We start from the raw sequence: 72,089 nt of genomic DNA, 5'->3' as shown, positions 1-72,089 counted from the left end.
CACAAACACCCCCCACACCTCATTTGCATTTCAGATTAGACACATCAAATATATTCCAAGGTGCTTGTTAAAACAATTAATTGGTAATGCCTAATTCAATGTTTTTGAAGCCATCTACAAACCCAATAAGGTCCTGAGATCAATTAACAATTTCTGTTGCATATGCAACAGTAGAGGTGGCATGCTTTCCATAGCTTTCATTTCTTGCACAAGACCTGATGAATCCTGGTCATTGAGTACTGAATAAATACATGAACATCTTAGGTCTATTCATTGAACAGAAAAATATACACTAAGCCAAGTGAAAGAATTAGGAAACAGTGATACACTGGGCACTGCGGAGAAGAGAAGGAACAATGTAGGGAAAGATATTAGAAAATGTTCACCCATAAGATTTAGTACCCATGTTTTGTTAGTCTGAGATAAAGAAGATATCAGAGATGCAATCTATAGTAGGAAGGTGTGTGTGTGTTTGTGTGTGTGTGTGTGCATGTATGCATTTGGCCATGTGCAAGGCTATTTTATAGTGGAAAGTGAAATACTAAAGCTGACAGTATAGAATTATTGATATGGCATTCACTCATAAACAGAATGAATAAGTTCAGGAAATTTCTAAAGCTGAAGGGCCAAGTCTTAGTGTTAGGTATTTCCCTCCTCAGGAAAGAGGATGAAAGACAAAATGCACAATATATTTTGTAGAGTTCACAATTATATTTTCCAAAAAAACTGGCATAGTAAAAAAAATCAATTTCAAGTCTTAAATTAAATACTATTAAATAATTTAAATCCCCAGAGGCATACTCTTGGTTATATTGAGAAATTCGTGCAGTTGGAGACTATAGTGGGAATCACACATAAGACTTCAGATGCCAAAGTTAGCAAAGACCAGAAATATTTCTTCTTCTGTGCTATGGGAAATTTTTAGTTATGATAATCAGAAAGTAGTTATTATCATCAGAAAAGACACAGTAATTAGGTCCCCAAAAATCTTTGTGAATATGAGCTGCATTGGGCATAGTTCCTATTGGGCACTGTGTGGTTATAAATTTGAGATTCATGTATTAGTGAAAGTACTATAGTCTTGTCATGAAGAAAATTATGAGAGGATATAATAATAACATAATAGTTTATAACTTTGGGATTTGACATTTTCGTATGATTAGTAGTAAGAGGACAGCAAGTTAAATAAGAAAAAAAAAAGCCACTTGAAATAAGCTCAGGACCAACTCACAGGAGTAACTGTACAGGATGAGGTTTCAGACTTGTTTCTATTGTTTTACTCAGTTATTATTCTCTTTAGTTCTGTGATGGAGACATTGTGACAGGGCATTATTCTTACATTACATAAGGCAGTCCTTTAAAACTGTTGTCAAGAAAGAGGAATAAAAGAATAGAAATTATGCATAGGCCCTCATCCTTGAAGCAAATTACCAAAATGGCCACAAGAAGATGGGAGAACAAGGTATTTATCATAAAATCACCAGAAATTAGCTTAGTTTGAAGCTAATGCACACAGTCATCTTAGTTTATAATTGAACAGCAATAATTTGACAACTAGAATCCAGGAATTCTCCCTTCACCCCACTGAAGCAGGGTAAAGGGCAGTGGTAGTTAGAGAAGCACATTTCTAGTGTCTATGCAATCTGCTTTAATTTTCTGTCCCAGTGAGGTCTTACAGAAACAAAAGCACCCATTTCATATCAAAATAGGCTTTTAAAAAGACTCAAATTTTCAAATCAAAAATTAAATTGCTTTTGTGAAAGAAATTCATTTTCTTTGTCAGGCATGTACAGACTTCAAAATAGGTGTTCAAAAAATTCTTTAGAATAAATTAACGACCTCGAATGTGGGATTATATTGCCATCTTTGTGAGAATGGAGCAGCCACAGTTTATTAGCTTTCAACTCTAGCATGAATGTATAATGTTTGGAGCAGAAAAGTTCACTTTCAAAAATAAAATAATGATAATAAAGACAAAGTGGAAACAAGCTATGGAGAATGAGAGAAAGTGAGAATACAGCAGGAAGCCATGATACATCTGAAATTCTGAGTGTTTGGTGTCAGGCACTCTGGCAGGTGTAAAGGAACCATCTCCATTTGGATGAAGAATGGACTTGAGCAGAGGCTGAGTCATTGCAGTGATGAGGGACCTGGGTATATAGAAGAGACACCTGAGTCCTTATGCCCTTCTTTACTGAACCCTGGACTAGCTTCTTGACTCTGTGTGGAATCACAGTCATTTCTGGAAGCAAAACAGTGATGGATTTGTAGGTAGAGAGAGCCCAACATGCAAGTCTTGCTTCTCCAGGAAAGATATGAAGGCACAGTTCCTTTTGTCTGAATTGATGTTAAAAAAGAAGCAACTGGAGTTAAGTGTTTTTAGAAACGAATGTGCTTGCTGCCCATGATGATATTTGAGGTAGAGTCTTAGCTCCCTTATCTACTCTAAAGAAAAGCCACTGCTATTTATAGTACAGTTACATCCTGGAGACAGGTATTTCTGCCTATAAGTTTGAATTGCTGTAATCTTGGGCCTTCATATCTTTCCAAAACAGCATCATCTAGACTGAGACCATCACATACAAATATGAACCCACTGAAGTGGTAATCAGCAGCTATCCATGCTTCATCTGTCAGGTTGTCAGCTTGGATTGTCACACCCACCAGTCCTTCTCCAAGATGTACCCAAGCATAGCTGAGGACTAAAGAGACAGTTTCTCTAATGGTGTAAAGTCTTACTTATTTCTTTAAATGCACTATCGGTCTTCCTTAGAACATTCTCTTCCTATCAGAATGTTTATCATGTTATAATAGTTCTTGAGATTTAACAAAAAAATCCTAAAAAAATTATTTAGTAGTGTAGAAAATTCTATTAAGCATGTTCTTGAACATTTGAATGTAGCTTATTCTAACAGCATTCTTTATAAAGAAATTCTGAATATTTGCTCAAACTAAAATAAAATTCTGTCATACCAGATGTATCCTCTGTTTTTAACCAGTTTTTATAATGCAGAAACAACTACACAAAATCAACATAGGAAGTGGAGTTCTGGTAATGAAATTATACAAATTAATCAGAGGGTGGTTGGAAGTAATTTTACTGTCTTGATTAATGCTACTTAGAAAAAAATCTTGGATTTGTTTAGCAAAATTAGTCTTTGTAAACACAAATTAACAAATTAGTGCTCTAACACCATGGAACATATATATATATATATATATATATATATATATATATATATATATATATATATATATAAAATGAACATGTCTTTTTGACAAGCTAACCAAACCTCCTGTCTGTATTTCAAATATAAAAACCAAAAACTTCTGGTAAGTTCTTTCTTGTATAACAATGATTTATGATGAATATAATAACCAATTGGCTTGTCATTTTCCACCACCCCTATCTTTTTGCTGTTACGGAAGCCACTTAGGGGTAAGGTAATAATAAGTAGAGCATAAAGTACCCCAGTGAGTCCATGAATAGGTTTTAATGTATGACTTCAATCACACATTCAAGGCAGCTGACACCCTCTGCCCTGGCATCATTCTTGATGGAGTCTTTTTCATTGACCTAAATCATGATGGTAACTTAATTTCCCTTTTCTATAATGTAAATTTCACTTTAGCTTCAGCAAAACCCTTGTTCTCCTGTGAGAGTGGTACATCTGTCCCCTTTCATGCTTTCCTGTATATTCCGAATGCAAGGGATCAGGATGACTGGAAATTGGGCAAAATGTTAAATACTGTATGCTGCTGTTAGACTAGGAAGAGCATCTCTCTTGGATGTTGGGGGGGGGGGAGAGTAAGTGGGAGAAGGTTATACACTAGGCTTTGTGGTTCCATAAGTCCTTTTAGAGATTTTGTTTTAACCACAGGCACAATAGCTTGTTGTAATTTTACACTGTTGTGTGTGGACTCTGACATTGTGATAAGTATATTTCACTTGTCAGTGAAGCTCATAGATTAGCTGCACTGCTGGTGGAGGAAGATAGCAATAACTGACATTTAGTAGCCTATGTAAAAAGCTATGAAAGGTATAAACAGAACTGAGATCCATTTAGGGGTGCTTGCATACTTTTTATTTTCATCTCATGCACTGGAATTGATATTTATTGTCACTTCATTTTATTTATCTGAGCAGATAAATAAAATGTAGCCTAATATTTAGATTTGACATGTCATGTTTTTAGTCCCCGAATGTTTAAATTAAAAAGAAAACAATCTCATCTTAACCCACCTTAATATGTGTTGATTTTAAATAACTCAGTTGGTTTTCTTTGTTCCAAGAAATGACTAAATTAGTGAATTAATACATTACCTTCTTATAAATCAGGAATTCCTGTGAGCTTCATTTTATAGACAAGAGGATCAAGGTGCTGGCTGGTACAGTGTTTTCAATGTTTGTGTATGACTAACAGACTCCATACCTGAACACCAAGTTTCCTTGACTCTGCTCCTGGATATCTGTGCTCTTCAAAAATAGACCAATGGCCAGAAGTAATGTCTAATGTGGCTGCAAGAAGTTTATCACATGAGGAAATATAAGTTGTTCAATAAGCTGAACAAACTAGACTGACTTGTTCCTCAGAATCTCTGGGGAAATTCTGACTTGCATTCTGACTCTGTGGTTTTTTTCCTCTGAGGAAAGTTATAATGATTCTTAATCCATCTTGCCAAAACAAGGTAGAGTTTATTAACTTGGGGTATGTGTTCTTAGGTATAGATAGAAATATTTGGATATAGATAAACATGCCCACCAATATATAGCTGTAGCCATAATCATAGAGTGAACAGACCATTTCTGTCTGAACCTTTACAAATATTTATATATTGAAACTTCATCATCATCTTAACTAAGGAGGTACAACAACTATTTCATTATTCTCATAAAAGTGTGTACATTGAGATTCAGAGTGCTTTTCTAACCTGCCCCAAGTCCCATACAAGAGGAGCTGGGTTTTATGCATAAGCCGTCAAGCTCCAGGAACCAGCCATCTAACAGTTACACTATAGCTTGCTTCCCGTGCTATTTCCAATTAGTGATTGATAGAGAAGAATATGTAAAGCTTGTCACATGATTGCTCAAATTCAATTTTCCAACCTGAGTAACACATGTATCGAAATCTTTAATAATCATGACATCTTACTAACACAGAGAAACGTTTCTTATGTGAACAGTCATTACTCTCCTCAGAAATTTCGGTGTTGTAAAGAGGTAGAGATGCATTTCAAGTTGGAATTGACTGTCTTTAGCATCTGTTCTAGTGAATCAATATAAAGATCAATACAAAAGAGCATAACTTATCTAATAACTAGAATGGCTGCTAGGGATTTCTTTTTAAAATAAAACAGAGGTGAACTTTGCTATTGGGCACTGGCATTTTAATTCAGACTCTTTTGTTTAATATTAATTGAAACTGAGCAGTATTTTTTCATTAGCTTCCTTTTATTCCAGTTTTTTATCATGCTTTTAATCATTTCTCTGACTACTTCTGCAAGCTAAAGTGATTTTAGCTCTTTTGTCATTGCTTGCAGGGATCTTTCACTGAAAGGTCGATACAAGAGGATTTCATCACTTCCTGTAATGCACTGGACTGTGGGCACTACTGACAGCTGAGATTTATTACTTGGCGAGTGTAATTCTTTTGCCAATGAGTCAGTGCAATGGCCAATTCTTTGAAAAAAAGAAATGAGGATGCGACCTCCAGCATATGTTCTGACAGTAAGATGGAATGTATAATATCAGTCCTGTCAATGAAATTTATAGAACATTATCAGCCTCTGTGTGAGGATGCTATGAACAGTTGGAAAATACAAAATACAAATTTCTAATTTCCTGGTTGTCCTTGATGATGAAGAAGGAAAAGAAACTTCTTTTCTAAACACCACTTTATAAGGTGATCCTTTTGTCCCCTCACACACCCTTCCTCATTCTTTTGTTTTCCTCATGCCACGTAGCATGTTTTATGAAGCTTAAAAATCATTAAACACTATGAAATATGTAATAACATATAATATTTGTCCAATAAGAGTCCATAGAGTCCTTTAGAGCTAGAGAAGTGTGCCATTTAATAGAGTACTCACGAGGACATCCCATAATCAGCTTCCAAACGCTGACACCATTGCATACACTAGCAAGATTTTGCTGAAAGGACCCAGATATAGCTGTCTCTTGTGAGACTAGGCTGGGGCCTAGCAAACACAGAAGTGGATGCTCACAGTCAGCTATTGGATGGATCACAGGGCCTCCAATGGAGGAGCTAGAGAAAGTACTCAAGGAGCTAAAGGAATCTGCAACCCTATAGGTGGAACAACATTATGAACTAACCAGTACCCCGGAGCTCTTGACTCTAGCTGCATATGTATCAAAAGATGGCCTAGTCGGCCACCACTGGAAAAAGAGGCCCATTGTACTTGCAAACTTTATATGCCCCAGTACAGGGGAATGCCAGGGCCAAAAAGAGGGAGTGGGTGGGTAGGGGAGTGGGGCGGGGAGGGTATGGGGGACTTTTGGTATAGCATTGGAAATGTAAATGAGGAAAATACCTAATAAAAATATTTTTAAAAAAGAAAGAGAACACAAAATTGAGAGACATTTGAGAAACAAGTGCAAACTGACTTATCTATGAAAGCATGAGCACAGATTTTTCATAAGTTTCATTGTCAGAACAGAACACCCAAGCAAGGAAAGCTGAATGCCAGAATGATAATATCTAAGTTGTCATCTCCTTCCATCTTGTAACTATGATTGGCTCTATAATGCTTTTATTTTCAGATTCTCTTCCTTTATGGAGAGGCATCTTTAGGAATTTAATAAGCCTAGCTTTGTTTTCTCTCTCTCTCTCTCTCTTTCTCTCTCTCTCTCTCTCTCTCTCTCTCTCTCACACACACACACACACACACACACACACACACACACACACATACACTGAAAAAACCTGAGGTATTACATAAAGTAGGAGATGTCTATTAAGGTACAAAATCCATTCAGAATACCAAGAAACAGGGTCAGAAAAGAAATTCCCTCCAAATAATCAGGATACAATCCATAGATGACATGAACCTCAAAAATAAGGAAGACTATAGTGTGGATACTTCGGTCCTTCTTAGAAGGAGAACAAACCACTCACTGGAGCAAATATGGAGATAAAGTGTAGAGCAGAGACTAAAGGAAAGGCCACTCATCAGGTATCCCACCAGAGGATTTATCCCATATACAGTTACCAAACCTAGACACTATTGTGGATGCTAAGAAGTGCATGCTGAAAGGAGCCTGATATGACTGTCTCCTGAGAGGCCCTCCAGAGCCTTACATATACAGAGGCGGATGTTAGCAGCCAACCATTTTACTGAGCACAGGATCCCTAATAGAGGAGTTAGAGGAAGGACTGAAGGAGTTGGAGGGGTTTGTAACCCCATAGGAAGAACAACAATATTAACCAACCAGATACCCCAGAACTACCTGGGACTAAGTCATCAAATAAGGGAGTACATATGCCTCCAGCTGCATATGTAGCAGAGGATGGCCTTGTCATGCATCAATGGGAGGAGAGGTCCTTGGTCCTATGAAGACTCAATAGATGTCCCAGTGTAGGGGAATCAAGGCCAGGGAGGTGGGAGTAGGTGGGTGGGTGTTGGAATACCCTCATAGAAGAAGAGGGAGGGAGGATGTGATAGGGTGTTTCCAGGAGGGAGGGAAATCAGGAAAGGGGATAACATTTGAAATGTAAATAAAGAAAATATCCAATAAAAAATTTAAATTGTGATAAAAAAGAAAAGAAACAAAAAGAAAAGAAAAGAAAAGAAGAGAAAAAAAAGAAAAGAAAATTTCCCAGCACATAATAGTCAAACCATGAAATGTACAGGACAAAGAAAAATATTAGAATCTATAAGGGTATAAGGTCAAGTAATATATAAAGGCAGCCTTTATAGGATTACACGGGACTTCTCAATAGAGACACTAAAAACTTGATGGTCCTGGAAAAATGTTCTCTAGCTCTAAGAAAAACTTTCTCCACAAGAGATGGATAAGATATTCCATAAAAAATACAAATTTAAGCAATACCTGTCTACCTATCTAATCTTACAAAAGGGGTTAGAAGGAAAACTCCAACCTAAAGAAAACACAAGAAATAAATAATCACAGACCAAAAAATTAAATGAGGAGAAAATAACACACACACACGCACACACACACACACACACACACACACACACACACACACACACATACTGCTGTCACCACCACTACCACCATCAACAACAAGAATGAACAAATACTGTTCAATGATACCTCTTAACATTAATGGTCACAATTCACCAACTTAAAAAAAGTGAATTACAAGAAGAGATGTGAAAACAGGATACTTTTTTTGCTCTATCCAAGAAGCACACTGTAACATCAAGGATAAATATTATCTCAGTAAACAACTGAAAAATATTCCAATCAAATGGACCTAAGAAGCCAGCTGGTATAGCCATTTTAATATCTAACAAAACAGATATCAAACCAAGACAGATCAGAAAAGATGGGGAAGGACAACTATTGAATCTAAGAAGACTTCAAATAGATCATCTTCCACAATCAAATAAGTTTCATCCCAGAGATTCAGGGGTGGTTCAATATATATAAATCCATAAATGTAATGCAACATATAAATAAATTGAAACATAAAAAAACACATGATCATCTCATTAGATGCAGAAAAGTCTTGAGCAAAATCCAATACTCTTCCAATATAAAAGTCCTTGAGAGATTAGGCTACAAGGGACATACCTAAAAATAATAGAGGCATTTTAAAGCAAACTCATAGCCAGGGTCAACTTAAATAAGAACTCAAAGCAATTTCACTAAAATCAGGAACAAGACAAGGTAGTGCACTCTCTCCATACCAGTTCAATATAGTACTTAGAATCTTAACTAGAATACTAAGACAACTGAAGGAGATCAAGGAGCTACAAATTGGAAAGGAAGAAGCTAAAGTGCTTTTATTGTCAGTGGATATAATAATTTATATAAGTGACACGAAAAATTTCACCAGGAAGCTAGTAATGTTAATAGATTCTCAGCAAAGCAGCTGGATACAAATTAACTCAAAAAAATCAGTAACCCTCTTATAGTCAAACTACAGTGGACTAAGAATGAAACCAGGGAAACACCTTTCACAATATCCTAGAGTAGAGAATAGCCACGAACTCAATGGCACAGGAAAAGTCTTTCTCAACAGATTACCATTAGCACAGGTACTCAAATCAACAGCCTAGATGTCTCTCAACAGAAGAACTCATGAAGAAAATGTGGTACATTTACTCAGTGTAGTAATACTCAGCTGTCTAAAATAATGAAACTGTAAAATTTGCAGATTAATGGATGCAACTAGAAAATAATCATCCTTAGTAAGATAACCTAGATATTCAGACAATACAGAAATACAAACATGGAATATGCTTGCTTATACCACTTAATTCAATGTAATGGTGCTAAGATCCACAGAAACACAGAATTTAGGAATAGGGTAAAGGACTGTGGAGGAGAGAGAGATTTCATTAGAAAAGGAAAATATAATAGATATTATGGATGAATGCGGGAGCAGGAAAAAACAAGTAAGTCAAGAGGGAAGGAGAGGAAAGAGGAAGATGATGGAAGAAGTAAGGAGAGAAACAGCTAAAATTATAGGCCGTTTGAGTGGAAGTATGGAAGCGATGCACTAGAAGCGTCCTAAGATATGTCTAAATATGAAGACAATCTAAGAGAAAATTTCAAATAATAAATGAGACAGAGCCCCAACTGTCCATACAAGGAGAAACAAGTTTCAAACATCGTAAAACATCTTGGGGGTAGTTCTAATCAAATAAAAGACTTGTATGATAAAAACTTTAAGACAGTGAAGAACAAAATTGAATAACATGTCAGAAAATGTAATGATTTCTTATGCTCATGGATCAGTAGGATTAACATAATAAAATGGCTATCCCACCAAAAGTGATCTACAGATTCAATGTAATCCCATAAAAATTCCAACTCAGTTTTTTACAGATCTTGAAAGGAAAATTTTCAGCTTCAGAGGGAAATACAAACACACAAACAAACAAATAACAAATAAGGTACCTAAAATAATCTCAAATAATAAAATACCTACTGGAGGTATCACTACCCCCAATTTCAAGTTTTACTATAGAAATATAAAAATAGCATGATATTTGCACCAAACACAGACACATTGGTCAATGGACTTGATTTGAAGACCTGGATATAAAATCCACACAGCAATAGACATCAGAATTTTTATAAGAAAAACAGAAATATACACTAGAAAAAGGATAAAATCTTCAATACATATATCTGGTCAAACTGGATAGTTGCATGGAGAAGAATCCAAAGAGATTCATACTTATCACCTTACACAAAAATTAACTCCAAACATATCAAAGACCTCAATACAAAATCAGGTCCACTGACCCTGCCAGAAGAGAAAATGAGAACGAACCTTGAACTCATGGGCACAGGAATAGACCCTCTGAACAGAGCACTGTTAGCACATGTACTAAGATCAATAATTAATAAGTGGAACTTCATGAAACTGAAAAGCTTCTGAAAGGCAAAGAACACTATCAATTTCACTGAGAACAGGAATTTTTTTTCCTATCTCCACTTCTTATGGAGGCCTAATATCCAAAAATATATTAAGAACTCAAGAAACAAGATATATAAAAACCCAAACAAATCAATAAAAATGGGTTACAAATCTAAACAGAGGATTTTCAATAGAAGACTCTCAAATGGGTGGCACGCACAAAGAAATGTTCAATGTCCTTAACCATCAGAAAAATGCAAATAAAAACAACTCTGAGATTCTTACATTGTCAGATATGCTACGAGCAATACTACAAGTGACAACTCATGCCGGCGATGATGTGGAGCTAAGGGAATATTCCTCCATTTGCTGGTGGGGATGTAAGCTTGTGTAGCCATCATTGAGTTACATCAATGTAACTCTTCCTCAGAAGATTGGGAGTTGATCTGCTTCAAGATTCAGCTATACCACTCCTGGGCATATATGCAGAGGATACTCTATCCTACCACAGAGACACTTGCTTAATGACATGCATTGCTGCCTTATTCATAATAGCCAGAAACTGGAAACAACCTAGATAGTTAAAGAAAATGGGACATATTTACACAATGGAGAAGTATTCAGCTTTGTTTGTTTGTTTGTTTGTTTTGCTTTTTTGTTTTTGTTTTTTGTTGTTGTTTTGTTTTTGTTTTTGTTTTTGTTTTTGAGACAGGATTTCTCTGTATAGCCCTGGCTATCCTGGAACTCACTTTGTAGACCAGGCTGGTCTCGAACTCAAAAATCTGCCTGTCTCTGCCTTCCAAGTGCTGGGATCAAAGGCGTGCACCACCACCACCCTGCATATTCAGCTTTTAAAAAAGTGAAATCATGAAATACATAGGAAAGTGAATGAAAAGGAGGAAAGATAATCTTGAATAAAGTAACTCAGAACCAGAAAGACAAATATAGTATGAATTCACTTATATTGGATGGCAGTTGTTAAGTTAATAAACAAGCTATAAGTTCTAGAAACAGAGAGGTTAAGCATGGAGTAAGGGACTTGGGTGGAGGAACAGTTCCCTAAAAAAGGGAAATAGGATAGTTGGATGAGTAGAGGATGGAATGGAGGATCAAGGAGGGAAAGGAAAATAAAAGGGGATGTGGGAGGAAATACAGGGATAAGGAGTAATATGGAAACCTAATATAGATGAGCTATATCTATCTATAATATCAATCTATCATATATATATGAAGGCAATCTAAATGAAATCACCAAATAATGGGGAAGTCAGAACACCAAGTGGCCATCTCTTCTAACCAAATGAGGATTCCAGTACACAGATTAGGTTATATCTATTTCAGCTGATGGCCAAAGGTTAGGGAACCTTCAAAGAATCCTACTATTGCCAGGGCTATAGGTTGTTCTCTATAAACTGAAGGTCCTATTGCTGAGGACAACACTCACACAACTTATGGAACACAGAGAAGTAGAGATGTAGCATTCATCAAGTCTTCACATGTTAGCATCTTTGTTACAGGGAATTATTCTACACAGTACTAAAGAAGAATTATAAACATCATCTCAGGCACAAACCCTTTGATCTTCAGTGGTGACATGCCTACAAGATTTCTAGAGTAGTAGTGGGTCCAAACTTGTGGGAATAACTATTTAATATTTGATTTGACTTATAGCTTGTGGGGAATTGCAGGCTGGTCTCCAGTTGAGCTGCGGTCTGAACCCCAATGATCATAATTCACCTACATGATATGATAGGCGTTCCCTTATGTTGCTGGAGCTCTGGCCCCTGCCTAAGTTACCACCTCTCACAGCCCCCACAAGAGAAGCATGGTCAGTAGTCACCTAGACAATGGCCCAAGCTTCTGACCTTCAGGCTAAACTCATCCCCAGTTACCTAGCAACAGTAAACACCATAAAAGGGGCTGTTAGGCCCCCACCTCGCTCTCTTACTCTTACACTCTTCTCACTCCTCACTCTCACCCTCTCTCTCCCCTCTCTTTGTCTTCTCTCTTCTCTCCTCTCTTTGTCTCTTTCTCTCTCGCGCTCTCTCTCTCTCTCTCTCTCTCTCTCTCTCTCTCTCTCTCTCTCTCTCCCTTCGGACTTTCTCCCTGTAATTCTATAACAAAGCTCTTAAACCATGGAGAGTCTCTGCTCCAGCAAGATCTGCTCTGCACTCTGGTCAGTGTTGGGAACCTCTTCTCTCATCCCTCTCTCCTATAACCCCGGGGCTATAGTGTGTGGCCCTGGGGCCTCCAGGTTGGGGGCTGCCCCTTGTCCACCACCCACCAAGTAGGCCAGAGGCTTGGATGCCCACCCCGTGCTAAGTGGAAAGCGTCTGGCAGTCCCCCCACGCCTGAGTCCACCTGCCCAGAGCACGGGAACTCTGGCCCGTATTGGGCCATATCCTCCCCTTTCCCCACTTCCCCAGGGCCCCCTGCTCTTTTTAGTTCCCAACAATAGCCCATTCAATGAAATGGTATGTGATACTGCTTGGGTAACTAAGAGGGTGAGAGTAGATAAAACCCAGAGATATAAGTTAAACAAAATGCATAAGTCAAAAGCATAGCACAAATTGACTCTTAATAATATCTATTCTTAGATCAGTGCCTTGTAAAGCCGCCATATGAGAAGCTTCCTCCGCATCAGAAGGAAACATATTAAAGGCCCTCAGACAGACATTATGGAGAGAGAGCAGTGAGTGGGGGGAGGGGTGAGTAGGCCTCGGAACACTTAGCTCTAAATGGAATGTCTTAACCAAATTCCTTGCCTCAAGGGATGAGGATGATAAGGCAAAAAGAATATAAGGGCCTTAGGTGAGGAGAACAATGACTTTCCTTTGGCTCTGGCCTGAAAGGGTCAGAGTAGTTAATTGGGGGAAAGTTCCTGAAAGGGAGGGATGTCCTAACATAACTTTCTGTGGGCCAGAGTTTTTTCTTGTTCCTAGTCAAGAGTTAATATTTACCCGGAGAGGAGGATGTCCTTGGGTCTGCTGATAAACAGTTCCTCCTTCTGAAGAATGTTCATGTTATGAGAAAATGACTCCAAAAATGATAACATTGTGTGCCAGGTGCAACTAAGTAAAAATGTTATTTTCTGAGTAAAAATTGCAAAGTCATACCCCATGCTTATAAGGTGAAGAAATCAGTAAAGCTTTGCTACTTGCCACCCCGAGCAGTAGTCGTCCGTCGGTCTCTTTAAGGCGTTCACGAAGCTGGTCTTCGTCACTTAGGGAATGGATACTACCAAGAAAACAAAGTCCTCTAAATCAGCGTGATTCACACATGTACGAATACCCAGAGACTGAGGCAGCATGCACAGGCACTGCAGAGGTCTGCACGAGATGGGGTTCTAGAGCTGGAAGGAGAAGTGGACACATGTACTCATCCTTAACCCAAAACCAAGCTCCAATTTATCACCTCTTGTAAATGAACGTTTTGTTTTCTCCAAAGGAGTCTCACTAGTAGTCTGCAGGCCAAGCAGTAGATAGCCAACAGAAAATGAACTCAGTGGAATCTTGAGAGGTTTCTTGTCTCACAATATTATGTCAGAGGCAGTTTGTCTCCCTTCCTTCCTTCCTTCCTTCCTTCCTTCCTTCCTTCCTTCCTCCCTTCCTTCCTGTTAAAATTTTTTGTAATGAAATATTGGTGTGTATTTATATTTGTTTATTTATTTACATTTCAAATGTCCCCTTTCCTAATTTTCCCTCCACAAATATCCTATCCCATGCCCCTTCCCTCTGCTTCTATGAGGGTGCTCCCCCACCCACCTACCCATTCCCTCATTACCTCCCTAGCATCTCCCTATCCTGGGGCATTGAGCCTCCACAGAACCAAGGGCCTCCCCCCTCCCCCCATTGATGTCAGATAAGGCAATCCTCTGCTACATATGCAGCTGGAGCCATGGGTCCCTCCTTGTATACTCATTGGTTGGTAGTTTAGTCTCTGGGAGATTTTGTCCAGTTATTTGTTGGATATTTGTCCTATGGGGTTTCAATCCCATAGCTCAGTCCTCCCCTAACTCTTTATTGGGGACCCTGTGCTGAGTCCAATAGATGGCTGCAAGCATCATATTTGTATTGGGCAGGCTCTAGCAGAACCTCTCACAGGATAGTTATACCAGCTTCCTGTGAGCAAGCACTTCTTGCCATCAACAATAGTGTCTGGGTTTGGTGGGAGCATATGGGATGGATCCCTAGGTGGGGCAGTCTTTGAATGGCCTTTCTTTAAGTCTCTGCTCCACTGTTTGTCCCTGAATTTCCTTTAGGCACAAACCATTCTGGGTTAAAATTTTTGAGATGGGTGGGCCATGCCTATCTACTGGGTATGGTCTCTATATTTTATCTTACTGATTTTTAGTTATGTAATATATACATACATATATATATATATGTACATATATATATATATATAGTGTGTGTATATATATTATAGTGTGCAAATGAGTGTGTCTGTGATTTTTGTTGTCTTCTCTTGGATACTTTTCCTTCTGTTTGTGTTGTCTAATTCCAAAGTGGAGGTTACTTTTGGTTGTTCAAGATAGGGTTTCTCTGTATATCCTTGGCTGTTCTGTAACATACTTTGTAGATCAGGCTGCTCTTGAATTCCCAGAGATCTACTTGCCTCTCCTTCCCAAGTGCTGGAATTATAGGCAAGTGGCACCAATACCAGTCTTGGCTTATTATCTTTTATTATTATTTCTTAGAAGTCTATCTGTTTCCTTATGGGATATGAGCCTGTTTAGATAGTTTACCTGCTCTTGATTTAAGTTTGGTATGTGGTATCTATCTAGGAAACCATCCATTTCATCTAGGTTTTCCAGTTGTGTTAAGTATATAGGCTTTTGTAGTAGGTTCTGATGATTTTTTTTTACTTTCCTCTGTTTCTGTTATAATGTGTCCCTTTTCATTTCTGATTTTGTTAATTTGGACACTGCCTCTGGGCCCTTTAGTTACTTTGGCTAGGGGTTTATCCATCTTGCTGATTCTATCAAAGAACCAGCTTTTGGTTTTGTTGATTCTTTGCATTGTTCTCTTTGTATTTATTTGGTTGATTTATGCCCTGAGTTTGACTATTTCCTGCCATCTACTCCTCTTGGGTATGTTTGTTTCTTTTTGTTCTAGAGCTCTCAGTTGTGCTGTTAAGTTGCTAGTGTAAGCTATCTCCAGTTTCTTTACCAGTGCTATGAATTTTCCTTTTAGCACTTCTTTCATTGTGTTCCAAAAATTTGGGCATGATGTGTCAATATTTTCATTAAATTCCAGGGAGTTTTTAATTTCTTTCTTTATTTCTTCCCTGATCAAGTTATCACTGGGTAGAGAGCTGTTCAGTTTCTATGTGTATGTGGTCTTTCTGTTGTTTTTGCTGTTATTGAAAACAAACCTTAGGCCATGATGATCTGATAGGATGAACGGGATTAAAACCTCTCAACCAAAAAAAAAAAAAAAAAGCCTGGGGCCACATGGATTTAGTGCAGAATTCTAACAGACTTTCGAAGAAGGCATGATACCAATATTCCTCAAAACAGAGGGAATACTACTTAACTTATTCTATGAAGCCACAATTACTCTGATACCTAAACCACACAAGCACCCAAGCAAAAAAGACAACTACAGACCAATCTTGCTTATGACTATAAATGCAAAAATACTCAATAAATTTCTTGCAATCCAAATCCAAGAACACCACAAAACAATCATTCACTATGATCAAGTAGACTTCATCCCAGAGATGCAAGGTTGGCTCAAGATATGAAATTCCATTAATGCAATCCACTATATAAACATCTCAAAGAAAAAAATATCATATGATCTTCTCCTTAGATGCAGAAAAGCATTTGACAAAATACAACACCCCTTCATGTTAAAAGTATTAGGGAGACCAGAAATTTGAGGCCTGTACCTAAACATAATAAAAGCAATATACACCAAACCAAAAGCCAACATCAAATTAAACTGAGACATACTTGAAGCAATCCCACTAAAATTAGAGACAAAAAAAGGATACCTACTCTCTCCATTCATACTCAATGTGCTAGCTAGAACAACAGAACAACAAAAAGAGATCAAGGGGATACAAATTGGCAAAGAAGAAATAAAGGTATCAATATTTGCAGATGATATTATAGTATACATAAGCGAACCCAAAAACTCTACCAGAGATCTTCTCCAGCTGATAAACAACTTCAGCAAAGTAGCTGGGTATAAAATTAACTCAAATAAACCAGTAGCCTTCATTTATACAAATGATAAACAGTTTGAGAAAGAACTTAGGGAAACAACTCTCTTCACAATAGCAACAAATAATATAAAATATCTTGGGGTAACTCTAACCAAACAAGTGAAATACCTGTATGAAAATAACTTCAAGTCTCTTAAGAAAGAAACCGATGAAGATCTCAGAAAATGGAGGGATCTCCCATGCTCGTGGATTGGCAGAATTAATGTAATAAAAATGGCCATCCTACCAAAGGCAATCTATATATTCAATGCAATCCCCACCAAATCTCAACACAATTCTTCAAAGACATGAAAGAACAATTCTCAAATTTATCTGGAAAGGCAAAAAACCATAATAGCTAAAATATTTCTTAACAATAAAAGAACCACTTGGGGAAATCACCACCTCTGACCTCAAGCTTTACTACAGAGCAGTAATGATAAAAACTGCATGGTATTGATACAGCAGCAGACATGTTGGTTAATGGAATAGAGTTGAAGACCCAAAAATAAAACCACACACTCATGGGCACTTGACCTTTGACAAAGAAACCAAACATATACAATGGAAAAAAGAAAGCATCTTCAACAAGTGGTGCTGGTCTAACTGACTGCTGGTATGCAGGAAAATGAAAATAGATCCATATTTGTCCACCTGGCACAGAGCTCAAGTCTAAGTGGATTAAGGACCTCAACATAAAACCAGATACACTGAATCTAAGAGAAGAAAAAAATGGGAAAGAGCCTTGAACTTATTGGTAGAGGGGGAAATTTTCTAAACAGAACTCCAATGGCACACACTCTAAGATCAAGAATTCATAAATGGGACCTCATGAAACTGGAAAGCTTCTGTAAGGCAAAGGACATAGCCAAGAAGACAAATTCGCAACCTACAGATTGGGAAAAAAAAATCTTCACTAACCCCACATTCAATAGAGGGCTAATATCCAAAATGTATAAAGAACTCAAAAAGCTAACCACCAAAACAAACAAACAATCAAACAAAAAACCCAATAAAAAATCAGGTATAGAACTAAACCGAGAATTCACAAAAGAGGAGTCTCAAATGGCTTAGAAACACTTAAATATTCAAAAAGTCCTTAGTGATCAGAGAAATGCAAATCAAAATGACCCCGAGATTCTACTTTACACCAATAAGAACGACTAAGAGCAAAACCTGAGGTGATAGCACATGTTGGCCAGGATGTGAAGAAAGAGGAACACTCTTCCATTGCTGGTGGGATTGCAAACTTGTGCAACTATTCAGCGTATCATTCTGGAATATCCTCAGAAAATTGGAAATAGATCTACCTGAAGACCCAGAAATATACCTTGGGAGTATACTCGAAAGATGGCCCACCATGCCACAGGGGCATGTGTTCCACTATGTTCATAGTGGCCTTGTTTGTGATAGACAGAAGCTGGAAACAACCCAGATGTCCCATGACAGAAGAATAGATACAGAAAATGTGGTTCATTTACACAATGGAATACTACTCAGCTATTAACAACAAGGATATCCTGACTTTTGCAGGCAAATGGATGGAACTAGAAAATATCATCCTGAGTGAGGTAACTCAGACCCAAAAGGGTATGCCTGGTATGTACTCACTAATAAGTGGATATTAGCTCCCCAAAAGTACAGAATACCCATGGTAAAGTCCACGGAATTCAAAAAGGTTAACAAGCTGAAGGGACCTACTAAGGATGACTCTGTCCCACATGGGTTGGAGAAGAAAGCAATCATGAGGGGAAAGGGAGCAACTGGGAGAGAAGGTGGATGGGAGATGGGGTGGAAAAGGGAATATGATGTGGTATTGGGCAGGGGAAAAGGACTGAAATCCCTGAGAGCTAGCAGAAAGAATGGAAATAGGCAACCTCAGGAGATAGAAGGTTGGGGGGATCCTCCAGAATGTACCAGAGACCTGGTAGGTGAGAGACTCTCAGGAATCAAAAAGATGGACCTTAGGGGAGATGGTCTACATTGGGGAGAGGAAACTTGTAGAGTCCACCTCCAGCAGAAAGTCAGGGCATCAAGTGAGGAATGGGTTGCCATCCCACAGTCACAACTCTGACCCATAATTGTTCCTGTCTGAACAAACTGCAGGGAGAGGAGTCTGAGGAAAAGAAGGTCCAGCAACAGACCCAAATTGGGATCTAGCTCAAGGGGAGGCCCTAAGGAGACTATTTCTGAGGCTATGGAGTGTTCACAAAGAGGACCTATCATGACTGTCCTCAGAAAGGCCCAAAAAGAACCTGAAAGAGTCAGATGCAGATATTTAAACCCAATCAATGGAAAGAAGTTGTTGACCCCTGTTGTTGAATTAGGGAAAAGTTAGAAGAAGCTGAGGAGGAGGGTGACCCTATAGGAGGACCAGAAGTCTCAATTAATCTGGACCCCTGAGATCTCTCAAACACTGGATCACCAATCAGGCAACACACTTCAGCTGATATGAGGCCCTCAGTACCTATACAGCCAAGGACTGCCAGGTCTGGGTTTAGTCAGAGAAGATGCACCTAACCCTCAACAAACTGGAGGCCCCAGTAAGTTTAGAGGTCTGGTGAGGTGAGGATAGTGGTGGGGACATTTTTGTGAAGATGGGAGCACAGGGAGGAGGTATGGGATGTGGAACTGTCTGAGGGTGGACCGGGAGGAGAATAAAATCTGGAGTTTTAGATAGATAGATAGATAGATAGATAGATAGATAGATAGATAGATAGATAGATATAAAAAAGTAATCTGTTTTCTAATAAGAGAAAGAAAGATTGTGGAAACTGATGGGATAGGTGAGGTGGTAAGGAACTGGGAGAAGCAGAGGGTGAGAAAACTGTAATTAGGACACATCAGGTTAGAAAGAATCTATTTTCAGTAAAATGCTAAAACTTAAATACTCACTAGAAGTGTTGAATAGGATACAAAGAAACCCAGAGAAAAATTGGCTGAAGTTTAGGACACTCTTACATGCATTATAACACACACAAAGCATCTAAAACATGCACAAATGCTCAAGAGGAAGGGACATAAATCTTACATTGAAAGATATAGATATTATATTAAAATAGGTAATATTTGAGACTTCTTTTTAAAACTGCTGAAAAACACTCAACATGAATTTATAAAATCTACAAGAACAATCGTAGAAGGAAAACATTTAAAACTATTAAAGTATACTGCCAGAAGTAGGGTCATTACGCTTTCATGGCAAATGCTTTACTTACTGATAAACTGGATGCCACTCACTACGTCAATTGTTAAGGTAAACAGGCAAGCAGCCACATCTACCCTTTTTGCATACATGTACAAACAAATATTGTATATGTGATGTGTGCATATATAAAAGCCTACATACAAGCAATACATTTGAAATAATCTTTTTTACACAGAGAATATAATAAATATACTTTATGGCGGCTTCCATATGACATAGACTCTGGAGCCCATATCTTCAGGAGACTCATAGGCTTCCCAGTGTCTAAAATTTGGGAGTGTATACTCTAGTATTTGTTGATAAAAGGGGTAGAAATGGCTCTGTTTCTTCAGCAGTAGCTAGGAATACATTAGCATGCTCGTCCAGTTACTGTGAATGCAATCTTAGGCTGAAAGTTTCTCATATCAAGCTTTGCCTCTTGTTTTGTAGGGATTTTGATGAAACTGATTTAGTAATTAGGAAAAAAATTAAGATATTTCATTAGCCTAAGCTTAATCTTCAGTCGTCCTTTTTGGTGATGTGTCTTAAGGTTATTTAATAGTTTTTAGGAAAATGCTTTTTTGTATCATAAGCTCAAAACTAAACTGTATGATTTTATACATGTACAAACATAGGAAAATAAAGCAAATGGTCAGAGCAATAATGCACAGTCTTGGTTTTGGATAGTATATACATACATTTTATTTTCCTGCCTGAGTAGTATAGTCTTATCTGTTGTATATTTTAAGGATAATCTATATAAAAGAATAAATACTTAAAAACATGAAAGTTGTTCCCTATATATGATAATCTTTAAAATTATATTAAGAACAATCTGACCACCCTAGAATACTTCCAGCCATAAATCATAAAGATTTAATAATAATACCCATATTTGTAACTGTCCTGTGAGATGTTATCTTCCCTGTACATTAGACAAAATTACCTTTGATTTAAATTAAGAAAAATGATAAGACATAGGCAAAGCAAAGAGTTCAAAAGCAGGCAGCTCAACATACAGTGCCAGCTACAATCTGTATGTCTTTCTGTTCCAGGTCCTACTATCTTTCCGTTCCATCATCCATAACATTGCTTTCATCTTCCTGCTATTACATTATTACTCACTTTTGTTATACAGTCACAAAGAAAGACCAAGTGCAGGAGCCAGAAAGAACTGTTTTTCTAGAAGTTCAAACAAGACCAAGAGAAGGAGCCAGAAAGAATTGTTTTTCTAGAACTCCAAACATGCAACAGCTGCTCACCTGTCTTCACACCACACCCGATCTTATCAAGATAGTACCAGCTAGAAGTAGATTTTATTTTTAAGGAAACATAGGCCTCTTATATTGAATATGTGCTGTATCATGTAATGACTAATATGACATATCAACTTGAATAGATGAAGAAATGCTGAAGAAATATTAGTGAGCAACACTATTGGGCATATCTGTGGCTATAATTGGAGGGAACTTGAGGGGTTGGTGTGGCAATCTACTGCAGTGGACTCTTTCTGGAATCTATGAGGTGACCCTACTGAGGACTTTTTGTAATGGAGGATATGGAGTCTGAACTGGCTATCTTGAGTAGTCGGGCAATGTTTCCAGTGATGGAGTCCTGTGGACTCTCCAAGCAATCCATACAGATGCTAGGAAAGAACAGCGTTCTCTAAACTCTGACACTGGTGCTCCTTTGGTAAGGAGAACTTCCACACATTGAACCCAGAAAGATTGACCTAGTCCGTACAGTGAACATTTACCCATACATTCTAAAGTCTTTGGTGTGGGAAGGTGCTCTGCATGCTACTGAAAGAGAAACCTGGACATCAAGCCATCCACAAAACTTTAACCTCCAATCTACCCTGCTTGCAAGATGTGCTGGGGCAATGGTGGCACAGAATTTGTAGGAGTAGCTGATCATTTTATGGGTTAACTTAAGGTCATGCTATCTGGATGGCTAGGAACCAGAGACTGGATACCCCAGAGACCTAGGGTAGAACCAAACATGACTGAAAAAAAAATACATGAAAGTATCCTTAATTTTGCTATATTCTGATTGGTGACTTGGCCAATCATCATTAAGGAGGCTTTCTATGGCAGTAGATGGGAGCAGATGCAGAGACTCCAGCCTAACCCCAGCTAGATGGGAAAAAAGGAGGAACTTAGGAAGAAGAGGAGAGATTGTGGGAGTCAGAGGGCATGGAGGACACTAGGAAAACATGTCCCACAGAATCAATTAAGCAGTGCTCATATGGGTTCAAAAAGATAGAAACAGAAAGGTCTATACCAAGTTCTTTGAGTATAATTTATGGGTGTTAGTTTAGTGTTTTAGTGGAACATTTAAAAGTGGGAGTGGGTTTGTTGCCCACTCCTGCCTGTTCTTGGGAATCTTTCTCCCACTGGGTTGCCTTTTCCATCTTCAGTATGAGGCTTTTTGCCTTGTATTGTATCTTCTCCTGTCTGTTTAGCTGTTGTCTCTTGAAGGCCCACTTCTTTCTGAAGGGAAATGAAGGGGGAATAAATATGGGGGAAAGGAGAAGTAGGGGGAAGCTGGGAAGAGTGGAGGGAGGGTGGGACTGTAGTCAGGATGGACTGTATAAGAGATGAATCTATGTTCAATTAACAAAATTTAAAAAACTATACAACTCTAAAAGAAGATTCTTCAAGTGTACAATTGAAAAATTACTATAAAACATTCATTTGGTAGAAGGAAGCTGAAAAGATAAAGCCTCTTGTATGTCCTGCTGGAAAATGACCACCTAAGAAATGTTTTCTCTGTGCTTACTAAGAAAGATTTACAAAGACCACACAGATGTGGTCTTTGGGGATATTTTACATCTTAAGTCTGATAATGGAACGTAGCATTACTAGCTTAAGGGTTTGTTTTTGCAAATCTGAAGACCATTGGAGTGAGAAGCTTTATATCAAGGATCTGGAAAACTACTGAAACCAGGTAATATATGGAAACCTTGTACATCCCATATGAAGGTCATGAGTGGGCTATATTCAGTTGAAGTTTAAGTTTTAATGAAGACCTGAACATTTTGCAGAGTCCAGAAATGTGGGGTCATTTGCCAAGGACATTGACCATACTGGGTGGAGCAGCTTCAAGAGAGAACCCATGTATTTTATAAGCAACAGAGCTGGAGGTGCACGATTCCCCAAGCCAGCTGGAATACAGGCCTATCATGCCTCAAGATTACTGCCATGGAGCTTGAAGGTATCATGTTTTCTTTGCTGATCTTTAGTCTCACTCTGGCCTGATCATTCTTTGGTATGCCCTTATACCCCCTTGTAGGAGTTAGGCACAGTTTTGCCTGTGCCATAGCAAATTGGAAGTACATAACTAGTTTTTGATAGAGGGACTCACATTTCAGGTATTACCTTCAGTCTTAGAAAAGACTTTGAATCAACTTAGACTTTTGTCCATTGAAGCTTAGAGCACTCTTGGAGATGAACTAAATGCATTTTATACTGTGAGATGATTGTATGCCTTTGAGAACAAGAGGTCAAATATTATGCTTTAAAAGTGGTGTTGATGTATTTTGGGTGTTAGTTTGAATAGGAGTGGACTGATGATGGTACATTTTGATTGTGAACTTGATTGGACTAAGAGATTTATAGGGAATTATTGAATCACACCTTCAATATATCTGTGAAGGTATTTTTAATATATCTGTGAAGGTATTTTCAAGGACGATTAATTATGCGGGAATGATTCACCCTGAATATGGGCAGTATCCTGCCATTAGTCAGGGTCCCAGAGAGTAGTAAAAATGAAAAGAAAGAATATAAATTGAGTGCTGACATTACTCATTTTTTGCTTTTTGATTTGCCCAGAGAAGCAAACAGCAACCTGCCACCAAGTTAAGGGTGGTACTGCTACACTGCCCCCCTAACATAATGGATTAGATAAACTGAACTGTGGGCAAAGTAAACCCTTTGTCCTTTACATTTTTTCCATTCAGATATTTGACCACATCAATGAAAAAAATCACTAAAATGCCTCCAATATAACCAAGTAGATCACAGAAATAAAGGACATCAGGAGTTTTGAGTAGAAAAATCAACGGGATGTCATACAAAAAGCAATTGATTTGAAGGGATACAATTGACAGCCTTTTATTTTTTTGTCTCTTGAGATAGAATCTTGTCATATAAACCATTCTGACCTCAGAGTCATAATACTCCTACCTTCCAATTGATACCATCATAGGTATGTCACCTGACCTAGGAACCGGGTCAGTATCTTAGAGAAGAAATGATCATCTGGATTACCTAGAATGAACTATGAGAACTGATGGTAACTTTATATATATATGTATGTATATGATGGGTTGTCAGAGAAATCTGAGAGCATGGGACAGCCAAGCCAGGCAGCTAATTCTACAAATTCCATGGTTCCATGGTGTCTCTGCATGTGTAGGAGAAGAGGATGGAGCATAAACTCATTAAGTTTTTTTCCACTGGAAGAAAAAAAATCTACTAAGAAAACTCAGAGTTTAAGTTCAAAACAGAAAAAGAAGGTTTCCAGAGTTAGATCACTGGTTGAATATATCTCTGTGTGGTTAAAGTTGTGTATGAAAAGCAGTAGTAACAAGCAAAATGAAACCATAGTCTCATATTTTCTAGAGCTAAGCATTTTTCACCTCTAATGCTCTTCTTTTCTGTTACTGGGCTTTAATTCTTTACTGTCTGTGGTTGTTTCAGCATTAATCCAAAAACATTTTTTTAAATATTACCCACTTAATATTCTCCTTAATATTCTCCTTAACATGGATACCTGTTTCAGGCTTTGCATCCTTGTCCTGCCATGTGTTTTGGCTCTGAGTTCCTGGGAGTTTGACAGGGCATTCCTCTTCTTGGCTAAAAGTGGTGGGACATGGGGCAATCATATGGCAAAAGCAGCCACTGAAAGATATTCTTGGCAGGTTAACAATCATACCTTTTAAAAAGAGGACTTCATCAAGATACACATCAAGTAAGTATATAAAACGATACTGCTATAAAGCCAATTGATACAAATGTAGACAACAGGGAGCTGCCACTACCTGTCTCTTAGATGCCAGAGTCCCTAACAGTGAAAGTCCTGGAGGCTAAGCTGTGAATCAACAAGTTTTATTTCTTCCTTCAGAGGGGTGTGGCAATGTGGGATGAAGGTTCAGAAGTTTCATAGAAAACTAAACTTACAGAATGAACCATTAATTGGACCCTGTGGAATTTCTCCCAAGGACTTAGAAGCTTCTGTCTGTACAAAGACTTGCAAGCAGATATATTTAGAAGCTTCTTCATTCATAGTAGCCAGAACTTGCAAGAAAACAAGATGTCTTCTAGTAAGTGAATTGAGAAGAAAACCATGGTACATCTGGACAGTGCTACAGAATGAAAGTTCAAGACATAAAAAGAATGTGGGAACCTTAAATGTTCATTGTAAAGATAAAAAAGCTCAGTTCTATAGCATAACATAATTCGTATTTTAGGAAAGAGTGCAAGGTAAATAATCTATCAATAGTTTCAGCAGTTGGGAGGGAGGGATGAGAGGGGAGAGCAAAGATAGCTTTCAGGGAACTGTGACAATTCTGTGTGTTCCTAAATGGTGAGTACAAATCTCTGTGCAGTTGTTCAAGACTGCATTTGCAACACTGAGTATGCCCTGGTGTGCACTAAGCCTGGCCTCATCATGGTGTGCCATTGTATGTTCAGCATTCGAAACAAATGTCCTGTTGGTTCCATTGTATACAAGGAAGAGGCTACCTATGAGTGGCACCAGGAGGGTTATAAAAATTAAAAATTCTTCTACCCAGTTTCTGTGTGAATCTAAGACTGATTTTAAAATGACTACTAAGTTTTTGTAAGGTTTAAACAACACATATCAGCAGGACTAGTGAAGTGTCTCAATGTGCAAACGGCAAGCCCCGGGACACAGTGTTAGAAGCAGGGAATCAACTCTACATTCATGTGTACTCCCTTATACATGCATGCGTGTATGCATACATACAGGAAGCAGGGATAGCAAACTGAATGGGTGGAGGATTTAAAATATTGACCACCCCTAGTAACATTCTTCCTCCAGTAAGGCTGAACCTCATAAACCTATCCTAACTCTAACAACTGGGAGCTAACTATACAAACAGCTAAGCCTATGGAGGACATTACAATTCAAACCACTATATGGCCATACTCTTGAAGGTTGTCATTTTGCATCCATATTTAACAAACAAGCTTCTATACTGAAACTGTGGTCTATTGATAACTGCAAGCACATTGACTGTTCCATTGGCTATGCTCCATGATATACTCAACAACAAAGTTCAGTATCAATATTCTGGGAATACAAAGAACACAATCTCATTATTTTGTTTTTGCTATAATGCTCCTGTAACTTCCTTTACAATGGTCTTTTCCATGTTTAGAACAATGAGGGATGAGATATAATTATATACTAGCTAATTAGCTTTTTAGGAGAGAAAAAAAGTACAGATACAACACGGTATGAAAATATTAAATGTGAACATGAATATCTTTGCTATAACATCTAAGTTTCCTTAGTCATTAATAATGAAAATGAAGTTTATTATTCTTTCCTTTACATAATTTTTGCATGTGTTATGTATGTATGTGTATGCATAGTTTTTTGAAAATATCCAGAAATACATATATCTGAGGTTAATGCCAGGAATAATCTTCTATTACTCTTTCATTCTATTCTTTGATCAGGATTTCTCAGCTAAGCTTGGAGCTCACTGATAAGGCTAGTATTATTTGCCAGATTTGTCTGGAGATCCACAGTCTCTGCCTTCTGAACCTGCAGTGGGCATCCTTTCCCACCCAGCATGTACTTGGGTCTTCAAATCAACTGTTAATTCCTCTGGTTGAAAACAGAAGTACTCTTTTTCAGTTGTTTCAATAAAAACATTAGTGCATTTTTTTTTTTTTTGTCAAAAACCAATCTCAGAGAAGAAATGAACTTGCATGTCTTAACAACCATGGCATCTAGCAGAGATATAATTACATTAACCTCTAGAGATAAGCATCTACCTAGCCTTAATTTGAACAATATATAAAGATGATTCTGTATATTTGTACTGTAAAATAGTTTCTGTGTGAATGTTCTCTTACTGAGTCCTTTATTGCAAGCATAGAGTAGTTTCGTGTATTTTGTATTAAACAGAAGTTAGAGTTTCATTTACATCAGACTTTGGCTACTGATTGATAGGGAAAAGCTCAACTCAGTATGAATTTGTGTGAAACAAATCTTTGAACTCAGGATGATATATGGAATCTTTGTGCTTGCACACGTGTGTGTGTGTGTGTGTGTGTGTGTGTGTGTGTGTATCAAATGATATTAATTAAATTCTAAAATTAAGTTTTAAACTATGGTAGATATCACCATTTTAAAAGAACTATTGAATGTCTTATATGTACCTGGCATTTTTCTAATCATGGAAACAAAAATAATACTCTGAACTTCCAGTGTAACATTCCATGTGGAAAGTCTATCAAATAAAGAAACGGGTTATAGTATATTAAAAGGTTATGATGTGCTTCCGGTTTGCAACTGTGCCCAGGAACAGCTCTTGTGCTCCAGTCCCCACCAGCCCATACTCAGAGACAGTTTGACCTCCAGAAGCTTTGACAACCCCTGAAGAGCCTGGGCAGAGGTCATACAGACTCTAAAAGAGCAAAAATGTCAGCCAAGTCTACTATATCCAAAGAAGTTCTCAATCATCATAGATGGAGAAACCAAAATATTCCAAAACAAAACTAAATATAAACAATATCTATCTACCAGTCTAGACCTACAGAGTATTCTAGGACAAAAATTCCAACACAAGGAGGGTATCTACACCAAAGAAAAACCAAGAAATTAACCATCTCATAACAAAACCAGAAGGAGAGGATCACATTATACCACCTACAACAACGAACATAACAGCAACTAACAATCCTCTGTCTTTACTACCTCTCAATTTCAAAAGACTCAGTACCCCAATAAAAAGACATAAGCTAACATACTGGATACAAAAGCAGGATCCAGCATTTTGCTGCATACAAGAAACACATCCCAATAACAAAGACATACACTACCTCAGAATAAAAGGATGAAAAAAATGTCTTCTAAGCAAATGGTCTCAAGAAACAAGTGGCAGTTGCCATTCAACTATCCAATAAAATAGACGTTGAACCAAAAGTTATCAAGTGTTATGGGGAAGGACACTTCATATTCATCAAAGGAAAAATCCACCAAGAGAAAGTCTCAATTCTGAACATCTAAGCCCCAAATGGAAAGCGTACCCACATTCATAAAAGAAAGTTTACTAAAACTCAAAACTTGCATTGCACCTCACACAATATTAGTGGGAGACTTCAACACCCCACCAATGGACAGATCATGGAAACAGAAACTAAGCAGAGATATAATGAAACTACAGAAGTTACCAACCAAATGGTTTTAACTGATATCTACCAAACACTTCCCCCTAAAACAAAAGAGTATACCTTCTTCTCAGCACCTCATGGTACCTTCTCCAAAATTGACCATATAGTCAGACACAAAACAAGCTTCAACAGATACAAGAAGATTGATTTAATCCCATACATTCTATCAGACCACCATAGACTAAGGATGGTCTTCAATAACAGCAAAAACAACAGAAAACCCACATATTCGTGGAAGGCTAAACAATTCTTTATTCAATGATAACTTGGTCAGGAGAGAAATAATGAAAGAAATTAAAGACTTTTTAGAATTTAGGAAAAATGGAAACAAAACATACACAAATGTGTAGGACACTCTCAAAACAGGGCCAAGAGGAAAAATTCATAGCACTGAATGCCTTTGTAAGGAAATTGGAGAAAGCACACACTAGCAGCTTAATAGCACTTCTGAAAGCTCTAGAACAAAAAGAAGCAAATAAACCCAAGAGGAGTAGACAGCAGAAAATCAATTCAGGGCTGAAATCAACCAAGAAGAAACAAAGACTCAAGAAAACTAGGACCTGGTTCTTTGAGAAAAATCAAAAAGATAGATAAATCCTTATCCAAACAAACTAGAAGGCACAGAGACAGAATCCATGTTAACAAGATCAAAAACTGAAAAGTGAGACATAACAGCAGAAGCTGAGGAAATTAAAAAAAAAAGTTTGATCCTACCACAAAAGACTTTACTCAACAAAACTGGCACATCCAGATGAAATGGATGATTTTTTTTTTCTAGACAGATATCGTAGTTAACCAAAGTTAAATTAGGATCAAATAAACCACACAAGCAGTCCCATAACCCCTAAGGAAATGAAAGTCATTAAAAGCCCCCCACCCCCTGCAAAAAAGAATCCCAGAGCCAGATTATTTAGTGCAGAATTCTATCAGAGCTTCAAAGAAAACTAATACCAATACTTCTTAAACTATTCCACAAAATAGAAGCAGAAGGAATACTACATAATTCATTCTCTAAAGCCACAGTTACACTGATACCTAAACAAAGACCCAACAAAGAAAGAGAACCCCAGACCAGTTTCCCTTATGAATATTGATGCAAAAATACTCAATATAATTCTCTCAAACCAAATCCAAGAACATATAAAAATAATCATTCACCATGATCAAGCAGGCTTCATCCCAGGGATGCAGGGATGGTTCAATATATGAAAACCAATCAGCACTATATAAAAATTCCAAAGAAAAACACCACATTATCATTTCCTTAGATGCTGAAAAATCATTTGACAAAACACCCCTTCATTTTAAAAGTATTGGAGAGATTAGTAATTCAAGTCCATACTTAAACATAATAAAAGCAATATTCTGCAAACCAATAACCAATATCAAATTAAATGGAGAGAAACTTAAAGCAATCTCACTACAATCAAGGACAAGGCAAGGCTGTCCACTCTCCCTTTTCAATATAGTACTCAAAGTTTCAAGCCAGTGTACAATTAGACTACAAAAAGAGGTCAAAGGAATATAAATTGGAAAGGAGGAATTCAAGCTATCACTATTTGCAGATGATATGATAGTATACATAAGCGACCCCCAAAATTCTATCAGAGAACTCCTACAGTTGATAATTTCAGCAAAATGGCTGGATATAAAATTAACTCAAACAAATTAGAAGCATCCCTCTATACAAAGGATAAAGGGCTGAGAAAGAAATTAGGGAAACAATACACTTCACAAGTCACAAATAATATAAACTATCTTGGTGTGACTCTAACCAAGCAAGTGAAAGATTTGTATGACAAGAACTTCAAGTCTCTGAATTAAAAATCCAAAGAAGACCTCAGAAGATGTAAATATCTCTCATGCTCATGGATTGGCAGGATTAACATAGTAAAACTGGCTATCTTACTGAAAGCAATCTACAGATTCCATGGAATCCCCCATCAAAATTCCAGATTAACTCTTCACAGAGATAGAAAGAGTAATTCTCAAATTCGTCTGGAATAACAAAAAAATCCAGGATAGTAAAAACAATTCTCAACAATAAGGGAACCTCTGGGGGAAATTATCATCCCTGATCTGCAGCTGTACTTAAGAGCAAAAATGATAAAAACTGCATGGTATTGGTACAGAGACAGACAGGAAGATAAATGGAATAGAATTGAAAACCCAGAAATAAATCCATACACTATGTTCACTTGATCTTTGCAAAGAAGCAAACGTTATCCAGTGGGGAAAAGACAGCATTTTCAACAAATGGTGCTGGTTAAATGGACTGGCAGTCATCATGGAGAAGAATGCAAATTGCTCTATTCTTATCTCTTTGTACAAAGCTCAAGTCCACGTGGATCAAGGCCTCCACATACAATGAGATACACCGAATCTAATAGAAGAGAATGTGCGAAAGAGGCTATACCACACAGGAGAAAATTTCCTGAACTGAGCATCAATGGCTCAGGCTCTAAGATAAAAAATTGACAAATATTGATTCATAAAATTGAAAAGCTTCTGTAGGCAAAAGACACTGTCAATAGGACAAAATGGCAACCTGCAGATTGGGATAAGATCTTTACCAACCTTACATCAGATAGAGGGCTAATATCCAATATATACAAAGAACTCAAAAAGTTAGACTCGAGAGAACCCAGTAACTTTATTAAAAAGTGGAATACAGAGTTAAGGAAGAAATTCAAGTATGGAATATTGAATGATCGAGAAGCACCTAAAGAAATGTTCATCATCCTTAGTCATCAGGGAAATGCAAATCAAAAGGGACCTGAGTTTCCAGCTCCCACCAATCAGTATGGCTAAGATCAAAAACTCAGGTGACAGCAGATGCTAGCAAGAATATAGAAAAGAGGAATACCTCTCCATTGCTGGTGGGATTGTAAGCTGGTAAAACCACTTTGGAAGACAACATGGGCATTCCCCAGAAAACTGGAAATAGTTCTACCTGAAGATCCAGCTATACTTCTACTAGGTATATACCTAAAAGATGCTTCAACATTTAACAAGGACACATCTTACATTATATTCATAGCAGTCTTATTTATAATATCCAGGAAGTGGAAACAACCCTGATGTCCCTCAACAGAAAAATGGATATAGAAAATGTGGTGCCTTTTCACAGTGGATTACTACTCAGCTATTAAAAACAATGACTTCATAATGTTGCAGGCAAATAGATGGAACTAAAAATTATCCTGAGTAAGGTAACCCAAACCCAAAAGGATACACACGGTATGTACTCATGGATAAGTGATATTAGCCCAAAAGCTCAGAATACCCACTATACATACCCATATGAAGTTTAACAAGAAGGATGACCAAAGTGTGGATGCTTCAATCCTACTTAAAAGGGGGAACAAAATAATCATGGGAGGTAGGGGGAGTGAGGGTTCTGGGAGGAAGAGAGTTGGGGGAGGCAAAAGGGGGTGGCAGTATCAGGTATGGGAAGAGACAGGAGAGAAATCTAGAGGGTCGGGAAAATGAATAGAAATATGTAGCAGTGTGGGAAGTCCCAGATGCCAGGGAAACGAGAGGTTTTCAGTACCCAACAGGGATGACATTAGCCGAAAAACACAACAGAGGGGAGGCAGAACCTGAAGAGACACCTCCTGTAGATAGACATAGCTCAGTATTTTTAACCCAGAATTGTTTCTGTCTAAAGGAAACAGGAACAAAAAAATGGAGCAGGGACTGAAGGCCATCCAGTGACTGCCCTACCTTAGGATCCATCCCATCTCTGCAGACATCAAACCCGGACAGTATTTTTGATGCCAAGAAGTGTTTGTTGCCAGGAGCCTGGTATGGCTGTCCTCTAAGAGGCTCTGCTGGCACCTGACCAATACAGAATCATATTCACAGCCAACATCAGAATGAGCCCAGGACCCCAACAGAAGAATTATGGGAAGGACTGAAGGAGTTAAAGGGGATTGCAACCCTATAGGAAGGAACAACAGTATCAACTAACTGGACCCTGCTTCCCCCAAGAGCTCCCAGGGCCTAAGCCACCAACCAAAGAGTATACGTGGATGGGTCTATGGCTCCAGCTATATATGAAGCAGATGATTGCCCTATCTGGCATCAATGGGAGGGGAAGTCCTCAGTCCTATGAAGGCTTGATACCCCATCATAGGGGATGCTAAAGCAGTAGGGGGGAGTGCTGGGTGGGTGGGGGAGCAAAGAAGAGGGGGATGGAATATGAAGGGGGACAACATTTGAAATGTAAATAAATTAAATAACCAATTTAAAAAGGTTATGCAGCATATAGAGAAAGTATATATCAAGGAAAATGTGTTATAGAGATGCAATATTGCTTTTGTATACTGTATAATGAATGATCACAAACTTTAAGAATAAAAAAAATATATATGTATCAAATGCAAAGTATTACTGGCTCATTGACTCTCCAGTTCAAGTTGCTTAGATTGCAATTTCTGTGAGCATCAAGGTTGCAATCTCATCTAGATCATACATTGAAAGAATCTTTGTCCAGTGTCCTCAGGTTGTCAGCAGAACTACTTTTTAAATGTATTGCATCATTTATGACATCTAGCTTTTTCAAAGTCAACAATGGGAAAGTTTCAGAACTGAATCTGATGGCTGGATAGTCCCCTTTGATATACTATGATAGAAGAGTCTTAAATTCCTTGTGTTAAGCTGGTTCACAGTACCCCCACACTTGGAGGAAGAGATTATACAGGGCTATAAATAACAGGGACAGAAATCATGGGGACAATATGGGAAGTTGTCTGTCACAGGTACATTGATTTAAGGGGGAAAAGTGGCTGGAAGTTATACAGACAAGAAAAGAAGGAACAATGAGAGGCAGCTATGTGGCTCTTTTAGAAATAACATCCCATAACAATGCAAAACAAACACCTGAATGGGAAGGGTGTTTGGCAATTGTAATAATTAGCTAAGTGGTAGATGTGGCTGAACCAGAATAAGTTAGAAAAAGAGAATAAACACTGAATCCAGAGAGCTACCAGGAAGAGGGTAAGAATAGAAAAGATGGTAGCCATAATTATGGAAAATATTTTAAGAAATTTTTTGTAGGTAGCTGTAGAAATTTGACTTTTACATAGAGTGAAATCAAGCAACAAAGGAGGTGAGAGTAGAAGCATAATTTAGTATAAACTATACATAGGTATCACTGCCTGGGAACAAGCATGGTTCAAGACTCACCAAAGGATAAGAACTTAGAAGACTACCATAGTAATCCTAATAGAAGGGACAGTAGAAATGATAAAACCTGCTAAGATATAGATAGATACAATAAGAAAGCAGATTGACCCTCTTGAATTTAAGTTTTTTTTTTCTCCATTCTGTAGACAAGGTAACATTTTCCAAATTTGATGCCAAAGCTTCACTGTCAATGGTGTCCCTACCCAGGGCATTTGGGATAGTATGAGTAACAAGGCAAGGCAGTGTCCTAGAGCACATCTTTAATCTGAGCACTCAGGAGGCAGAGGTAAGTTGAACTAGTCAGAGTCTGACTTGTTCCACACAGAGAGTTCCAGGCCAGTCAGAACTTCATAGTAAGACCTAGTCTCAAAAACTAACAAACAACAAACAAACAAAAATGTAGAGAAATGAGAGATAGCTCAATGGTTAAGAACATGTACAGCTATTCTAGAGCACAAAATCTCAATTATCAAGGTCACAGTCATCTACAATATCAGCTTTGGGGGATCCAACACCTTTGGCTTCCAAGGGCCCTTGCACATTTGTGCTCATATTCACACACATACACATAATTTAGAAATAAATCCCTTAGAAGTAAACTTCATCTAATATTCCTAAGGAACTGAACCTGTAAATCGGTGGGTGGCGGGGGGGGGGGTGGGGGTGGAGGGTAATCAACTTTATCTACCAGGCTACTTAAAGAATCAGGTAGCATCAACAGAAGAGGGAAGCTAGATGCCAGGAAAGGCTATTCAGTGCCTACTGTAAGTATTTGATGGACAGCAGCCATGCAAATTAAAACCATCTCACCGAAATGAAATGGAAAATCCACCTATGTAAAGTCAAATTTTAGGAGAAAAAAAAAAAAACTCAAAAAAAATTTCAATTCAACTCTATCTTATGTCTGGCATATTGATAAGTTTTAGAAAAAGTGGCAAGACTTTCATAGGCCAGTCAGTGAGTTTGGTAAAAGATTTACAGTAGCATTTGGGGGGTGCTCTGGGCTGTGAGCAGAACACAACTTTAAGAAAATTGTAGTAACTTGAGGAAACACACACTCCTTTCACTGTGTATGCTACAGGATCACACTTAGATCTTGAAGCTTGGTGCCTTCATCAAGAAAACTTACATTTTTATTAAGGTACTTCTGTAGGTACAGATGATTTTCTTTTTTGAATTCTTTAGTGGCCTGTTAAAAGAATAAGCTTTCGTTTTTCTGCCTCAAGAAGCTGAGGCAATTAAGGGAAGATGTGGAGCGCTGGGGTGCTGCGTTTCCGTTGTTACCTGGAGTCTGTTCTTTCCAAAGCCCCCTTTGCTTACAAGTGGATCCGACAGCACTAATTTATGAGGGTGGTTTTACTTGAGTTACTTGTTCTCACTGTTAAGTCGTTTTCATAATTGCTAATTAGATGTCAAGAAAAGTATTACTAGAGGATAGAGTTCCTTTCTGTCAGGCTGTTGCAACATAATACTCCCTCTGCATGTTGCTCTGTGTGAGTGTATGTACATAACTGGCTTAAAGAGCTCAGTGCCTCGAGCCCCGTGCCTCCATAGACTGTGACTATATGTGGCCAATTACATTTCCTCTGTTTTTAATAATGTGGCCATTGATTTACTAGCCCACATTCTTCTCTGATCATTAATTTTTATGGGCTTCCATCTTTTGAATCATCCACATGTGGTTTGTTACAGCAGCACTTTCCTGCCACCATGTATTTTAAGCTTATAAACAGAACAGAATCATATTGTTCCCATAGAAACTGCCAAACACTGCAGAGCCAAAGCTTTGAATCTGCAACTGTTATTGTATAGAGGTTCATGCCCTGTAGCAGCATATCTAATTTCCAGTGTCCTTGACAGGAAGATGCAGTTAACCCCAATGCCATTACATCTAATTGTTTATTTTATTTTCATTTTATACAGGTTGGATCTGTTGTAACCATTCAGGAGGGGTAAGTCCATCACAGCCAATCAAGTCAGGTTTGCTGCGAATGAGAAAAGAGTCTCATTCTAAAGAAAAGAATGGAAATCAAGGGTGAAATTTCCATAATTTTTATTCATCCATCCATCCATTCATTCATTCACTTGCTCATTCATTCAAATATTATTATAACTAACGCAGATGAGGCAGGCCTACTTCAGTCCTGGGAATTCTAGTGATGAGCAGGACAAAGTTTCTGACTCTGATGCTTACCATACAAAGAATATGGAAATAAAATTTCCCAAAATGAGAGAGAGAGAAAGAGAGAGACAGAGAGAGAAAGAGAGAGAGAGAGTTAGAGAGCGAGACAGAGTTTTATATATATTAATGGTTGTAACTTATTTTAATCAAGGCCATCACTGGAAAACTCATTCTAGCATGTGCATTTGAACAAATACTTAATTGATATACAAAAGCCTTAGTGACTTTCTTGATATGGAAAAAAGATGAAAGTGCCCATGCAGAATGGGAATTTTCTTATCTTTTGACTTGGGGAATAGTTCTGATATCTGAGCATCAAATACCAGAAAGAGGAATTTGTCAAGCGACATGGAAATAGCTGCAAACACTTACGGGAAGCAATCATGTACTGTTTTGCATGTCATGGTAAGGTTACCAAACTGTATCTTGAGCAGGACAAGGATTGAACATCAAGTACAGTCACAGAGATTGCAGATTTCTCTATGTGTGGTATATATGTTAAAGACTTAACCAACAGGGCAAGAATAAAAGTAGACAGCCAGCAATGCTACCATTGTAGCCATGCTTGGTTTAGGAGAAGGAACATACATGGAGATTGTTGTAGGAGCATCTGAAAGAGAACCATTAAGTTATAGTGATGCTTTGAACACAGTTTGTTCACAAAACAACTGCTAATGACCATTGCTCTAAGAAATTAGGTTAATAGTGATAGCAGTCACAAAGAAAGAATACTAAGGACAAAGAAGTTTTTAGAAAATTGTTCAGCTTTAAATATGTGAAGTTGTATCTCTCCATTTAGAGACTTTAAGCAAAGATTTTTTTTTCTTGGTTTTATTGTTTGGTTTTTGGTTTTTTGACCATTGCAGAATGATTTATTACGTGAATAAGATCTTATTTTTATTAATTTTTAACACTCCATATTTTATCCCCCCATCCACCCTCTGTCTGCCCCACATCCAGTACCTCCTCCCCACCCCCTTGTCTCCATGTGGATTTCACCAACCCCTTCCCACCTGAACTCTAAACTCCCTGGGGCCTCCAGTCTCTTGAGGGTTAGGTGCATCATCTCTGAATGAACACAGACCTGGAAGTCCTCTACTGTATGTGTGTTAGGGGCCTCATATCAGCTGGTGTACGCTGTCTGTTTGGTGGTCCAGGGTTTGAGAGATCTCGGGGGTCCAGATTAATTGAAACTGCTGGTCCTCCTACAGAATAGCCCTTCTCCTCAGCTTCTTTCTGCCTTCCCTAATTCAAAAACAGGGGCCAGCTGCTTCTGTCCATTGGTTGGGTGTAAATATCTGTATCTGACTCTTTCAGCTGTTTGTTGGGATTTTTGGAGGGCAGTCATGATAGATTCCTTTTTGTGAGCTCTCTATAGCCTCAGTAATAGTGTCAGGCCTTGGGACCTCCCCTTGAGCTGAATTCCACTTTGGGCCTGTTGCTGGACCTTCTTTTCCTCAGGTTCCTCTCCATTTCCATCCCTGTAATTCTTTCAGACAGGAACAATTATGGGTCAGAGATGTGACTGTGGGATGGCAACCCCATCCCTCACTTAATGTCCTGCCTTCCTGCTGGAGGTGGGCTCTATAAGTTCCCTCTCCCTACTGTCTGGAATTTCATCTAAGGGTCCTCCCTTTGAGTCCTGAAAGTATCTCACCTCTCAGGTCTCTGGTGCATTCTGGAGGGCCTCCCCGCCAACCTGGTATTTTCTGAGGTTGCCTGTTTCCATTCTTCCTGCTGGTCCTCAGGGCTTCAGTCCTTTCCCCTCACTCAATTCCAGATCTGGCTCCCCTCTGAGTCCATGTCTCCCCAACTCCATCCACTTTCTCTCCCAGGTCCCTCTGTCCATCTCTACCTATGATTGCTTCCTTCTCTCTCCCAAGTGGGACTGAGGCATCCTCACTAGGGCCCTTCAGCTTGTTGACATTTTTGAGTTCTGTGGACTGTATCTTGGGTATTTTGTACATTTTTTTTTTTTTGGCTAATATCCACTTATTAGTGTGTATATACCATGTTCGTATTTTTGGGTCTGAGTTACCTCACTCAGGATGATATTTTCTAGTTCCATCCATTTGCTTAAAAAACTCGTTGTTAATAGCTGAGTAGTATTCCATTGTGTAAATGAATCACATTTGCTGCATCCATTCCTCTGTTGTGGGACATCTAGGTTGTTTCTAGCTCCTGGATCTCACAAATAAGGCTGCTATGAACATAGTGGAACATGTGTGCCTGTGGCATGATGGGGCATCTTTTGGGTATATTTCCAAGAGTGATATAGCTGGGTTTTCAGGTAGATCTATCTTCAATTTTTTGAGGAACCTCCAGATTGCTTTCCATAGTGGTTGTACCAGTTTGTGATTTACACCTTTGCAGCTTAGAAGTATTAAAGCAAAGGTTTACAAGGCATGATTCTGGGATAGAGTTCTATAAAGATATAACAATTATGCACAGCTGACACCCTGACTATAGTCTTCCATGCATACGATCTTGCTGTTATAGACAGGGCTAACTTAAAACAACCAAATGGAGTTGGCTTGTGGTATGATGAAGTAACTGGGGACACACAATTCTGATGGGTAGGGCAGGTAGCTGAGATCAGGGTAGTATTCATGCCAATGATGTTTAAACTGAAAGTGCCCTATGATGTTATTTCTCTATGTTCATTTAATAGTGAATCACACAATGACTTACAACTTCTTTTTTTTAATTAAGTATTTATTTCATTTACATTTCCAATGCTATCCCAAAAGTCCCCCACACGCTCCCCCACCCACCCACTCCCACTTCTTGGCCCTGGCGTTCCCCTATACTGGGGCATATAAAGTTTGCAAGACCAATGGGCCTCTCTTTCCAATGATGGCCGACTAGGCCACCTTCTGATACATATACAGCTAGAGTCAAGAGCTCTGGAGTACTGGTTAGTTCATAATGTTGTTCCACCTATAGGGTTGCAGACCCCTTTAGCTCCTTGGGTACTTTCTCTAGCTCCTCCATTGGGGGCCCTGTGATCCATCCAATAGCTGACTGTGAGCATCCACTTATGTGTTTGCTAGGCCCCGGCATAGTCTCACAAGAGACAGCTATATCTGGGTTCTTTCAGCAAAATCTTGCTAGTGTATGCAATGGTGTCAGTGTTTGGAAGCTGATTATGGGATGGATCCCTGGATACGGCAATCACTAGATGGCCCATCCTTTCGTCTCAGCTCCAAACTTTGTCTGAGACTTACAACTTCTAACCAAGTGGTTTAAGTGTTGAAATCAGAAGGTAGTATAGGGAACTGAGTTGTTTTGAAATAAAGTCCAGCTATTTAAGTCTGAATTCTCTATATTTTAAAAGTTCTTGTCCTTTGTCCATGCAGACCTGTCATGAAGAGTCCACAAATACTCATCCCTTGCTTCTCCTTTGGCTTCGGGAAAGTAACAGTTCTGTGCATTTCACTGACCCTCTTACATTAAACTTCTGTGATTCTCACAGGTGTTGGAATTTGATATTTGCTCACATATTACTTCAATAATGTTTTTATAAAGAACTTATTTTGATCATATGCTTCAGCTCCCTAGGGAAAGTATGGATTCAAATATAGCATTCCAACCTGTTTGTCAGTTATGTGTTCATTTGTACAGATTTACTATTATATTTTCAAAGTTTTCCATTGTGATTAGGAGAAGGACTCAGAACTACTTCAAGTAGCTAAAATGGTTGTGGGGGACAAGACTCCTCCCAGCCTCCACATTCTCATTGTTTATTGTTTCTTCACGCCTCACTATACCACAGTCTTGATGCTTTCTCTGTTTCTTGAATAATGATGGTCACTTCTGACTGTTTCCTATGATTAAATTACTGCCAATAAACAACCATTTGTTTTTGGATGCTTACTGAATTGTCTGAGGTCTTCAGTTCTAAGAGTCACATTGTTCACCAGTACACTGCTTAGCAGAGAAGATTTTGTATAGCTATTTTATTTGTATCTGTTCGCCCTACTTTAAGATCCATGGAAAGAGAACTGCCTCTGTTTAATTACCTTTTGCAATTTTATGGCTTAGTATGGTGCCTGGTACAAAGCAAGCTTGATATATTGTTTTTGTTTGAGGCTAGCTTGTTATCAAGGTGAATTCTTGCCTTAAACAAAGACAAATAAAAGGTCATTTGAAAGTACTCTACAAAGCTATATAGAGAGGAATGTATCACAACTTTTTTTTTTGATTAGTTAAAATATATTCTTACTATTTTTAGGACGTCCCTGAATAAAAAAACAAAACAAAACACACACACACACACACACACACACACACACACACACACAAAAAAACAGACTGACATTTACTTTCTAAAGTAACCAGTTTATCATTATAAAATAACAACTTAGCTTGAAGAATTACTAAGATAGAAGTTGTTATATTTCTTTCTCTTATCTAATTGCTAAATATAGAAAAAACTAGGTTTGAGATTCATTTCTGGAGGTATTTGACTGACTATGAAATTTTATTACTTGACATTCCTTTTTTTCTTTCCGTAGTGACAAAAATTTTGGAGTCCTAGAACCAGCTGAAGAGGTTTTTCTTATGACTGTAATAATTTTAGCTTTATGTATGAATTAATATTTTAGAAGACATAGATTTTAACACATTGTAGATCTACTTAGGTTGTATGTGATAGCTCTTCTGAAATTAAAACTTTCTTAGTTTTCTGTCTGAGCATCTGTCCATTTCTTTCTTTCTATGAATTGACAACTCTGAAATTTTGAATCTTAAGACATAGTTTTGGCAAAGGAGGAGGAGAGGAGAGGGAAGAATAGGAGGAGAAGGAGGAAGTTTAATAATGGGATTTCAAATATGTCGTTCTATGATTCTAGCTACAAGTTTTCCCCATCCAATGCCCTTGAGGGGGACTGATCCAATCCTCACAGGGATAGAAATACAACTTCTCTGCAGAGTTGGTAGACCTTCTCCAGAAATTTTTGAGCAGCTAAATAGAAAGGCATCTATACTATAGCTCATAGAGAACATATATTTAACTCAAAGCAGAAAGGAAATGCATTAATTTCCCCAACAGCAAGCCCACACATTAGTGAACAGAGAGCTTGCAGAATAAAATAACATCTGGCAAATTGTTCCTGATGGAGCCTCATTTAGATTCCTTTATAATTCCACATGAGTTAGAAAGGAAGACAAGCAGTACACTAAGAAAATAAGTCTGAGATTGCCAGATTTGAAAAAATTCCCTAAGTATAATATAAATTTGATATCTTTGATTTAAGATGAAAAACCCAAATGGTTGGTTTCTGTTTCTATGTCACAAGAAAGTACTATGTGTCAGAGAAGCTAGTGACAGATTCTTTTCTATCTCAGTATGTTTCAACTATAACAGCAGCAACAATGAGGCTATGAGCTTCCTATTCCAAATAATATATGTCCAGAGAACGCAAGACTAAAGAAAGTAAAATGTTTACACTTACTGAATAATTATTCTCTCAGACAACCTGTGGTTTGCTACAGAAACATGCCCTGAAAGGGTCTAATGTACTGTATGTAAATTGTAAATGTATCATGTGACTTGGGGCATAGACAATGAATGGTTGCATGGATGAGATGTCAAGGGTGAGTAAATCAATGGAATGAGTAACAAGCTTCCTATTGACAGTTTCTCTTTGAGTGACTGAAACCAAAGCCCAATAATTCCTACCTGCATGGTATTAGAACTGCACACCTACATGTAGCACCTGGACCAATGGGTTTGCATGTGTGAAGAAGGGGCAGAAGAGAATTTTCAGGTATATTTAAAACTTGTAGTGACTAGATTACAGAGGGCTAGATAAAGGAAGTCAACAGAGGTAACACTGGGAAAGGCTTTTATTTAATTCATTTATTTGACACCTATGCATACTCAGAGTGTTCAGTGTGATGTTCAGAGTTACTACATACATTTCAAAAAGTTTCAATTAGGCTGATTCAAGTCATTCTTTTATCTTCTGAATGTAAGAATATAATTTGTCTCTCAGTGTCTGGCCTATTTTCCTTAACATAATGTACTCCAATTAACATGTTACCCAAAGCCACCCATATTATCATGAATTTCAAAGGCCATATTATACATACATAAATGCATATATACATGCATAGCTCATGTTTATTAATCTGTTGATAAAAACATATATTGTTCCCACATCTTGGCTATTATGAATAGTGCTTAAATATAGAGAGGTGTATAGATATTCTTTAATATGCTAATTATAATTCCTTTTGTTTTTGTATCCAAAATAGGACTATTAAATTAGTAATTATATATTTCTTGGAAAGGTATACTACTTTCCAAAATGGAGTGCCAATTTACATTCTCTTGAGGGTATATATTAATTTAAATAGCATTTTGCTAACTTGTTATTATTTGCCTTTTCAATTATTGATAGTCTAATAGATAGAATGTCATGGCTTATTTCATTTCTTGCTCAGTAGATTGTGGAACTGGAAGTCAATTTGGTGTTGGAAGCAAGAAAATGACATCATGTGAGCCATCTTTTACAATTGTCAGCACAACTTCAACGAGAAGGATAAGTGTAGGAAAGGAAAATAAGAGTGAGCCGAATAAGGAAGAGGTAGATAAAGTCATTAGCTTACTGATGAGCACAATCAGAAACTTAGTGACAGTCAATAGCTTAAGAGTGACCAGGGAAACAATCAGGCAGTTCCAACCAAACGCCTAAGGATAAAAGGATGAAATAGTAGTGCTGTAGTTTGGGTGTTGCCTGTATTACAAAGAACCATATGTGAAATACGTGGTTCTCAGTGAGGTGCTATTTTGAGATGGTGGATCTTTAAGAGCTGGGGTCTAGTGGAAAACTTTAAGGTCATTACTTTCTCTCTTCGTTCTCTGGTAATTCAGTGGTCAGTTTTGTTCTGGTGTGAGCTTCATGCTGTATTGCTTCATGATAGACATAAAGCAAAGGATCCAATCACTTATGAATTTGAAACTTCAAAACTGTGAGCTCAAACTATGATGGTTTGGAAGTGCTTTGCCCAGAGAGTGACACTATTAGGAGTTGTACCCTTGTTAGAGTAGTCGTGGCCTTGTTGGAATGTTGTGTCATTGTGAGTGTGGGCTTTAAGACTCTCCTCCTACCTTCCTGGAAGTCAGTCTTCTTGCTGCCTTCAGAACAAGAGGTGGCACTCTCACCCTCCCAAACCCATGCCTACCTGGATGCTGCCATGCTCCCTCCTAGATGATAATGGACTGAGCCTCTGAACCTGTAAGCCAGCTCCAATTAAATGTTGTCCTTTATAAGAGTTGCCTCAGTCATGGTGTCTCTTCAGAGCAGTAAGACCCTAACTAAGACACCACCCTTTTATTTGTATTTTTATTATGCCATGTACTTTGTTATAGTGATGGAATATTAACTAGTATACATTAACTTTTGATTAATAATTATGGAGGAGATGACTATGAAAACCTCAGTCTTTATTTGTCCATTTGATAGGTTTGATGAGTTTTAAGAACTGTTTCTGAAAAGGCTGAAAGTGAGCCAAGTGAAGCTTACGTATCTAGATATTTGATGATATTTCTTAACATTGAAACAGATGAAGAGGATGAGATTTTCAAGGAAAAATGAACTGAATTTTTAGCATATGAAGTATCAGTTCTGTTCCTACTATCAGGGGATCTAGAGAACTGGTGAGATTCATCAGCATAAGGAATAGGTGAGGCCCTGGAAATTCTAAGGCTGCTGTGTAAAACTCTAAGGGATGTAAGCAGAGTAACTAGAAGCCGAGGTATACTGATATAAATGGGACACACACAAGATAAGTGAGGAAGAGGGGCTGATCCAGGGAGCCACAGTTCAGAAAGATCTTTAAAAATAAGGAATTCTATGGTGCCCATAAAGGCTAGCTCCAGCTTAGAAATTTACTGTCACTCACTTATGTTGTACATTTTGAGTGAAAAAAATATTCTTTTCAAAGAGGTACATAAAGAAGTGTTAGGTTCAGTGACCTGCGCTGCTGCTAGAAGCCAGGTTGGAGTCCATACTGTTCTGGAGGGCAATGTTAATGTCCATAAATCCTTGAGGCAGGCAGGGGTCATGCTGAGGTCAGTGATCTATGCTGGTACAGAAGCTTGGTTGATTTTTATAATAAATATTTCATCTCAATCAGGGGTTTCCACCCCACCTTTGATCATTCGGTTCCCAGATAAAAGACATACAAATTTTGTATTTATTATAAGCCTTTAAAGCACTAGAGCTGGGCAGATATCTACCTTCTATGGTATTAGTATGTACTTCACTCTCAATAACCATGAGTTGTAATATGCCATGTTCTTCCTGAGCCAGTCTTAACTCCAATTGGTGAGCCCTCATGGTTAGGTTTTCATGACTCAGCTACTCCAAGGCATCTTTTCTCTCTATCTTCTCTTTCTCCTCATAGTCCTGCCTCAGACCCCATGCCTCAGAACTGGAACCTTACCTACCTCTCTTCTCCCCAGGTATAGTTTGTCAGCATCTTTATTCAATCAGTAGTTTTAAATTAAGGAGCAAGATCACATAGCATTACTTAGTATACAAATTCTCTCATCTCTGAGGGCAACCAGGGTTAGTATTTAACATTACAGGACATAGCAACAGACTAAATCTGTGTTCTCTCTCTCTCTCTCTCTCTCTCTCTCTCTCTCTCTCTCACACACACACACACACACACACACACACACACACACACGAAGCACTTTGATGTCCATGTTCCAGACTGCCTTTGGAGATCATGCTGATGTCTCTGATCTGCATTGCTGCTGGAAACCAGGCTGCTATGGTCAAGGAAGTTTCTTTTGCTTTTTTAATTTTTTTAAATTTATTGCTGTATATCTCAACCTCAGCTCCCTTCTCCTCCCAGTATCCCCTCACACAGATCCTTCCCAGGTTCTACTCTCCCTTCTCCTTCGCAAACCCAGGGCTAATACCCAGAGAGGAGCCCCTCTCTGGGTATTAGCCCTCCACACTGCCCCTATTGGTTTTGTTCATTAAAGTTTACTAAGTGAAGCCTCAGAAGTCAGACGCTGTGGTGAAAGCCTGCTAGCTCAAACAGAGAGAGAAAGCACACAGAGGAGCAAATACATCAGAAAACAGCCTAGAGTTTATTTCTTCTTAAATATCTTTTTTACTTCCAATCTTATTCATATAAAGCACATTTTCTTAGTGGGCAGAATGATATCTTATACAAATAAAGCATAATGCCAGCCCACTCTCATTTTTGGGCTCTCTTTTTCCTGTCTCTATTGCAATAAGCCTAATACTTTAATACACCTCTGATATTGAAAAGTTACATAACATAACAAATATAGTTTTGAATGCACAGAAATGATGATAGAGAGAAAGAAGATAATTGATCAAGTTCATGGTATAGGAGAAAGAATCTCATGCATTCTGCCAGTGAATATTTGCTATGGGCAGAACATTTATTATGTGTTTGAATCATTAGAGATTCTTTGCTTGGAAACATGTTGTCCAAAATAGATATTTCTTTTTCCTTTCAAATAATTGAAATTTAAGAATAATCCAATGAGAATTATATTTTAAGAGAACCAATAAAGTAATCATTAGATGAACAATGTTCATATTGATTGTTTGACTTTATTATTTTCAGTAATCTCTTAAAGTAAACATTAGGTAGAGATTCTGGTTAATTATTTCTTCTTAAAAGTGAAGTTTACAGTGTTTTCTTTCTGAAAATTTTCTCCAATATAATCACAACCATCCCATGAAAATGAGCAAGTTATAGTTTGAATATAAATGTCTCCTATTAGCTCATAAGATCAAATTCTGTCTCTAGCTAATGAAAAAGAGATTTATAAAATTAAGGGCACTTAATTAAATTATTATTTACCAAAAATCATGTTTTGAAAATTTCTGGATTGCTTATTACACATGCCAAAAAGGGATGAAATTGAGAATTGGATCATATATTGTCTTTTGTCATCTCTTTGTCAAAGTAAACATTCTGATGAAGGAGTAAACATTCAGCAATTCGTGATGATGTCCTTTCACATGCTTCTCCTATGTACCTCTGCAAATCTGAATAAATGTGGGGAAAGAGGCAAGAAGGCAAGACCATCAGAAGAATCTAAAGTGGTAAACACCAAGTCATTTAAGATTCACACTGATGCTGTATATTTAGGGTTTTATGCATTTTTAGTGTATATTTTGTTGACTAGCTTCACTATAATGACAACAGATAATAAAGACTTTTATTGTGTGTTCCTCATATGTAATCACTCATGACAACAACTGCTGTTCCTTTTTTTAAAGTTGAAAGACTCCCATGTATTAGTTTCCTAAGAATTATTTTAGGGAAATACCAGTTCAATTAATTGTCTTTAGTGGAAGTCAGAGGTTGAAATTTCAGCTACAACTTGAAACTTCATATACAATTTTATGACTGTTTCACAAAAAGTATATAATAAATGATGCATTATAATGGAGTCTAAGAGTTGTTTTCCATTCCAGAATTTCAATGGCTCCTACATAAATAACTACTACTATCAATAAAGGATAATTTGGAGAATAACAGAATATAAAAAATTAATGTATATTGATTGTACAAAACAGTGGGTTTTATTGTGACATTTTCATAGAGTTATATAATTGCTCATATTCACTTAAAGGTTACTGATTATGGTCATAAAACAATATGACATCAAACAAAATTCATATTTTGATATTAATAAATTAGATGCCAGACTTATTTAAAATCTACAAACATTTTATAGTTGGTTAAGCTCATAATATTTCACATTAAACAGTAATATATGCAATGTATATTCTAGGCTACTAAAAGAAGTTAATATTACATAGATAGGATATTTATAACTGAAAATTTAAGGCCAAACCTTGAGTTAACTTGAATGCTATTTTAAAGATAATATGAAATTGTTTGGGATGCCTGTACATGGAATAGCTGAATCTGACTTATGCTCTGGAAAACTGTTCATATTGGTGCTGATGTGTAGAGGATCAGCTCATCGTCAGAACCTGGCGTTGACACTTCATCTAAATAATCAGGAAAGGGAATGAGTGTCTGAGAATATGGCAAGTTGCTAAGATTATAGATGTGGCATTTAATCAACTCCAGCCAGCTGTCTTCCTGGAATATAAATCCAACCTCTAGTGTTGCCAGAGTTCTGAATTTAGGAGAAATAGATAAATCTTTAAATTTTCAAATCTTGACAGCTGCAAAAACCTCATTTTAAAAATTACCCCAATGGCCAAATATAAACCTTGGGCTGGACTTAACCTAAGTTTGCATGCTCAGAGTGGAACTCATGCCTTCAGGCATTGGCCCCTTTACCAGAGGAAGGCTAAAAACCAATTTATAAAATTTTTGTATTTTTCATTTTGCTAATTGGTATCTTTTGATTGAATTTTGTACATTCTTTCTTTGTGATCCTAGTTTTTAACTTGTTCATTGATGTTGTGTGCATGTGTATGTGTGACATATGGGCATAGAGGCATGTGTGCACAGTATATATGTTCAGATCAGAGGACAATGTTGACAAATAGGTTCTCTCCTGCAACCTTCATGTAATTCCAGGGGTTAAACTCAGACAAACAAACAAGCTGACAAATGCCTTTACCCACTGAACATTAACCAGACTTAGCATTTTGTTTTCTTACTATGTGTACATCACTTCAGGAAACAGTTGATCTGTACTCTTTTTCACCTGGTTATTCACTTGTTATTGATTATCATATACAAGGTTATTCCACCTAATGCTGATTCTACAGTAAGCCTCAACAGAGATTAAAGAGAATATAGAAAAGTTTCCCATTCCTTCCTAGCCAGAGGAGGTTGAGGCACAGGAGTACAGAAATCAATGGCTTATCAACAGACTACAGCAAGTTCAGAAATATGTCTCAGTAAAATATTTCTGTTTTAACTCTCTGATCTCTTTCTATAGGAATCTAGAAAATGCTGGTCAAAATACTGTAGGGAAATTGTGTTAGAATATTGAAGTTGCATTGGTTTCATTCTATTTTTTTTTATGTTAAACACAGCCAGGGGTCTTAGTCTTCAGAAAGACACAACTCTCTGCATACCAATTAGTTATGATTTGAGGAAAGCTGGGTATTTTATCTCGGTCTGTCACGTGTTTCACATGGCAGATCTAATACTTTATCCAATACTAGAGGTGCCCATAGAGCATGCTGCATCAGTTTGATCAAGAAATGAGCCTAAAGGCTTAAGTAGACCAGATTTCTTCTTGATGGCACATGTCTACCATTGGGATAAATAATTCATATCTGTAAACCCCAATCTTCTATTCAGCACCAGAATCACAAACAATTCTCTACATTTTATCTCCTACTTCATTTACAGTTGACATGGTAATCTCTTTGGCACTAGTTCAAAAATTTACCATAAATTTACCATAAGTTTCATGTAGGAAACTACTGCATACTCTTTGGGCTTCTGCCCGCCCCCATAGGATGTCTTTTTTCATAGAGAAGTTAGTGATGTATTTAAGATGTAAACTAGTTAACACCATTGCCATTCCCAAAAAAATGCAAACAACATTGCAGTGACTTACTACTGAAAATCGAACAAAGTCCCAAATCACTTATGTTGTCCTCAAGGCGTCAGCTTTGTGACCAGTTCCTTACATAACTCTCTGGTCTCAGTTTTTACATTGTCTTCCGATCCTGCCTGGTCACAATGTTCACTCTGATTCTCAGCATGCTCAGCTCATTCCAGATTTAATTTAATATTTATAAATCTCTTGAATAAATCTCATCTTCATTATCAGGGTTTCATGACTTATCTCCCTTCATTTAAATGAAGGGACAACTCTCATCTCTGGCCATAAGTCTTTCTTGACCTTTTCCTCTAGTGACATATACTGGTTACTCTCCTGGATTTATGCATCTCTTTTCTCATTGTTTTATAATCAGAATAAAAAATTGCTTCTATAGTTATTATATTTATTTCTGACCATATTGCAAGGGATATATAAACTTTATGTGCCTTGATTTTTAGTGTACCTCCTAGAGAGGTTTCTGTTCAATCAATGTAGACTCCTAAATACTGTCATCTTTCCTTAGACCTATCATCAATACAACTCAAACTGTTTTAAGCACTCCAACATATTTTCTACTACCTATAAAGGGTAAGAGTGATAACTCTTATGACTATAGAAATGTGAATCCTGTTGACAGCTTTCATTTCCATAGAGGTCTATAAATGATCTTATAAAGTAGAGAAAACCAAAACAGACAGGGCAATCTGGAATGACATAGTCCAGAAGAAAATAAAAGAGAGTCTATTGAATCTTCCCTGCCTACAGGTGGAAAAGACTTTTTCCACTTTATAAAGCACGCAATGATTAATTCTCTAATTACAAATTTTGCTGCATTTTGTAAAAAACTAAATTTAGTTACATAGCCCATTCCTTCCAAATGATTAAATGATAAGCAATACAAAATTACATGTTTCTATTTCATTCCCTTTCTTTAAAATTATCACAATATTTTTATTATAACTAACTGTACTCTCTGTATTTCTGCTCCCAACTTAAGTAGCAACTCTAATTTAGAATTTAGAAATGTAAAGAGTGATACATTCAGGAGATTCTGTAGTCTTCTAGACCAGTGGTTCTCCAGCTTCCTAATGCTGCTACCCTTTAATAGAGTCCCTTCTCATATAGTTAGGTGAACACCAGCCATAAAATTATTTTCATTTGTACCTCATAAGTGTAATTTTCCTATATTTATGAATTATAATATAAATTTCTGATATGTATGACATCTGATATATGACCCCAAAGGAGTCACTACCCTAGATTGAGAATGGCTGTTCTAAAATATTCTGATTCAAAATTTCATTTACACATAATCCTGCTATTTTCTACTTCAAATTCTAGCATAGCATGGTATTATTTTAAAAGGAGGGTTTTGTTTGTTTGTTTTTTTGTTTGTTTGTTTGTTGTTGTTGTTGTGGCAAGGTCTTCATTATATAGGCCAGGCTAGCCTGAAACTTAATCCATCTTAAACTAGTTGTTTCCTCAGTACTGGGTTCTTCTTCTTTCTTCTTCTCTCTCCCTCCTTCCTACGCTTCCTTCCATTCTTCTTTCCTTTGTGTAACCATGTTGAAGACATCCTAAATATTTTTAAATTCACTAATTTACTTACTACCTCTCTGTGCAGCTTTCATCAAACATCATTGTAATTTTCATATCTGTGCTGAGAATTATAATTGGAATTCCTGATCTCAAAACTAAATTGAAACACAACTCATACTGGAAGCATTCTAGTCATCCAAAATAAACATTTTATATGCCCACTCTCTCTAGAACTATGTTCATCCCTCTATCCTCAGGTTAACTTTCTGCATGTTTGACTATGAAAAATCACACAAACATTACTACATTTGGGAATATATCACTCAGAAAATTTGTTTCCCATCGATAAATCTACAACCTAGTCTGAGCCTGTGAATTTTGCTTTCCATTTGATTAAAATGTAAGTTTTGGTTCCAGCAGAGCCAGACCTACTGTTTTCATTGTGTGCAATGTTCAAGGCTAAGCTAGCCATTCTGGTAAGTCCTCAATTGTTAGTCAGTCTCAGATTCCAACTCTGCTTTCCTTTCTGGTTCACCTGTGTCTATATAAAAACATCATTTAATAGTATTCATTTTAAATAAAATCTTTTCCCCAAAAGAGATGTGCCTTGATGATTCTGAATCCTTCCATCATGGTTCTGAAGTGTTCCTCAAATGACCAAATGATAAAATGCTTGGTCACCGGCCTGAGACACCAACGCAATACTAGAAGCTTTAAGAGGTAGGACATACTAGAAAGGAGTTAGGTCACTAGGGCTTGGACTTCAAAGGGACTCACTCACTCTCTGCCTCTCCCGTTCTGCCTTTCTCACCTTGTTCCCCTCCTCCATCTTTACTTGCCTCTTCCCCTTTCCCGCTTTCCTGATCCCTTTCCTGAGGTGAACAGTTTCCTTTGTCATGGGCACTTCTTCTACAGTGCTTTACAATAGTCCAACTAATCAGAGAATAAAATGTCTGACAGCAGGAACAAAATTACCTTACTCTTTTATATAAAATAATTATCTAAGGTATTTTTATCATAGCAGATAGCAGTGGACAAAATGACCTACATGCCTTCACTGGCAAATCAATGTGAAGTACTACTTGTGGTCAGCCCTAACTCTTCTAATCAAATCTTATCCTAACAATGTTTAGCACATTCTGACTTCATGAAATATTTACTATTTAAGAATAATTAGTTATTGTAATGTAATTCATTTATCATAAAATTTACTGAAGTTGATATTTCAGTAGTTTCTATTATTTTCATTTAGTTTCACAAAACCTTAGAGCAGTTTTATAACTTCAAAAAGAAACTTATACCCAGCAATTTTTCATTCTTGTGCACTGATATTCTGTCCCCCACCATTTAGCCAACTGCCAATTTTAGTGTTGTTTGTTTTAGATTAGTCTATCTTTGGTATTTCACAGACTGTAGTGATAATCAAAGATCCTTTATGAATACTTTCCTTCATAAAGCATACTTTTAGAAAAGATTATCCAAGTAGAATATGCCAGTATTTTTGTTTAATTTCAAAGAATATTTCATTGTGTAGAAATTATTCATTGACATCCGCTATTGAATGTTGAAGTTGATCCAGGTTTGGGTTATTATGAATACTTATGTATAGATATTCATTTGGTGGATATGTATGGAAAGGACACTGAAGGTTCATATGCTAACTTTATGTTGATTTGTGGGAAACTGGTATTTTCAAATGGTGGTTGTTCCATTGTTCCATGCTTTTAAAACAACTTATCAGAGTTCCATCTTTCCATATCCTAATTCTATGGGTTCCGTCTTTTCTATATCAGTCATTCTAGTGGAATCAAATAGCTGTTCCTAGTGGCTTTTATATGCATTTTATAATCTATTGTTTTGTCATTAAAAAGATTCCCGGAGACAGTCTGAGAGAATGGTGTGTAGCACTCTAACAATTTCTTTAACTTTCATAAGCCACCATGCCTTTGTTGGGTCTGTTAGTCTAAGGTCCCACTGAATGTACACCTGGGTCAGAGCACCAATTCTCAACCCTAGAGTCACTGAAAACCATGGCAGAACCTTTAGAAATATAGTAAATAAGAACACTGATGTTGGTAAGGAGTGGTTTATATTATCTATGCAGAGAGATTACTCCAACAATTTAGTGTTGGATATTTGTCACTACCTATGTCCAAACCCACACAACATAAAAGGCAAGCATAGAGCCTAATGTAAACAGCGTGAGTGATAAATATGTGTCAATAGAGGCTCATCCAATACAGTAAGTGTACCAGTCAGTGTCGATGTCCTAACAGAGGAGATCATACATGCTTGGATGCAAATAGTACATGGAAATTATGGACTTTTCTATGAACCTGAAATGCCACTAAAATAAAGTCATATAAAATGAAAACAATATTCCCAAACTGCTGCTGTTTTGCAAATTGATTCTTTTTAATGTTCATTTTAAATCCCTCTTTCACCTAAACTTGTAATATTTTGTGTGAATATATATATATATATGTATATATATATATATTAGGTGGTTTGTTCTTGCCTTAAAATACCATAGATATAGATATTCTTATTAGTCCTCAATTTTAGTTTCCTTCATGCTATTTTGATCTGTTTCAATTTTAGAAGATTTAAACCTTGAATTTATTTACAAATTAAATTTGTATCGCATTATCACAGAATCTAAGTACTCCTACTCTTTTCATTTAACTAAACCACACCATCATCTAGCCATTCAGGATCAAACCCATAATGATTCACCTACATTTTTTTTTATTTCCATTACTATGCCTGACAAACCAGTCAGCTTTGCCTTGATGATTCCATCTAAATAGAAATCCATTCCTTTGTTTCCTCTTTGTCACCAGCTACTTGGCAAAGGCAGGCAATGAATACCTATATTATTATTGTTTATACTGTAGCCACATATAACTTGATGTCTGCATAAAAGGCACACACATACTTAGATGCCTACAGATAAAATGTGTTTAGCATATTTTAGGAACAGTAATTTATAATATTAGATTAATGAATAGATATGGACATATTTGAATTATTATTTCATGTGTCATTGTATAAACCTATTCCTTAGATTAATCAAAGTACCACTGGGATATTATGTATAAATAGCCATGCCCTTCTGAGGTATGAAGTAATTTAATAAAGTAGTAAATAAAGTACTGAAGTAACTAGATAAAGATTTTCACAAAGGGAAGAATAATATGACTTACTAAGGTTGCTGATCTGATTATGCTGGGCTCAGATAACATTCCCAGGGATTAGGTGTATTAAGACAAGGTGGTCCCTTAGCCACATCAGCTCCAAAATCATGGGAGTAGCCTCCAGTGATGTGCAACTTTTCTAAAAATGACTTTTATCAGATATTTACTGGAAATTTCTGAGTGCTGCTGCCTGGAAGCCTTTGGCACTATATGTGCCATGTTTTGGTTCTTAAGAATGCTGCCAGATGGAGAATAAACAGTAAGTAGAGAACATGCTGTTTATACTAAAGTAAATACAGTAAAAGGAGAAGTGATTTTTAGCTTTTAGACCAAGTAATTAAGAAAAACATATCTTCTTGAAAGTGATAATCTTATAGACAAATGATCCTTTTAAGTTCTGTAGAATTGTGATTAGTAGTTAAAAATAAATGTCTCTACAACTGCAATCTCTACTAATTAAGAGAAAACCTCAAGCAAAATGACACTCTGTAGCTTTGTAATACCTTTGACTTGCAACACAGGTCTTTCAGGGTGAGTCTAAACAGAGAAGAGAAGAAGAGAAGAGAAGAGAAGAGAAGAGAAGAGAAGAGAAGAGAAGAGAAGAGAAGAGAAAAGAAGAAGAGAAGAAGAATCTCTGTGGAAATATTTGCAAAGTCATAGCAAAGGATAATTGAATTACACCTATTGACATGGGAATAAAAGTTTTAAATTACTTGTCTGTTTTTTTTTGTTTGTTTGTTTTTGTTTTGTTTTGTTTGGTTTTTTTTGTTTGTTTTGTTTTGTTTTGTTTTGTTTTGTTTCGAAACAGGATTTCTCTGTGTAGCCCTGGCTGTCCTGGAACTCACTCTGTAGACCAGGCTGGACTCGAACTCAGAAATCCCCCTGCCTCTGCATCCCAATTGCTGGGGTTTACTTGTCTCTTAAGAAAGATGAATTCTTTTTGGTAATTTGTTACTTCATCAATGGCAGTAAATTTTATTCATAAAGGCACAGAACTTTGAAGTTTATAGGCACCAAGGAAGAGCACAATAGATTTCTAGGTGTGGACTTGTATGTTGCACTGATAAAGTGAAGGATGGAACTGCTTGGCCTCTTTGAAATCTCCCACTCAGCAAAATAAGAGTATTGCTGTTGTTAGCATCGGGTACATCCATGGACAATCAGAAGGTCTTTATAGCCAGGTCCTGGACCCAATGACGAGACAGGTTATCTCTAGGCAGTAGCACCACTCCTGCATCTGGTGCCATGCCACTCACCACACATCCTTTCTTGCATGCATCACATCTATATGATCTATCTTATTGGTCACCTTAAGTATTAGGATGGTTTCAAAGCTCTAGATTTATGTCAAAACAGACCATTTTGCCTTCTGCTTCAGACCTTGGCCTCAGCCTACCAACTGCTTAACATCACCAGAACTCCTCACCTTAAAGATTGTTAGCTATGTGTACCCCCTCAAACTAACTCACAGTTGTCAATTACAGTTTTTCCAATGACCCTGCCAGGTAATTTCCCCTCACCTTTTATCAGCTGCCCTGACTCCAATGTTGCCACGATCCCCTTACCATTTCTCTATCACTCTTTTTGGCCTGGGGGACTGTTTTAAGATATCTGGGACACATTTGTAGGAATGCTAAGCTCCCTAAGACTGAAACAGAGCCATAACCCTCAATACCTCATCTCTGTCACAGTGCCCGACAGTCCAGAACAACTCAATTCTCTGTGGCACTCATGTATAGCATTGTGTACCTGCCAGCTCGTCAGGAATTTGCACATTGGTGCTCCTTTTCTCTTAATCCACAGAAAGGATCTACCAATCCCAGTTGGAGACACAACATATGCCCAACATAACAAGAGGGGAATTCAATCACGCCATTCATGGTCAATACAGGACTAGCTATAGGTGTTGGTACTGGAACGGCAGGGGTGACTACCTCCCTAACCTTATAAAGTTCTCTTCTCAGCTTGACAACAGCTCTCAATCCAAAGACAGATCAATTCCTTGGCAACAGTGGTGCTTCGGGATTGATGGGGACTAGATGTTCTTACAATGAAAGAAGGTAGCCTTTTTCTCCAAGAAGAATATTGCTTCTACTTCAATTAGTCTGGGTTAGTGAGAAACAAAATCTAGTAGCTACAATCAGACATCCAAAACTGTAGAGAATAGCGTGACACCTCTAATTCCCTCTATAAAACCGTATATGGAAATGGATACTACCCTTCCTAAAGCCTCTTTTCCTCATATTTTTGGCTTTACTATTCGCTCCCTGCCTCATTAACCTCGTTTCCACATTCCACCAACAACAAATTCAAAACATTTCTAAACAAACAATTAATCCCTTTCACAGTATTATCAGCCACTGTCCACAGAGAAACCTGATCCGAACAACGGTTGGATGAGCCCAAATAGGGCCAACAGTTAAGTCCCAAATTTGATGAAGCCCCTAGACAGTGGGAAGTAGTTTAAGAGATCAGATGCCCCTAATCCTGCCTAACCATCCCCTCCACTTTTCTTCTTTCTTTATGATAAGAAAAAGAGAGGCATGTTAGCATCAGGTACATCCATGGACAGCCAGAAGCTCTTTTTGCTAGCTCCTAGACCCAGCCACAAGACAGGTCATATCTAGGCAACATCACTGTTGCCATGGCACCTGCTGCACATCCCTTTGTTCATGTATCACATGTGTCACTGCCCAGACTCATACCCCATCCCACATCCCCTTCCTCTCTTCTTCTACCCTCTTACCCCCTCAGAGGTCGCCTCTACCAATAAAACTTCCCATGTGAAACCTGCAGCTTAGTATCCTCTGTCCCGGATTGCATAGTTTATTTTAACAACTGACACCCTGCAGCTATGTAGGGTGCCAGTTGTTTTAACATTCTCTGAAAGCTTAACAGATTTCTGGAAGGTGATAGGATAGATTAAGAACAAGTTCACTCTGGAATGTAATTTTACTTTTGGTCTCTGTCTTAGTCAGGGTTTCTATTCCTGCACAAACATCATGACCGAGAAGCAAGTTGGGGAGGAAAGGGTTTATTCAGCTTACACTTCCATACTGCTGTTCATCACCAAAGAAGTCAGGACTGGAACTCATGCAGGTCAGGAAGCAGGAGCTGATGCAGAGGCCATGTAGGGATGTTCTTTACTGGCTTGCTTCCCCTGGTTTGCTCAGCCTGCTCTCTTATAGAACCCAAGACTACCAGCCCAGAGATGGTCCCACCCACAAGGGGCCTTTCCCCTTGATCACTAATTGAGAAAATGCCTTACAGTTGGATCTCACGGAGGCATTTCCTCAACTGAGGCTCCTTTCTCTGTGATAACTCCACCTGGGTCAAGTTGACACAAAACGAGCCAGTACAGTCTCTTTGACTTTATATAATTTTGTTGTGTTACAGTTAAAACTCGATACTGAAATTCATAGTTCACGTGCATAATTTGTTCTGTTTTGACATAAATCTAGACCTTTGAAACCATTCTGATCCTTAAGGTGACCAATTATTCTACAACTCCCCCGAAGTTACCTGTGTCTTCTGTTGCAATCCAACCCATTCTTTAGAAATAATGAACCTACCTCTTGCCACTATAGATTGATTTTATTTTCAAAAATTCTATGAAAACAGCATCATGACCCTATAGATGCCCACTTTGGTGCTTCATTCACTTGAGTTGTTACTTGGCCAGGTCAAGATCACCAAGCTTAGTCAACAGATACAAAAGCTGCTCTACATTCAGACCTTGCTCACTTACACTTTTAGTGCCATGTCTGACAGTAGCTTTTATTCACAAAGCCATAGAAACTACACATTCTACAGGATTGCCTGAGCTACTGCGGAAGATATAAGTAGTCACAGGTTCTACTCTGTATACTCGTAGCATTGTAATCATAATTCTTTTGTGATTTTTATCTTGACAACTGGGTAAAGTTCTCTACTGAAGTAGGTTCTATAGAACCTATGGTCTATGACCATCTCAGCTGTTGCTCTGAAATTAATAGTAAGCAAATGTGTATTAAATGACAGTTGAGCCATGTCAACAAATAATATGACACCAATCAACAAAATCAACAGAGTCTAATTAAAGAGAAAACATTTCAGTTTCTAGGGGTTGTTAAAATGTGATAAATGCATGGTAATGAGTTGTAATGAGATAGGCTTATGAGTAAAGTCTTCAAAACCATGTGGTTAAGGTGACTCTTAGATGATTTATGTGTTAAGATGTTTTTTTAAATTGACATCCAAACATAACAAAGGAGGCAGAAGCAAAACAATGACACTTGGGAGATCTCACATTTAAACTGAAGAAAACACATTTTAGCCTCAGGTACTGCAGAGTGAGGCAGATACTCTGTCATAAGTCCCCTGCCATATCACTTCTTCCTTGTTCTTGGTCTCTTTCTATATAAATTTGACCTAAGTCTGGATATATCTGTTAGAAAAATAATCTTCTTTCAAACCGTCTTTAAAACCAAGTGTTTAAAATGTATCATGTTCATTACACTGTTTGGTTGAAATGATGTAGACTTTCAAATGAAATAAATAAAATCTACCATTAAGTAACTTTTAGTAAATTTGAGCAACTTATATAACATGTATGGCCATATTTCCTTATCTACAAACTAGAAAACGAAGTAAGAGAGCATGGAAACACTGCTGGAGAGTCTATTTTGTGCCTGACATGTGGCTGATGTGCTGCCCACATAGTCTCATCTATGATACAACCCCACACCTGATAGTATTTTGTGCAAATTATTCCTTACCAGATCTGCCACAATATTACATATTAATAACCTTGAGTTTTAGCCTCTTGCTATCAGCCGTCACTAAATCAGCTTTTTTATGTATTGACCAATCTACACATTTAATCCATTTATAAACAATGAGCACCATGTCCTGATTTGCTGCCAATGTATTATTCTGGGGTTTGGGCTTGCAAGGAAAGATGAATTGTTTCTACTCCAGATTGTGCAGGAAAAGTATTTTCCACTGAGTTGGGCAGTTTTTATGCTTTCAACAAGTGAATCATTTTCAATTGAAACATCCTCAAACTTAATATTAAATAAAGAAGAAAAAATGAATGGCCTTACATGCTAAGTCTCTAATGCAATAAGAAACCAGTTTATGAAGACAATGAACAGAGATTAATCAACAGTTTATAGACAGCCTGGTAATGAGCTTTATAGTGCTATTCTGTGGTAGTAAATATTTTAAAGGGTAAAGTATAAACTATGATTTAATTTAGTATTTATATAAGACTCTTAAAAAGTAAATCACAAAACAACTGCTTGCTAATCAGAGTGATTTTAATATTCTAGGTTAAATTACCTAAAAATATTTTCAAGTTAGAAAGTAAAAATATAGTTTACTTTATTTCTTTTGCAGTTTATATTTTTTAATAGAAGTAAAAACAATAAAGATGATGTTCTCTGTGGGCCAGATCATTGGAGAAACAGAAGGAAATTGTGCATTTTGCATTTAGCTTTAGGCAAAATTCTTGTCAGTGCAGAAAACATAATTGGGTGCATGCAAAAGGCTTTTTAATGGCATCTAATATTTCCTGGCTGTGGACCTCTATGGACAATAAACAACTTTTATATGATTGCTAAATTAAATGGGAAATGTTAAAACAACCATGACATTTATTATTCTTCCCATTTCCTTGGTATAGAATATAGTACTTCCTTTAAGAAGACATATGGAAGACAATTGTGATTTCCTTTAGTAATTGATATTTTTAATGCTGAAGATCTTTTAATTTCATGATAATATCTAAACTGAAGGGGGAGGAGGAGGAGGAGGAGAAACAGAGTACTGAGGTATTAGCATTCCCCTGCAGAAAATCTTCCATGGACTAGTTATCCAAGATAAACTTAGATGTGTGTTCAGAGCATGAGGCACACCCCTGCCTCTTTGGATACCTATGTGGTGCTTTCTGGAGCATCAGTTTGATCTGTTCCAGTGAGAATTATGGGCACATCTTTGTTGAAAAATGAAATCGTGGTAGTCCTTATGGTGTTGCTTGACATTTCTTCACATTCAACACAGGTTAGCTTTTGGTTTCCCATTTGCAGCCAAAGTATTTCTTATAATTTGTGGATGCATTTCATGGCTGCAGATTAGCCTTATAAACAAGAAGGTTACAGGATATCCGTTATATAGCTGACAATCAAAGGAACTTCTAGCCTGTGAATAATAAAATAAGATGAAACATTTGCTGAAATTTCCGAGAAATAAGTGTGCACACCTTTTATTGGATCTTGAACCTGAGAGAATATAAACATGAAAACTGTCAGTACTGCTTGGTACCAGTCATAGACCAGTATTATTGACAATTACAAATAGAAACTTTCAGTTTTGAACTTGTTTTTTCTGATGCGTGTACTTATATTCATTTTGGTTCATTATTTAAGCCCATTCCAATAACAAATTCTGTTACCTACAACCTTGTTATTTCAAAACATTGACGTCCCAGAACACCATGCCTTCTTTAATTGCTCTAGCTGAAATGGAGGCTTCTTAGCATGTGATTGTCACCAACAAAGGCAACTTTGGGCAGAAAGTTATATGATAATGTGCTCATCTGTACAGCCAATGCAATTCTTCATTAACATAGGCTAATTCCCTCCCTCTCTCCCTTCTTCTCTGGGAAACAAATCCAGGCCAGTGTCCATGCTAGTCTAGTTCTCTACAAACTCAAGACAACTTACAGAGATTAAGAGGCTCAACAGAAACTCTCTAGTGCATTGTGGTATTCAAGTGAAGCTAATGGTATGTTTGTTGCATTTGCTAGAGTTCTGCAGAGAAACAGAATGATGGAATGATCTGATATAATGATAATTACTAATAGAAATTTATTATTATGTCAGTTTACTTTAAAATAGTAACATCTGAATCACACCTAAGGGGCTGAGATCAAGTAGTTACTGCTCAGTCTTGGGGCTGGGTGATTTGAAATCTGCAATCTGGGGCAGAAAACCTTAAGGGTCCCTGGGGAGCTGCTAGGAGACATTAATTTTGATTTTGGAGACACAGTTATCATCAGCAGTAACATGGTACAGGATGAACAAGGGGTGGATTGACTTCCGTCTATTATGAACGTTTTTATCTGGGCTGCTACCACAAAGTGCTGACCACATGGGGTGGAGTCTTGCCACATCATTGAACTCAATTAGAATGATCCCTCAATAGCCTCTCCCTCCTCAGGGGGTACTAAGCAGGTTAATACTGGATCTGATCATCACACATTCAACAGCAGAAGAAAGCAAATGCTTTCTCATGTCAACTGGAGCTTTCTTGCCTCTACTTCTCCCTTCCCAAGTGAAATCCACCTCTCTACCTTCATCTGTCTCTGTGTTTCATACACACTCAGACTACACACACACACACACACACACACACACACACACATACACACACACACACACACTCACACACACACACACATACACACACACACACACACTCACACACACACACTCACACACACACACATACACACACACACACACTCACACACACACACACACACACTCACACACACACACATACACACACACACACTCACACACACACACACTCACACACACACACACACACACACACTCACACACACACACACACACACACACACACACACGAGAGAGAGAGAGAGAGAGAGAGAGATAGAGAGAGAGAGAGAGAGAGACAGACAGACAGACAGACAGACAGACGGACAGAGACAGAGAAACAGAAATAGATAGATAGGAGAGAAATAGTACTCTGTTATAATTCTTTCCTTAAAGTCTTTGCTGTGCACAAATTTCCCTTGCCAAAATGAAAAACCTTTCCCTTTAGCAGGAAAAGCAATTTCATTTTGTTTCCCCAACTTTTCTTTCTGTGCTCATTACATCCCCATTACAGTATCCCAAAGGACATATTAAAATTCCCTAAACATATTTTGGAAAAAATAGGCTCTTCTGTTATACATGAATGAGGAAGTAGCCACAACTCTAAAAACCATTAACTCCTTTTCAGTGACTGTCATTCTAGAAAAGATTTTTACAGAATTTAGTGAAAAGAGTACATGCATTTTCTGGTACCCAGCATAACTGGAACAATATCTGGAGGAACACCGGTTTGGGGCTCTGGTTTTGTTTTCATATGTTCATATGTTTCTTTGTGCGTTTCCAGGGAAAGTAATGTGGAAGACAATATAAGAATCTATCAGTGAGCGGGAGAATGAATAAATGTGGTACGGCTGAGTACATGTGATATCATGCAGCAATTATGAAATATGGATGTGTCTCAGAAAACTAAAACAAACTCAAACCTTAGCATATAGCCTACCATGGCTATAAATTTAAAAAGACAATAACACAAAAATAACATTACCTAATTTCAAATTATTATACAGAAATTATCAAAAAAAGAAGAAAATATGATTTCTGCAAAACAAAACCCCTGCATGTATAATTTCTATTTTTTTGGTTGAGCAAATTCTTTATATCTGACAAATTTTATAAATAAAAAAGTAAAACAAGAAAATAAAATTCTGAAGTGAAAAATGAGTAGATCAGGGGAGTCTGTACTGGAGAAAAACAAACTGTCATGTTAATCCAGATTTTGTAAGGAGCACAGTGACATCAACCCTCTACCATAGATGTCACTCGCAATATGGCATGGCAGTATGCTTCTGAAACCTGTGAGACACTGCGATGTTTGGTTGAAGACAAATTTGCTCCAGCAATGAAATGGTACACACATTCCTAAATGAGAGAATAGGTACTGCCTCTAGTGGAGAGCCCACTAAATTATAATTAAGGAAAAGACCTGCATAGACAGCAGATCAGGAACTGCTAATAAGTTGTCTGACAGGTTTATAAACATTCTTATGTTGAATTACTTTTGTGAAATGAAGACTTGCTCATAACAATGCCAATGTATATTTTACCAGGAATAAAAAAAATATAATTATATATAGACCGTATAAATTGTTTTTCTTACTTTATTAACCCACACTTTTCTAATTTTAAAGATACTGTGCTTATATTATAAAATGTAGAAAATATTTAATTTTTAAAGAATAATTGAAAATAACTTATATGCACCTACCAGGGGGTAAACAGGTAAAAACACTTTTGAGGCAAGTTTTGTTCTGGTATTCTGTGTGTACACATGGACGTTTTAAATAAAAATGTCATTATCCTTTTGTACAAAAGAGATGGAATAAATTAATACTAGTTTTCTACTCACTGCAAACAGCTATAACAACGTACCATATGATGGGTGGCATATAAACAGCAACAATAAAAAAGATATAATTACCTCTTTTCTGAAAAGAAGAATATTGTACTTGGGATATCATCATGATGTAGTTCATAAAAGGCCCCTCTTCCATATCATAGAAGGCTGTCTTCGAATTTTGTTACCATATGAAGGAATTATCAGGAATTCCTTTTTTTTTTTTCCATTTTTTATTAGGTATTTAGCTCATTTACATTTCCAATGCTATACCAAAAGTCCCCCTTACCCACCCACCCCCACTCCCCTACCCACCCACTCCCCCCCTTTGGCCCTGGCGTTCCCCTGTACCGGGGCACACAAAGTCTGCGTGTCCAATGGGCCTCTCTTTCCAGTGATGGCCGACTAGGCCATCTTTTGATACATATGCAGCTAGAGTCAAGAGCTCAGGGGTACTGGTTAGTTCATAATGTTGTTCCACCTATAGGGTTGAAGATCCCTTTAGCTCCTTGGGTACTTTCTCTAGCTCCTCCATTGGGAGCCCTGTGATCCATCCATTAGCTGACTGTGAGCATCCACTTCTGTGTTTGCTAGGCCCCGGCATAGTCTCACAAGAGACAGCTACATCTGGGTCCTTTCAGTAAAATCTTGCTAGTGTATGCAATGGTGTCAGCATTTGGAAGCTGATTATGGGGTGGATCCCTGGATATGGCAGTCTCTACATGGTCCATCCTTTCATCTCAGCTCCATACTTTGTTTCTGTAACTCCTTCCATGGGTGTTTTGTTCCCACTTCTAAGGAGGGGCATAGTGTCCACACTTCAGTCTTCATTTTTCTTGAGTTTCATGTGTTTAGGAAATTGTATCTTATATCGTGGGTATCCTAGGTTTTGGGCTAGTATCCACTTATCAGTGAGTACATATTGTGTGAGTTCCTTTGTGATTGTGTTACCTCACTCAGGATGATGCTCTCCAGGTCCATCCATTTGGCTAGGAATTTCATAAATTCATTCTTTTTAATAGCTGAGTAGTACTCCATTGTGTAGATGTACCACATTTTCTGTATCCATTCCTCTGTTGAGGGGCATCTGGGTTCTTTCCAGTTTCTGGCTATTATAAATAAGGCTGCTATGAACATAGTGGAGCATGTGTCCTTCTTACCAGTTGGGGCTTCTTCTGGATATATGCCCAGGAGAGGTATTGCTGGATCCTCCGGTAGTACTATGTCCAATTTTCTGAGGAACTGCCAGACTGATTTCCAGAGTGGTTGTACAAGCCTGCAATCCCACCAACAATGGAGGAGTGTTCCTCTTTCTCCACATCCTCGCCAGCATCTGCTGTCACCTGAATTTTTGATCTTAGCCATTCTCACAGGTGTGAGGTGGAATCTCAGGGTTGTTTTGATTTGCATTTCCCTGATGATTAAGGATGTTGAACATTTTTTCAGGTGCTTCTCTGCCATTCGGTATTCCTCAGGTGAGAATTCTTTGTTCAGTTCTGAGCCCCATTTTTAAAGGGGGTTATTTGATTTTCTGAGGTCCACCTTCTTGAGTTCTTTATATATGTTGGATATTAGTCCCCTATCTGATTTAGGATAGGTAAAGATCCTTTCCCAGTCTGTTGGTGGTCTTTTTGTCTTATAGACAGTGTCTTTTGCCTTGCAGAAACTTTGGAGTTTCATTAGGTCCCATTTGTCAATTCTCGATCTTATAGCACAAGCCATTGCTGTTCTGTTCAGGAATTTTTCCCCTGTGCCCATATCTTCAAGGCTTTTCCCCACTTTCTCCTCTATAAGTTTCAGTGTCTCTGGTTTTATGTGAAGTTCCTTGATCCACTTAGATTTGACCTTAGTACAAGGAGATAAGTATGGATCGATTCGCATTCTTCTACATGATAACAACCAGTTGTGCCAGCACCAATTGTTGAAAATGCAGTCTTTCTTCCACTGGATGGTTTTGGCTCCCTTGTCGAAGATCAAGTGACCATAGGTGTGTGGGTTCATTTCTGGGTCTTCAATTCTATTCCATTGGTCCACTTGTCTGTCTCTATACCAGTACCATGCGGTTTTTATCACAATTGCTCTGTAGTAAAGCTTTAGGTCAGGCATGGTGATTCCACCAGAGGTTCTTTTATCCTTGAGAAGAGTTTTTGCTATCCTCGGTTTTTTGTTATTCCAGATGAATTTGCAAATTGCTCCTTCTAATTCGTTGAAGAATTGACTTGGATTTTAATGGGGATTGCATTGAATCTGTAGATTGCTTTTGGCAAGATAGCCATTTTTACAATGTTGGTCCTGCCAATCCATGAGCATGGGAGATCTTTCCATCTTCTGAGATCTTCTTTAATTTCTTTCTTCAGGGACTTGAAGTTTTTATCATACAGATCTTTCACTTCCTTCGTTAGAGTCACGCCGAGATATTTTATATTATTTGTAGCTATTGAGAAGGGTGTTGTTTCCCTAATTTCTTTCTCAGCCTGTTTATTCTTTGTGTAGAGAAAGGCCATTGACTTGTTTGAGTTAATTTTATATCCAGCTACTTCACCGAAGCTGTTTATCAGGTTTAGGAGTTCTCTGTTGGAATTTTTAGGGTCACTTATATATACTATCATATCATCTGCAAAAAGTGATATTTTGACTTCCTCTTTTCCAATTTGTATCCCCTTGATCTCCTTTTGTTGTCGAATTGCTCTGGCTAATACTTCAAGTACTATGTTGAAAAGGTAGGGAGAAAGTGGGCAGCCTTGTCTAGTCCCTGATTTTAGTGGAATTGCTTCCAGCTTCTCTCCATTTACTTTGATGTTGGCTACTGGTTTGCTGTAGATTGCTTTTATCATGTTTAGGTATTGGCCTTGAATTCCTGATCTTTCCAGAACTTTTATCATGAATGGGTGTTGGATCTTGTCAAATGCTTTTTCTGCATCTAACGAGATGATCATGTGGTTTTTGTCTTTGAGTTTGTTTATATAATGGATTACATTGATGGATTTTCGTATATTAAACCATCCCTGCATCCCTGGAATAAAACCTACTTGGTCAGGATGGATGATTGCTTTAATGTGTTCTTGGATTCGGTTAGCGAGAATTTTATTAAGGATTTTTGCATCGATGTTCATAAGAGAAATTGGTCTGAAGTTCTCTATCTTTGTTGGATCTTTCTGTGGTTTAGGTATCAGAGTAATAGTGGCTTCATAAAATGAGTTGGGTAGAATACCTTCTACTTCTATCTTGTGAAAAAGTTTGTGCAGAACTGGAGTTAGATCTTCTTTGAAGGTCTGATAGAACTCTGCACTAAACCCGTCTGGTCCTGGGCTTTTTTTGGCTGGGAGACTATTAATAACTGCTTCTATTTCTTTAGGGGATATGGGACTGTTTAGAAGGTCAACTTGATCCTGATTCAACTTTGGTACCTGGTATCTGTCCAGAAATTTGTCCATTTCGTCCAGGTTTTCCAGTTTTGTTGAGTATAGCCTTTTGTAGAAGGATCTGATGGTGTTTTGGATTTCTTCAGGATCTGTTGTTATGTCTCCCTTTTCATTTCTGATTTTGTTAATTAGGATTTTGTCCCTGTGCCCTTTAGTGAGTCTAGCTAAGGGTTTATCTATCTTGTTGATTTTCTCAAAGAACCAACTCCTCGTTTGGTTAATTCTTTGAATAGTTCTTCTTGTTTCCACTTGGTTGATTTCACCCCTGAGTTTGATTATTTCCTGCCGTCTACTCCTCTTGGGTGAATTTGCTTCCTTTTTTTCTAGAGCTTTTAGATGTGTTGTCAAGCTGCTAGTATGTGCTCTCTCCCGTTTTTTCTTGAAGGCACTCATAGCTATGAGTTTCCCTCTTAGAAATGCTTTCATTGTGTCCCAAAGGTTTGGGTACGTTGTGGCTTCATTTTCATTAAACTCTAAAAAGTCTTTAATTTCTTTCTTTATTCCTTCCTTGACCAAGGTATCATTGAGAAGAGTGTTGTTCAGTTTCCATGTGAATGTTGGCTTTCTGTTATTTATTTTGTTATTGAAGATCAGCCTTAGTGCATGGTGATCTGATAGGATACATGGGACAATTTCAATATTTTTGAATCTGTTGAGGCCTGATTTGTGACCTATTATGTGGTCAATTTTGGAGAAGGTACCATGAGGTGCTGAGAAGAAGGTATATCCTTTTGTTTTAGGATAAAATGTTCTGTAGATATCTGTCAGATCCATTTGTTTCATCACTTCTGTTAGTTTCAGTGTGTCCCTGTTTAGTTTCTGTTTCCATGATCTGTCCATTGGTGAAAGTGGTGTGTTGAAGTCTCCCACTATTATTTTGTGAGGCGCAATGTGTGCTTTGAGCTTTACTAAAGTTTCTTTAGTGAATGTGGCTGCTTTTGTATTTGGAGCATAGATATTCAGAATTGAGAGTTCCTCTTGGAGGATTTTACCTTTGATGAGAATGAAGTGTCCCTCCTTGTCTTTTTTGATGACTTTGGGTTGGAAGTCAATCTTATCAGATATTAGGATGGCTACTCCTGCTTGTTTCTTCATACCATTTGCTTGGAAAGTTGTTTTCCAGCCTTTCATTCTGAGGTAGTGTCTATCTTTTTCTCTGAGATGAGTTTCCTGTAAGCAGCAAAATGTTGGGTCTTGTTTGTGTAGCCAGTTTGTTAGTCTATGTCTTTTTATTGGCGAGTTGAGACCATTGATGTTAAGAGATATTAAGGAAAAGTAATTGTTGCTTCCTGTTATTTTAGTTGTTAAAGGTGGCATTCTGTTCTTGTGGCTGTCTTCTTTTAGGTTTGTTGAGGGATTACCTTCTTGTTTTTTCTAGGGCGTTGTTCCCGTTCTTGTATTGGTTTTTTTCTGTTATTATCCTTTGAAGGGCTGGATTCGTGGAGAGATAATGCGTGAATTTGGTTTTGTCGTGGAATACTTTGGTTTCTCCCTCTATGATAATTGAGAGTTTGGCTGGGTATAGTAGCCTGGGCTGCAGTTTGTGTTCTCTTAGTGTCTGTATAACATCTGTCCAGGCTCTTCTGGCTTTCATAGTCTCTGGTGAAAAATCTGGTGTAATTCTGATAGGTCTGCCTTTATATGTTACTTGACCTTTTTCCCTTACTGCTTTTAGTATTCTATCTTTATTTAGTGCATTTGATGTTCTGATTATTATGTGTCGGGAGGAATTTCTTTTCTGGTCCAGTCTATTTGGAGTTCTGTAGGCTTCTTGTATGTTCATATGCATCTCATTCTTTAGATTTGGGAAGTTTTCTTCAATAATTTTGTTGAAGATGTTTGCTGGACCTTTGAGTTGAAAATCTTCATTCTCATCCACTCCTATTATCCGTACGTTTGGTCTTCTTATTGTGTCCTGGATTTCCTGGATATTTTGAGTTAGGATCTTTTTGCATTTTCCATTTTCTTTGATTGTTGTGCCGATGTTCTCTATGGAATCTTCTGCACCTGAGATTCTCTCTTCCATCTCTTGTATTCTGTTGCTGATGCTCAAATCTATGGTTCCAGATTTCTTTCCTAGGGTTTCTATCTCTAGTGTTGCCTCGCTTTGAGTTTTCTTTATTGTGTCTACTTCCCTTTTTAGGTCTAGTATGGTTTTGTTCATTTCCATCACCTGTTTGTATGTTTTTTCCTCTTTTTCTGTAAGGACTTCTACCTGTTTGATTGTGTTTTCCTGTTTTTCTTTAAGGACTTGTAACTCTTTAGCAGTGTTCTCCTGTATTTCTTTAAGTGATTTATTAAAGTCCTTCTTGATGTCCTCTACCATCATCATGAGATATGCTTTTAAATCTAGGTCTAGGTTCTCAGGTGTGTTGGGGTTCCCTGGACTGGGCGAAGTGGGTGTGCTGGGTTCTGGTGATGGTGAGTGGTCTTGGTTCCTGTTAGTAAGATTCCTCCGTTTACCTTTCGCCATCTGGTAATCTCTGGAGTTAGTAGTTATAGTTGACTCTGTTTAGAGATTGTTTTTCTGGTGATTCTGTTACCGTCTATCAGCAGACCTGGGAGACAGATTCTCTCCTCTGAGTTTCAGTGCTCAGAGCACTCTCTGCTGGCAAGCTCTCTTACAGGGAAGGTGCGCAGATATCTTGTATTTGGACCTCCTCCTGGCTGAAGAAGAAGGCCCAAAACAGGACCTTTCTCAGACACTGTGTTGCTTTGGCAGTTCCCAGGTGGTACAGACTCTCACCTAAGCAGACTAAATTCCTAAGTTCCTTGGAGTCTCGGGACCAAGATGGCGACCGCTGCTGCTGTGGCTTAGGCCGTCTCCCCAGCCGGGTGGGCACCTGTCCTCCGGTCCGGAAGGTGGCCGGCTGTCCCCGGCCCACACAGGGTGCTGCCTCAGCGCCTCTGTGCTTCTGCCTGTTCCAGAAGCTGTCAGGTTCTCTGGCGCACCCTCTCACCTGTTCAGACTAATTTCCTAAGTTCGGCGGGTCCCGGACCAAGATGGCGACCGCTGCTGCTGTGGCTTGGAATTCCTTATTTAAGGGACCTGATAACATGCCCGAGGGTTCACCCTCACTACTTAACCATTCTTAGATACCGGCTTTTCCTTCTTCAATACTGTGTTAATGATCAGCCTTTCAACCCGTGTGTATGTGTGTGTGTGTGTGTGTGTGTGTGTGTGTGTGACTGTGTGTGTGTGTGACTGTGAGTGTGTGTGTGTATCTGTGAGTGCCTGTGTGCATATTTGTGTGAGTGTGTGTATGTGAGTATGTGTATGAGTGTTTGTGAGTGTGTGAGTGTATGTGAGTATGTGTGTGAGTTTGTTTGTGAGTGTGTGTGAGTATGTGTATGTGAGTGTGTGAGTGTATGTGTGTGTGAATGTGTGTGAGTACGTGTGTATGAGTGAATGTGTGTATGTGTGAGTGTGTGTGTGTTTGAGTGTGAGTATGTGTGAGTGAATGTGTGTGAGTACATGTGTATGAGTGAGTGTGTGTATGTGTGAGTGTGTGTTTGTTTGAGTGTGAGTGTGTGTGTGTATATGTGTGAGTGTGTGTGAGTATATGCATGTGTGAGTGTGTGTTTAAGTATGTTTGAGTGTGAGAGTGTGTATTGTGTGAGTGTGTGTGAGTGTGTGTGTATGTGTGTGTGTGTGTGCATGTTTGTGCATTTGTTCAAGTTCATGACTGTGCTGGTCAAGTACTTATGGTTTTAAAAGTGAGACAAGTTTGATAAAATAATTACCTGACTTAATGTCAAGCAAACAAAACAGCATACTGTTACATTTTTCTGTTGTTTTATTTACTTTTTGTTGCACTGTCTGTTCAATCACTAGATAATAGTTAAGTAGAAAAACATTATTTCTTTTCTTAATGTAAAGCAAGAACACGTGCACATTGGAAAGTTTGCTTACAGTGATCTGCCCTATATTCCGATATTCCAACAACATGTACAGTGATTTGTAAAATTCCTTTCCCACAACGTTTGGTGACAAAGAAAGAAGAATGTTATGGGCATGGGTTGTAAGCTCAGTTGCCTTTTGTTTATTTCTTTATTTTATATTATTAGGTATTTTCTTTATTTACATTTCAAATGCTATCCCCTTTTCTGGTTTCCCCCCTGGAAGCCCCCTCCCCGTTCCCCCCACTCTCTGCTAACCAACCCACCCACTCCTGCTTCCTGGCCCTGGCATTCCCCTACACTGGGGCATAGAACCTTCACAGGACCAAGGCCCTCTCCTCCCATTGATGACTGACTAGGCCATCCTCTGCTACATATGCAGCTAGAGACATGAGTCCTACCATGTGTTTTCTTTGGTTGGTAGTTTAGTCCCAGGGAGCTCTGGGGATACTGGTTAGTTCATGCTGTTGTTCATCCTATAGGGCTGCAGACCCCTTCAGCTCCTTGGGTTCTTTCTCTAGCTCCTTCATTGGAGAACCTGTGCTCCGTCCAATAGATGGCTGTGAGCTATTAAAAACAATGAATTTTTGAAATTCTTAGGCAAATGGATGGATCTGGAGGATATCATTCTGAGTTGGGTATCCCAATCACAAAAGAACACACAATGATATGCATTCACTGATAAGTGGATATTAGCCCAGAAGCTCGGAATACCCAAGATACAATTCACAAGCCACATGAAACTAAAGAAGAGGGAAGACCAAAGTGTGGATACTTCAATCCTTCTAAGAAGGGAGAACAAAATACCCATGGAAGGAGTTACAAAGACAAAGTTAAGAGCAGAGACTGAAGGAATGACCACCCAGAGACTGCCCTACCTGGGGATCCATCCCATAATAAATCACCAAACACTCTTCTGGATGCCAACAAGAGCTTGCTGACAGGAGCGTCATATAGCTGTGTCCTGAGAGGCTCTGCAGGTGCCTGACAAAACAGTTGCCTTTTCATGGCCCTTTAATCTGGGCCTTCTCCCCTCTAACAGAAACTACTTCTTGCTTGCAAAGATAAAACTTAGTGACTGGAACAATGTTGAAATGTAGTTATTTTTGAAGGTTTTCCCTTTTAATTAACTCGGGCTTCATATGATTTAGTTTCAAATATCTGTGGATAGTGCTCAAAGCTTTCGATGCCAGGGTTATTTTTTAAGTGAGTTGGAATGACTATCATCTGTTTTCACATTTAATTTCTTTTGTCACATGTTTGTTTGTGTGTGTGGGGGGGGTGTGCGCGTGAGTGCGTGCATGTGCATGAGTGCATACGTCTGACTGTGAGTTCATAAATACCTAGGTAGGATGCTATTGTTAGATATTTCTGCATGAAAATTACCTTGATATTTCTGGAGACAAAAAACTGTTTCCTTTGGTACACACTAAGGTCATCATATCCTATGAAACATTGTGGGGAGCTTTATAAACCTGAATCAGAACCACTCACTTTAAAAGGCTTACAGGTAATATGTATAATATATCATACATATATATCATATGTACATATAAGCTTACACATTTAGGCACTTATATAAAAAACACATCCTGAGGCATTGATAGCATAGAATGTGTTTTATATAGGATAGGAATTTTGCGTGACATTTAAAATTAAGAATAAAAAGAAAAGTTTCCTATGTTGTTGAAGTTTGAATTTATCGACTGCTACATATGCTTTTCACCACTGGGTTTACGGGAACTGAGAAAAGAACCACAGTGGACAAACCAATGGAGGTCAAAATGTTGGCTTTCAGCTGGACATAGTGGTGCCCATATCCAATCCTAGTACTCAGAACTGAAGGAAGAGAAACTGTACAATGTAAGATCAGCCTGGACTAAATAGTGAGACTGCAACTCTGTAAACCAATTGGTAAATCACTGTGGAAGGACTTCCCCTCTGTAAAATTACAGAGAGCTTTTGATGATTTCATTCTGTTGTTCTGGTAGAACATGTGTTTTTTACAAGAGTCTTTGCTAGATTCAAAGAGAAGCAGGCATAGCCTTCCTTGCCTGGATAAAAGGCTGAGCAGCCAAGACTTCCTGTTGAACTTTTATCTGATAAATACAGATAGCAACGAGAAGGTATTAGGGCAAGAGAGGCCAACTGTGACAGCAGGCATGCTTCGGCTCTCCTCCGGTGCTCAATGCTTTGTATGTATCATAGTGCCATATCCATTTTGTACCCTCCTGACAGGTGCCACTGGTCTTCACAGCAGGAAGCCAAACACAGGAGAAGGAAATTCACAGTGAGATTTCTTCAGCCACTTTTCTCTTCCCTCTGGAGGGCTGTGTGCCTCATGATCATGTCTTGTACTTGATTTTCCAGGCAGCCTTGGGACCTTTCTCAGCTCTGCACTTGAACTCACTCAAGAGCATCTAATTTCTGACCTCCTCTGCCTCTGCCTGGGATGTCTTGTAAGAAGCATCATTT

The 72,089-nt window shown here is 38.0% G+C and overlaps 1 long non-coding RNA gene across 1 annotated transcript; it reads left to right on the top strand.

The window, feature by feature from the left end:
• Positions 1–24,203: 24,203 nt before the first annotated feature.
• Positions 24,204–53,788, top strand: 1700010I02Rik (RIKEN cDNA 1700010I02 gene). Its single transcript, NR_040587.1, has 4 exons — positions 24,204–24,279; positions 33,752–33,891; positions 35,529–35,557; positions 53,598–53,788. It is a non-coding gene; the product is annotated as an RIKEN cDNA 1700010I02 gene (long non-coding RNA).
• Positions 53,789–72,089: the final 18,301 nt, after the last annotated feature.

The sequence above is a fragment of the Mus musculus genome, chromosome 3, assembly GCF_000001635.26.
Source record: "Mus musculus strain C57BL/6J chromosome 3, GRCm38.p6 C57BL/6J".
Taxonomy (NCBI): Eukaryota; Metazoa; Chordata; class Mammalia; order Rodentia; family Muridae; genus Mus; species Mus musculus.
Note: the sequence above shows the minus strand (reverse complement) of the source record. Positions and strands in the feature narration are given on the sequence as shown.